The sequence below is a fragment of the Manacus vitellinus genome, unplaced genomic scaffold, assembly GCF_001715985.3.
Source record: "Manacus vitellinus isolate BGI_N305 unplaced genomic scaffold, ASM171598v3 scaffold_101_pilon, whole genome shotgun sequence".
Classification (NCBI taxonomy): domain Eukaryota; kingdom Metazoa; phylum Chordata; class Aves; order Passeriformes; family Pipridae; genus Manacus; species Manacus vitellinus.
In genome coordinates, this window is record NW_021938802.1 from 869,698 (window position 1) to 941,786 (window position 72,089).

The window sequence follows — 72,089 nt, forward strand, 5'->3', positions numbered from 1 at the left end:
TTTAATGTATGATACAGAACCACTGAAACTATACCTTATTGAGATCTAAAGCCTACTGAAGTCAGGAAGATCTATTTTTAAAAGTCTGTACCAGGCTTAGTTAGCTTGTATTACACATTTTGTAAATTGTTGCCGCTGTATTTTGGTGTTGAAAAAATCTCCAGGAGCAGTTAATTAGGGGTGAGATAAGAAAGGGTTTATTCTGCCAAGGCAAGATGTTTCAGGACGCGTGCGCAGGCCATGACTGAGAGGTTACATTTTATAATACCATCCATCCAATCCCAGATGTGTCCACCCTGTGGCCTTTACTCTGGTCCACCCTAGGTCCACCTCCTTAAAATGAGTCTGGGGTGTATTTTGGGACCCCCCATTCATCCCATCTTCACCATCATCAGAGCACAAAGGGTACATAATTACCTAATTCTTGACCGTATTCTGTGGTTTAGGTCTTGATATGCTGTTCTAGCAACAATCTAGGCCTTACCTTGACAAAGGACTAAACATTTCTATTGGATTTGGGGCTGTGAGTGATATAGGGAGGATAGAATGGGGTAAGAGGGTTAAGGAATGTATAAACAAGGGTGCTAGAGAAAGGGAAAGGGACAAGGGACAAAAGGGGCAGGGGGAGGTTGCTGCTTTTAAAATCTACTTCCACTACTTATAAAACTTACAAGTCTTACAAATATTAGAAAAATATAAAAACATTAGGGGCTTAAGGCATCAAATGAACGTTTTGTAAATATCTCCAGATTAAGGGACCATTTTTCTGAAATTATTTATATTTCTAATTTCTGAATTGTGGTAATCATTTTTCAATCTCAATGACAAAGTCATCTTTTTGACTTCTCTACTTTGTGCTAGCAAAATTGTACCATTCTAAAACATTTCCAATAATATGTATCATCTTATAAAAGGAAGACTGAATTGACTTGACCCAATTAGCAAAATTTAATGTTCTCTCACTCCACTACTTTTCATGAAACTAAATTTCAGTTCATCTACTTAATAAAAATGAAACATTTTTGACTCATTCTTAATGGCTCTAAGATGAAATGATTTATGTACAAGTGAAGCAATGTGAAGACTTGAAATTTGAAAGACTATGTAAAATTCTATAAAACTAGTACATGTCAATGTAGCTGAAAATTAGAGAAAATTCTTTTCATTAGTTATAAGTATCTTAGATCCAAAAAAAAAAAGAATAACTCATTTTGCAGTGATCAGGCTATGAAGCACTGCAAAAGTGTGGTGAACAGAGGCAAATGGAGCACGACAGGGCTAATTATGGGCAAAGAGATAGTTCTGGAAAGGTCACAATACCAGCCTGAGTGGGGATGGGCCCTGGAAATGGAAAAGGAAAAAGATCAATTACAGTAGATTTCCCAAGTGTTCAAGTCAGCAGTAGACAGATGGTCATTGGCTTAGAAGCTTTGCAGTTCTGTGTGCAGCTTTGTTGGTAAATACTATCAGAAAAAGAACAATTCATTGAGGCTTTCTCCTAGTACATCTGTGAATAAACAACCCATCAAACATGCAGAAAAGCCACCTCCAACTAAAACTTAGGGAGGTATTTATTTCATTAATGTGAATATTAATATTTCCCTCAAATTTTCAAACTCCTTAAGAGATTATGCCAGCCTAGTTTAACCAAAAGACATTATCTCTGTGGTAATCTTCAGATGTTCACTCACACCACAGAGTACACTTTAGATGTGGTCCTTGAAAGCTTGACATTCATTTCTCATGCACAAGTTATTATCTATTTCACAAGGCCTGGTATTACTCTGGTCTTCCCTCCCTGAGCTTGTACTTGCACACAGTTTCTCAGGAAAAGTAAGGTACTTTAAACTGTAACAAGAAACACAGTTTTCTTCTCATAAACTGTGCTTAAGCAATCCTGGAGTTTCTTTTATGTTCCTTAGTTCAGACTAAAATTATTTTTTGAAGAGTTGTAGGACATTTGTTGCAGACTGTGTTTAAATCTATTATAAACAGAATTTTGGGGATGAATTTAGCTGTAATGTTATGTTTTCTCCTACCTATAACTTCTTAATCAAAAAATACACAGAGGAAAACACACTTTTGAGTGGGAAGAGTGGAATATCTTCTGACAGCTTTTATCTAATACCATTAGACTCCATAATGGTACTTTTTGTTGGCATATTAAGAACTAGTTGTAGTTAAGTTGCCAACATACAATGCTCATTGTATAAAATATTGTTGTATAAAGTTGTATAAAATATTTCACCACAATCTCAACTGTAAATAAAATTTGCAACATTCTTACTTTTATTTAGCTGAGCTTTCCATGTTCTAGCCTTTGATGCCTAAGAAAAAACCTCACTTGTGCTCTTATTCTATGCTTCTATTTATATCTCTCAAGTTGCAACAAGCTGCTTTGTGGAAGTGCTGTCACAAATTCCTAGAAACATAAGAATTCTTTGATCATGAGGAACTGGAAACTTGATGTGAAAAATCACTGCTTTAATCAGCATGATATAACACAAATCCATTGTTCAACTGACTTGAAATTTGCACCATACTTGTGTTATTTTTCTTATTAGTATGGGAAATATTTCAATTTTTTTTAAACTCAACTTGGTAATGGGATTTTAAGAAAGACTACTGAAGCATATGGTTTTTACTGCAGTTTACTCAAGGAAAGCAATCTGTGAAGAGTGAACATTCCTTCAGAAGTCTCAGAGCCAGTTTTTCACTGTGGAGGTGTCAGTTCTCTTGGCTTCTCAGAAAGAAAGGCACAGATACTCAAAGTTTATTGAGTAAAGGATAGAAACTGCAGGAAAGGCAATAGCAATCTCACAGGCCTTCTACTGCTGGGAACACTGACAGTTGCAACATCAGGTGATTTCCTCCTCACAGACCCTGATGTGCTACACAGAGTTCCCATTCATGATTAGATTCACCAGCTCCAAGTTTTCTTGTACTTTTATGGGATCTTACTCACAATACCGATGCACTAGTCACTGATAGCAGACACATCCAGTTTTTAGGGAGACCCTTGGACAAAGTCACAGTTCTGCAGCAAGTGTATATAACATTTCATGTCAACTACAAAAAACACCATCCATATGTTTATGGTCAAGTACACAACAAATGAATGTATATTGATCAACTATGCAGTGCTTATACCACTGTGTAGAGCAGTCACATGCTGCCCCTCATATTCATTCACCTGAGTAATTAGAGACACGCTACCCCAGTAGGGAAAATTGTCACAGGATATTCAAGATGCTCCTGTAAATGTGAGAAGAATCTAAGCATATGGATCACCAATTCCTCATACATTAGTCTTGGGGCTGCACAACTGTAGAATGAACTCCACACTGATGGAGAAACAGTTAGCCTAAACACTCTCCTTTCTCCCTGTTGACATATCCTAACCACCAGTTCTTCTGCAATTTTCCCCCTTTTTCACTAGGGGATCTTTGCTCTAACTGATCCATCCTGACTGTTTTAATAATCATCTCAATAGAATAAAAGGACTAAAAAGCCCCAAGCTGGATTCAATATGCTCAGAAGATGAAAAACATCTTTTTATAGATGGTTTTGCATACTTTCCAGAGAAGAAACATTCCTTTCTATGTATCATAAAGTTTTGTAATAAACCCCTTAACTTCTTTAACGTCTGAACTATGAACATAGAAAAGTGTAGATCTGTTATATCTTGAAACAATAAGACACCTAGAACACTTTTTGCCTATACAGGCTAGGGAAAGAGCATGATGAAATTATGGAATTAATGAAAAATGTAGTCCGTGAGTAATTTTCAAAGGCTGGGTACAAAGAAGGACTCCCACAGTATGCACTTTTCTTTCCATTCAAGAAGTGAACTGAGATCAAAAGTGAATTTAATTTAAGGCAAGTGCAAAACCCATCTCAGAAGAGAAATCAAATTCACAAATCAAGAAGTAGAGTAGCTAAGTAGCAAAAGCACTAAAGAAGAGGTGTGTTTAAAGAGCCGGGAACAAGAACCATAAAAGATCAAAGACTGTAGTTATGTTGCAGAATAAACAAGTTTCATTAACAGATGTATCATACAAATTGTGATAATTGTCAGGGCAGACACGACAACAAAGAAAACGTATGTTGAGAGGAGTCTAACAGGCAATAACTTAAGGAGGCTGAGCTCTGTCTGCACACCAGTTTTATCAGCTCCACTGACAACAATAATTACAAAAGACACAATATTTACAGAACATTTTATCCTTTTAAAGGGATGTAAGCAAAACTTTTACACTTTTTCTTTCTTTTTTTTCCACTTTTTTTTGTTTATCTTATTCTATATAGAAGGGCAGGAGTTACAGAACTGCAACACCATATTTTAGTGACACTCAGAAAAGTCTAAAGAAATGAGAGAAGTACGATAAGAAGATTGTAAATTAACTCTGAGGAAACACTGAGCAAGGTGAAAAAAAAATCAGAACACAAGAAAACCTGTAAAGGATGGCAGAGTCTTATCTAATATATAGGATTTCTACTTTGTAGAAGTTTTTACATGAAGGATGTAAATAGTAATTGCTCCTTCTGTCCACTAAAGGTATATGCACTTACAGTAAATGTTAGACAGTACAGGGAAGAAATGGAATTTTAGCTTCAGTTATGTTGTGCTATACTATGGTATATTATGAAAAGTGCTTCTCTCACCTATGTCAGGGAAGATATCCCATGCTCCTGGTTCTCAAGAAGAAAGTCTTATGTGAGCACAACAGAGAAAAAGAGTACATTGTCCTTGAAAACAAGTTGCTAAGGTGCATGACTGCTGAACAGGGAGCTCTGATTAGATAATTTTTGTCACTATATATGTCCTTTTCCACTTTCTTTCCTCTCTTAGATTCTTTCTTTTTACTACTTTTATAACACTGTCCCAATTTCACTGTTATTATATACAAATTTAGGAATTTACATTATGGTTGTTTTAAAAAGCCACTTTGGGAGATTTTTTTTTGTTTTGGTTTGGTTTGTTTATTTATTTTAATTTCCCTTATCTACAAGGTGTGACCATTCCTCATAGTTTTAAATCAGGGTTAGTCATCTGAATGGGCATTACCTTCTTTTTGCGTTCGGGAAGGATTTGTCTTATTAGCGTAGATACGTAGTCAGGATAGACCTTTGTCCATGTATCAACCAACTTATTTGATAACAAATATTTTCATTAAGATTTAGATACATCTTTCTGATAAAGAGTCAGACAAAAAAAACAGGCTAGAGATGGAGTCCATGGAACTGGTCTAACTGAAAATTCTTCAAGTATTTTAAATGTTTATTCATTCATACTTATCTTACTTTAAAAAAAAAATTAAAATATTTTCAGGCCTCTAATTCCATGCTTATAAGTAGAAGATCTAATGTCTGATACAGAAAAGTAGCTTTATTCTATTTCATTACCAAGAAATTTTTTCAAAAAATTATATTTCCCTTTAAATTCTTCAAAATGGATCATATACATTTTTCCTTGCACTATGAAGACAGATGTAATTGATACCACTTTCACTGAACATTGCTTTGTTGACAATATATGTAAGAAAGGTATTCCGTAAAGAGAAAAAGCCCTACTTATTAGGGTACACATTAGAGTGCAATAAAATAATAAGGAAACAAGCTGTTAGAAACACAGATGGCATATCTTGTTCAGATCACCTTGTTTACTGTGTAGGCTGTAATTTAGTTACTGGAACAGATGTGCCCACTGTACATAACCTAACCCCCATTTTCCCTCTTCCATTAATACTGTCAAGTGGCCAGATGAATAACAGACACCTGATTTGCTTTCTAGAACAGATAGAAACTAAGAAAATGTAATCTACTGTGGGTATAATGGAGTCAACTTATTTAAAGTACGGAATTACTTCTAATAATTTCACTGAGTTCTACAGAACTTCATACTCTTCAGATTTGTTAGCTGGCCTGTACCAGCTGGTTGAGATAAATTCACTTGAAATTGCCTGTACACTGTACCAAGCTACCTCCAAATTCTGCTCACTGTGATGATGTAAAACAGATGGCTCAAAGTTTTCAGTTAAAATTGTTTTGACAGAAAACTGGTTTTCAGCAGAGTAATTCTTGTTTGTGTGAAAAATGTCTGCTTCTCATGGAAAATCTCATCATTTTTCCCCTAAAAAACAGCCTTCCAAACATGACAAGACAGAAATATTTTCCTGTAGAAGTCCCCAAGTCCAAGACCTGGGATTTATTGTGTAAAAATTTTGTATGCTCAAGCTTCTCTTTGGGCCAGATTTCCCAGATGGATTGTCTTCCATGATGCAATAAAATTTCACCAAGTCTTTGCTGGCTTAAAGAGAAAAGTCTGTGGAATGACATAAAACAAAACATTTGGTGATGGACTTCAGCTGATAGGAAATAATGTATGAAAATTTCCCCTGAAATTCTCCCATACACAATTTTTTTTTCCAAAGCTTTTCTTGTGTGGCTCATTCTCTACAAATATACTTTTGACAGTTAAAGAGAAACATTGTCCCTTTCTTTAGAAGAAGCCTTCTGTCATATCTCTTACGAACATTTCCTTTTCCTTTGATTTAAAATAATACGACTGCTGTTCTTATGTTCTTATGTTCTCACGATTTGTGGGTGGATGAGTAGTAGGATCCATAAAATTATACATATTATTCATCTTTTTTAGTTTCCTGAGTTCAATCCTTATTCCAAACTTTTATTGACGTATATTTTTCCTACTCTTTCTCCTTTCTTTCTCAACAACCTTCTCTTGCTGTAGTGATATAGTCAGCAGGTTTGATATTTGAACCAGAGATAATGGTAAACAATGATTATTTATTATTTGCTTTTAATTTAAAAAAAATAGCACATTTATTTTCAGCTAGTATACTTTAAAGTAAATTATTTAAGAGACATTGTTAAGAAAAGATGAGAGAAAGCAGAATCTGGTAGCTCATATATATAGCCAAAGAACCTTCCTTTCTTTTCTGATTTATGTGACCTGTTTCACATTTTTCTGATAACACCAAAAGGACTTTAGGCAGTGACATTTCCCCAGAATGTTTGAGTGACATTCTATCATATGTAAAATAAAGTAAAAGCATTTTTACATCTATAAACAAATAAAATTGTTAAAATAATTTATTTAGAATTTTATTTCCTCTAGAACTGCATTTCCTAAGGAAAAAGAGAAACAAAAGTCAACAATCTTCCTAATACATGCTTCTTCATGAGCTTCTAGTAACCTCTGGACATGTAGATATGAAATATCTCAGGAGGTTAGGTTGGTATTAACATTTTTTCATAGGGAATTATATAAGAATGAGAGTTGAGAACAAATTTAGAAAAGTTAGAACATTTTTAGACTGTTTTCATTTGACTATATGTCAATGGAATAGCAATTTTAAATTTATGTCTTTTTAACTGGTTTGCATGTTTCAGTCAAATATACAAATTTCTTGTGAAATATTTATATTAAAATAATGTTTTCAATAATGAATGTTAAGTAGTCACTGAAAGAGGAAAGTGCAGAGTGGGACACCAAAACCAACCAACAAAAAGACCAAAACCCTCATTGTATTACTCTTAGGGTAAATTATTCAAGTCCAGCAGTTACCACCATGGATTTTGAGACAAACTCAGACTGGTATTTTCTTTTTTTTTCTTTTTTTTTCTTTTTTCTGTTTTGTTTTTTTTTCCATTATTTATTTAATGAACAAATAGATCTACATGAAATTGGGCTAGTTGTTAAGTATTTAGCAAATAGAGAGCCAAATTTATTATTTTTTGAATATGATCTATATAGTACTAATCAGTATATAAGTCATGATGCTACAAAGTTATGATAAAGCATGATTGTCTGCTTCTTTTATTCCTTCAGCAAGTTCACTGTACTATCAGTTTTGGGAATGGTCTTGTTCTTCTCATGTTAACTGATGATACTTCATTCCCACAAAACAATTATCAGGGCTAACGATGTTTCAGCTGGACTTCCCATAATAAATGTTATCTACTTGTATTCCTTTATTTTTCCAAGAAAATTGTGGGTTAGATCATATCCATTGCTAGGGGACAGGACAAGTACAATGAACAAAGCAATTAACTTTTCTTGATTCACTATGACTAAATTATCACCCCCTCAACTATGAAGAGTCATGATGTGAGAGTTTAGTTTGGAAGGCACCACAAATATAATTTGTGAGCCCTCAGTACACAGTCTGTGCAGTCTTTTGGATCTTTTTACTTTTACACAAAATTCTGAAGATTCAGGGATACAATACAGAGAAAAGTAAGATCACATCTTCCCCATATTAATTATTGTAATTTGCTAGTTACACTCATATCTTTTGGTTTGTTGTTTTAGTTTTTTCCTTTTCTTTTTTTGTCAGCTCACAGTTGTAAAACTTTGTAAATTAATGGAAATATACAGTGTGTAAAGTACAGCTGATATAGCATAGAGTTTATTCCTTCAGAAAGAAAATTGAATTTATCATTATACATTGGCTTCTTGATGGATTTCCATATTGTTGTTTTTTTTCAAGAGTTCAGTTTCAATCTTCCTGAAAGATGAAATTAGAATAACCTGTAATAATGAAAATATTGGCACAAAAAATTACTTATTCAATCTAACATGCCTTTGGAGATTATCTTACAGTTATATTTGTAAACTATATATGCAGCAATCTGTTCTTCTGTCTAATGCAATTTTGGTCAATCTGAGAATAAAACAGAACAGAAAGTGTCTCAGGGATTGATGGGCAGCAAGAGCAACATCCTGAGTGGCAAAAATCTTACCATAAGGTGCACTGCCTATAGGCCTTGGAAGCTTGCCGACAGTCTATTTTTAGAATTAAAAAAAAATAAATTAGTTATAACATGTTGTTAGTCTACTGGCAGGTAGATATAGGTCAATATTTCATTCCCGTGCTTGCATTTTTTTTCCAGCTCAAATTTGCATATCTAATTGATCTCTTTGCCTGTATAATTGATCAAAAGAGAGTGTGATGCAAAAGGAGATGACAGAGATATGCAAACTCACATGTTATGAAAGGTGGAAGCTATGACATATTATGGGGTAATTTTCTTGTTCTATTTTCTTGCTGGCTGTATTATACCAAAGTGTATGTCATGTTGTCTCATTTCAGTCCTGCCTTATGTTAATTGTTGCATAACTTTATCATTCAGCATTCTGTGATAAGCTGTCTCCTTTATTTCATGGGCAGTAACAATACTAGTTGCTCAGCAGTGATAATAAAAACATGTCCTAATTTGCCATTATAGTACCCATCCTCACAGACTTCTACACACTGTGTTTCACATGCGTCTGGAAGAAGAAAGACAATAATATAATTACTAAATTCCAACAATAACTTCTTTTATCTTATGCAGAAGTCAGAAATGTCCCTTCATGTCTTCAAATCATGCTGTAAATTCAACTCAGTTATTTAAAACAAAAAACTGCAATACAAAGTGTTAAATAAAAAATGAATAGTTGTGCCCTGACCTCTGACCAAAACTGCTCAAAGTCCGCAGGAGTCAAGAAGGACTTGCCTGGCCTATAGATAACGTTGCTTTCTTTTAACAGAAAAGCTTCTTTAGTTCTACATTTAAAAAAGACTCTACACTAAAGATGAAAAAATAACTATTACAATTAAGAGAATCTAACTATTTACAAAATTATTATACTTTTTTCCTAAAAGTGTATTTCTGATATTTTGTCCACAAATCATCTCTTCACAATTTGAGACAAGGCCCATTCAACAAAACCACTAATGGTTTATTTTGCTTTTCTGATAGCGAGTGGTCTTGTCACACTGTGTGGCAGCCAAAATGTCACATATCTTTGTGTTCATTCTCTTTTAAAAATAACAGGAAAAGAGATCTGAGAATCAATTCTTGTGTGAGAAGGATTTATCCTATATTCTGGAAAATAAAGCTCATTTTAAGTTGTTACTCAGCAGTAAGCAATGGTTATATGTTTAATGTCATTATGTTACATGTTGATTAATGTCAACACCTTTGAAATTTTATATAGTGCCTTCTATCACAGACATTTCAATCTTAACATTTGCCTTTTTTACCAACTAAAACACATATTTTAAAGTTCTTCACCAAATTGCAAGGGACACTGGAGCAGTGTGAGCAGCATAAGTGGTGTCAGTGACAGAAGGAAGCAGTAAGGGACACGAGGGATACATAAGGACATGGAGAGGCTTCATCTGAGCAGGGATTTTTCCCTGAGCAGCTCAGACCAGACTCATTTATTGTACGAGTCAGAAAGGGACCCAGCCTGCACCCATCAGTGCAGGTGATGTAAACAGGATTAAAAAATCAGCCCAGTCAACTTCGGTAGACGCATGTATTGTGTATCTCCCAGTAGGCAAGAATGTGGCAGCATGGTGACCATCAGCAAAAAGTCATGTCCTCTGCTTCTCCAGAGCTTCTAGCACCCAGTAGAACCAATGCAGACACACAGACAAAACACTGTCAGGACATGCAACCACTTAGGTTTCAGGCTGCACAGGATATGCCTGAAGATAAAGGATGACATGAAGCACACCTCTGGGACGTGTAATCAGGTAAATGAACTGTTCTGCTTGATGATTGAGCTTTGGGAAGAGGAGAGCAGACTGATGAGCCTTTCAGAGTCTGAGAAGGAGGTGAACCAATGGTCTGACATTTCTGTTACACACAAATCAATTCTATATGAGTAGGGTAAGTCCAGTGTCTGTTTTGTGTCAAGATTAAGATGATATTACAAGGGATAAGGAGAGAAGTAAATTACTATTGGAGCTGTAAGAGGAACATCTGCTTACCCTCTCAGATACCTTTACAGAATAGGTATCAGTTTCTGTGAATGGTAGATGAAGGACATGACAAAATAGAAAAGGAGAAATCTGTGCATTCTCACTGAGGCCAAATCAATCAATCCCTTGAGTCAAGAGCTGTATTAAGACCAACACTGAGAAGAAATGTCAAGTTATGATCATTGCTGATTCCCTCCTCAGCAGAATGAAGGCATCCACCTGCAGATTGGATCACCTTTCCAGGGAAGTTTGCAGACTCCCTAGGGCCTGAATCAGGGGTGTCACCAGACAACTCATAAACTCCTGCTCTTTCACATGGGTACAGATTATGTTGCAATAAGAAATCTAAGGTCAATCAAAAGAGATTCCGGGGCCTTGGAATAAATGATTAGGGAACACAAGTAGTGTTTTCCTCATTCTTCCCACTAATGGGAGGAGACATTGGAAGACTACAAGGCTCATTTGTGAATAGAGAAGGATTCATGGGATATGTGTGAGTAGGTTGGCAGTCTTGGCCATGGTGATCAAGAGGCTGAGTTTATTAATTGTTATAGGTTATAAAATCCCATAGGGGAATTTTTCTTCCTCTGCTCCACTGTAAGGAAAAAAAAATGGAGTGAGTGGGGGGAAGGGAGTCAAGTAGCTTTACAAAAGTCTAAAGCCTTGCTCTCTGTACAGGAAGGGATTTTGCACAGCAGAGGAGCATCAGACCATTTTTCTTCTGTGGCTTTCACTCTGCGTTTAACAGAAACTAGGATACTAGGAAAGTCTCTGCCTTTCAAGGTTTCACAAAAAACCCAAGGATCCTTGACTTGTGACTATATATCCTTGCTAAATATAATTGATATATGTATATGTGTACATATATGTATGCCTATGTATATATACACGCATATAAAAAGTGGACGATTTCTCTTCACAAGTTTTAGTAACCTGTTGACCTCTGAACGATTCTTATTTAGATACCAAAAGCATAGTAAGCTTAGATAAATAACATAAGAAATCTATCCTTTGCTTTTCTATAATGCATCAGTGACATTACTCAAAAGCATAATACATGTACAATACTCCCGTGTCTGTCTAGGAGGCCACATAAATGTTAAATGCTGTGGAGATGAAGACTGAAATGAAAAGTGAAAAATATACATTGGCAATAGCTTATGGAATGGGATTAACAGGAAAGAAATGAAAGCAATCCTTAACATGTGTCTAAGGTCTGCTCTACTTACAATCATCAGATTCTGCTTTTCACCTTAGAAAATATTGAAAGCAAAAATCATTAGCTGAAGCAAATCTTGGGAAAGGAGAATAGATCTTAATTTTTATTAATATTACTGCTGTAATATGCTGAAATTGAGATATGCAGCTGTTTTAGTTCAGTTTTCAACTGGCATCAATAGCAGAGTAATTTTGAAAGGAAAAGATGTGCATTTCCCATATGAATGACTTAAGAGTGTAACTGTTAGTAGACTTATGAAAGAAGCTACTCAGTACAATGACAATATTCTAGACATGTACCAAAGTCTGTAATTAAGTCTTTTCTTTAAGGGGATTTTTGTTTGGTTGTTTTTTTGTTGTTTGGCTTTTTTGGCTATGTCCTCACAGAAAGCAAATATGATCTTTGTGACTTTAAAACATATGGATTTTCTATACAGTTTTAAAAAACCTACTGTTCTCCTGAACTCAATATATTTCCAACAGCAACTTGAAGGAAGGTGCAATGAATTTATCTGAGGTCCTTTCTGGTAAAACTAACTGCTCTCTGTACTGAGCACTTCTGTCTCTCAAGTTTCACGAAGCCAGAAGGAAACAAAGCTAGAATGTCAAGACTTTGCATCCACTGGGACAGTTGTCCACAAATAAAAGTTGCTATTATTTAGTGTTCTTTTTGTATTTTCCTCCCTAGTTTAATAAACTGTTCAGAAGCAATCTTTGTTTTTCCAGTTAAAAGTAAATTAAAGTTATCAGGAGTCACCAGCCTGAAAAACGGAGGATGATAGATTATGGCCACACAAAGCATATATTTCTGAACAGTAATTTGGTGGATAGTAATTTATTTGTTTTTAATATTAATAGTTTATTTTATTATACTATACTTTTAATTGTCTGAATCCTGAATACTTAATTCCTGCCAAAGGAAGTATAATTCTCTGTTTCAAAATTTAACTTACTGCTCACAGATGTGGTCCACTTTTTATTCCTGCTTCATGAATGTTCTCGTGAAGGAGCAAATTGAGACTTTTTGAGGTCTCACTGCTTGTGAGCAGTGCTTCACAAGCTCCCCATGAAAACTCAGGTGTCAAATGCTCATCATTGTCTGCCATCAGTCAGAGAATGAGTGTCATGGCAGTTAGCAGCAGTCATCAGAAGCTCTTCAAGAATGAAGACTGTGTTCCTGTCTTCCAAACCACACAGCAGCTGCAGGTATATTCTACTGCCCTTAAGCTTACCTGAGACAATATTTTGGAGCTCTATGATGTTCCAGCATGCTCCTGTATTCTGGCTTTCTGTTGAAGGATATCTAAAAGAGATATATTGCTTTAATGTTAACCAATTACTTTATAATTACTTGTAAGAAGACAGGTTAAGGTAAAAGTAAATTAAAACTACTCGCCATATCCAGTTACAAAGATTTTTAAATATACAGATGACATAAAAGAGGAGAAAATAATTTTCTCTGTTTACCCCAATGTCAAATACGAAACAATCTCTCGCCTCTTGTTTTATCCAGATGAGGCTCTGTAGATAAATAACTGGAGCAAGTTTTTTGTACCTCTTCAATACCAAGTCTGTTATCACTAAAGAGAGCATCTGGCTGGGAAAGAATGTAATTCTTTATACTCACAACCTTGTTTGTGATTTATTCCAGGTTTCATTTAGATTCTAATCTTCCCAGCCTCATTTTGTTTCTGAGATTGTTGATATTTAGTTTATTTGAGTTTCAGACCTGTCATCTTCTATTATGTATAGACAGTTTATCTGCTCATATCTGTCATATCTGTCTTAACAAATCTTTTACTCTAGAACTGGGTACAACTCTTCTTCTCCCGCTATGGCAATCCTGAGCAAAACCTTTCCATAGACCACTTTACATAAATATGCAAATCAAGAACAGTACTTTCCCTGAAAATTACTTATTAAGACCAGACAGAAGAGTTATTCACCACTCTGGAGCAATAACCTCTTTGAAATCTTTAACCAATTATGTTTTTAAAGACAAATGAAGTACAAAAAGCACATTTAATTCAGATTACCCACTGAAATAATGTTTGAATTCCCCAAGCCCAGAGGGTGAAACTGCAGAAGTCTTGTAGACTATTTAAGACTTCTCTTTTACCAGAGTTTTTCACACATATTTCTATATCAACTGTAAAATCAAATGAAGGTTTCCGAAGATTACGCAGACTCAATGAGTGCAAAAAACACTGTTGTCTTATACACTATAATAATATCTTTCCATGTGATGGATAATATCCTTATTCATAACATGGCAAAAGACAGAGATGAGGCAGATTAAGAAAGGAAACTGAATATGGGTTCCTTCAGCTTTGACTCTTCCTGCCTCTCTCTTTCTCCCTTCACTTACTAGGAGACAAGGAAGGTCAGTACAATAATGTAAGGCAATTAACATTGCGTCCTAGTCATTGAGATAAATTCTGTAATACCCCAAAAATATACACCATGTGCCATTTTCTGGAAATGTTTTTCACCCTCTACCTACTCCCTAAGAGCAACATTCCATTCTTCTCTTTGATGTTCTGCTGAAAGCCAGACAAGAGTTGGATTTGGTCTTCTTCAGCAGATGTTGTGTGACAGAAGGAAAAATTGCTGTTTGCCCAAAGCATGCATTCTCATGTTAAGCCTGATATCAAACCTCTGATGTTTACATATATTTTTACTCCACGCTAGCAGAAATAAAACATCTATACCAGCTATCAAATGAAATTTTACTTTCAGGATTTTTGAAAAAATAACTGAACTGGTGAAATTTCAATGAAAAATGGGCTTAGAAATATATTGACAGTATGAAAATTCCAACTTCCTTACACAAATTTTAACTGAGCTAATACTTGCTTGCCTAGTACATATGTAATGCATGATCAATTGCAGTTTTCTTGTATAAAATGCATTACAATATACAGAAAAACTAAACAAGTTGACAGCTCCAAGATTATGCTTACTTTAATGCATACTTCATCTTACATTTTAAATGACTCAATAATAAGGTCCATAAGTTCTTTTTAAGCCTGCTTTATTGGTGTGACATAGATTTAAATGAGTGACATGTCTTAAAAAGGAATGTGGTCATGTGTAGATTACAGCATAAAACTTGTTAACCAGACTTTGAGAAAAAAATCATGCAACTTAAAACTGATGCAGTGCATTCCAATAATTTCACTTTTGGTAATAAAATTTTAACCAATACAGTATACACTTCAGCCAAGTTAGGTCTTACTGCCAGTCAATGGTCAAGATAAATTCATCCAGTGGGAGCACCAGAGGCTACAATGTATGCATGCCTCTCCAAATGAGCTTGAATTCAATAGTTTGTTTTACAAAAAAAGCTGCAGGATTTCTTTTAACTTGTCTCACTTCTTATAAAAAGGACATTTTTCTATGCAAAAATAGAATTTTCTGTCTCTGCCTTATTGGAAAAACAAAATTCCAAGTCAGCTCAGTGAAAGCTGCTTTGATTATTTTACACTGAAACAGCTTAATAACCCACACCTAAAGATAATCAATACTCAGTAAAAAATACTGCTCAGTAGGATTGAGTTGCTCTTTGTGCTTTTACTTTTACTTTTTACTTTCATTTTTCAAGCCATCTGATGAAGACTGGAAATTCAGTGACATTGCAAGAAGAGGTCATTTTCTGCCTGGAGAAATTCCTCATTAAGTTTCAATTATTTTACCAGTTTGTACAACAGCCTTTCAGTCTTCCTTACATTCCTAGCACATGTAGGTGGCTAATGTTTCTTCACATATGTTTCACAGCAGGTTCTGAACTATTAGAGCACTTAACAACTAAAAGTTCTGTTCCAGTAGACCATGTAAATGTGACCCCTGTTGGTTGATGTGCCTACAGTACCTGATAAGAATCACTTAATCGAGTCCTGCATTGAAAGAAGTGAACAGTGGAGGAAACTGCACTTATCAAATCACACCACGAGCTATAATAACAAAGTAAAATTAAACCACATTTTGGGTGCATTTAAATGAAGCTGTCTGTTTGTTAGGACTAACCAGAATACCTACTTCTTTGGTCTTTTATTTTTCCTTTTTTTTTTTTTTTTTGTGATAGTGTTGTGATTTTACACTTTGGTTTGGTTTGGTTTTTTTTAAATAGGGTAGAAAAACAAAACCAACCCCATTATTTTAGTTTGTTTGCAAGTTGTGTGCAGTGGAATAATGAATGTGGTAGGATGATGTGCCTCCTCCCTAGCTGGAACTCCCTTCTTCTACATGAGAGAGACGCATTCAATGCTCTGCCTGAGACAGTGCAGTGACTAGTTTTTCCATATCTCAAATAATTAGGACAGACTTCAGTCTGAGGAGTCCCGTGGGCTCTTTCCTTGTGACTTTGATCTAAAAGATAAGTCTATTCATGTCAGACACCATCATAACAATTGTTTTTCAAAAATGTGCAGGTGAAAAGTTCCTTACTAATTCAATCACTTTTGTTAAAATTGAGTCTCAGTGTTTGCAAGAGTTTTGATATATATGTGAAATCTTTGCCTGCACATATGTCCATCCACTTTTTTGAAAATTTGCATATTTTCCCACAAAAAAAAATCACCATCACATTGCTTCACATTTAACAGCAGTTTAGTTCTGATCTTCTGTCCTTTGTGAAACATTCATCTTCTGATTGCAAAAAGGCATATTTACCGTGGGGCTTTGTGAGCTTTGAGAGATTCACGTTAACTTTGTCTAGTGTGATATGCTTAAGGTATACATTAAAATCATCCCCAAAGTAAGAAAGAAAAGAAAAAGAAGGAATCCAGGTAAGGTCTTAAAGCTACTACTTAAGTGACATCATAAATAAAAGTAAATACAATATAGTGAGGTCAGGAAAAATTATATGGAGATCCATATTAAAACAAATCAACCAAACAAAACACCAATAAAAGTAAACAAACAAACAAAAAACCTAAAGACATTTTCCTGTAAAATTCAGGGCAACAGGGATGAGCTCTTCAAATAGATGTAACAATTCTCAGTGTCAGAAGAGCACTACAGTATGTCGAGAATGTTCACCATTCTTTGATTATTCTCTATCACATAATGACTTAGAGATGTAAAAGGTTTGCCTCCTTTAGTTGCCCAAAAACTTTTATACCTCGTTAAGCCTTACAAAAGACCCACCAGGTAAGTCCTGGAAAACAGAAGAATCAAGCACTGTGTTTCTTGTTTGCATTATATATGAAACTGAAGAACATAAAAAACTCCTTCATATCTTCACTCAGACAGAGTTTTCATCTGCTAATCTGGGAGAAAACAGGTAAATTCATACTAAAATATTTATGTATCCTTCTTCTTTTTATTAATTTTCAATTAAAATGTTAAATTAAACATTAAATTTTGAATAGAGGTAGATTTTAACTAAAAAAGAAAAAGCCCCTGTATTTTTTTGTACATAAACATCTTTAATTATCTCATATAAATGCAAAATATATTTTCTTAGATACACTAATAGTAGAATAACATTTGAAATTATTTGCACATTTTAACCTGAATTTAGAATAAAGAGAATCTCATGTTGTGTTAACATTTATCAAACTCTTAACACTATGCTAAACAGCACATTCCTCTCAGAAAGATGCTGATGCCTGAGCACTATTATCTGCTAAAAAGGGGGGAGGAATGGAGGTGTTGATGTAAGCACATAGCAGTAAATTTATATTACAAATATGGGATTTCTATCTGAACACGTTGTTATTTCTACATTTGTTCCTCAAAAAAAGCTAGGAAATCAGGTTTCATCTAGGTTACTAAAATAAGAGAACAGAGAAATCCTGAAAAGGCTGAAAAACCAAATTGAAGCAATCAGGCAAAATACCAACTTTGAAGCTAAGGTTCTTTTATGCTGTCACTGAAGACAGTTTCAAATGCTCTACTATATGAAAAACCACAGGAAAAAACTGAATTTTTGAGGTTGTTACTACCAGTATTTCACCCCAAAGTTATGGTGCCCTAAAAGTTACTCATGAAATAAATTAGCAATTCTTCTTTACTTACTTTATAATCCATTCATCTGGCTCAGTGTCATTATTTTACTGTTAATCTTGGTAAAGGGCAAATAATGGGGCAGAAGAGAAAAACACAAAAAATAAAAAACCCCATAAAACTATAAAATAAAATAATGAAAAATCTTTCTAGTTCTGGAATCTGATTATTTTTGTCAGAATTGCTATGCTCCCTATCACTTCTAATCCTATTCACCCTGCACATATTATCCTGGAACACAGTTTTGATTTTGAAATTTCACATTATCAGTATCTTGGCCTTCTGCAGAACTCTGAAATTGAACAAAAGCAGAGCTCATCTACAAATCTTTCTTTTCCTTTCTGAAATTACTTATTTCTAAAATACTAAACAATTAACGATTATTTATTTCTAATATTGAGTAAAGTATCATTCACATTAAAATCAATTTTGATCTATGAAGAATTTTTTCCTAGAAACTCTTAATTCTTCTCGATTTTGACTTAGAAAGCCAGTAGAAACCAAAGGCTTTTTCAGTAATTCTGATATAGATCAAAGAAATATTTCCTCAACTAGTTTCAAATATTGTATTTCTTCTTCCCCCCCCCCACCCACCACATTTGGCTCAACATTGTCTGTGTCCAACATCGAAAGTATAAACTCTTAATAGTGAGGTTACAAATGAGGAAACTTACTTCCTATTCTTCTTAGTGACAGTGTTTCTATCACTGCTCTTGAATCTCAGGAATGATTTTGATATAGCTAAAGATACACTCTCTATTCCTGATTTAGGGTTTGTTTGTTCATTTTGCCTTTTTCAAGCTTATCTTTATCCAGAATAGATACATTGATCCTTGGAGGGCCACAGGGTATAGCTTCTATCACTCAATAACACTCCTCATTCCTTTTTGATAGGCTGCCTTGAAGCTTTAATTAATTCCACTGGTCACTCTTAGTTTCAACTTTTATCATCCACATATAGTTTATAAAAATGATGAAAATCTATTCTTACGCTACCAGTATTTGATTCTTCACTATGCTTCAAATTTTCATTCAGAAAACTCAATTTGATTGCAGTTGGTGTTATTTTTTCAGAATAACGTAAATTGAGTATACACTTACAGGAATAATATTGAAACCATTTAGAACACTTTAACACAAATTAAGATGAATATACTTTTTATCTAGGATGTTTCCATCACTTATTGTGGTAAGTAGGTGAAAATAAGAGTGATATAAGAGCTGCTATGAATAATCAATAAGAGTTCTATTTAGAGTACTGTTAGTTCTTACTTTTTTTCTGTGCCTATTTTATTAGGAATTTTCTGTCACTTTAATAATTTTTCTTAATTTTTTTTCCTTTGGTTTAGGAGATACCAATGAAAGGTTGTTTTCCTGTTACATTTGTTACTTACAATAAAGGTATTTTTTTGGCATTTTTCCGCTGATTTGAATTACTGTCATTCAACAGTCAAATGAATAATATGATAACAGCATCAGAATGGGACACTGCTGTTTTAAACATGTATTTAAGTGATAGATAAGTAGCTTGAAGGAATTGGATGCTCTGACTTCTTTCTGATATCTTAATGTCATTTTGGTGAATTGACTCTTTCTTCTGTAGTTATTTGGGGCTATTAATTGTGGTTTATAGGACACCAGCATTGAGAGCAATCCTTACAAATCTAATCATTAATTGTATTCCTTTTAATATAGAAAAATATAAAATAAACCCTAGCCACCATCAATCTTATAATTACTTCATTTCCAATTTATTCTACACGTCTTTCAGTGGAAAGCTCACTAGCTCGTATACTAAACATATTTCTTGAAGCACCAGAAATTCTTATTTTATTGTTGAGCTTATTTCTCAAATTAAATTATTTTTTGATTATTTAAAGATTATTTTGTAATCTTTTGTTTACAGTGTAAGTGGTAATTATGACTAAGCTCAACAAAAGCCTTTTAGCCTAGTGTGTTTTCACTTGTTAGGCAAGAAAAACCACTCCAAAATTGCTGAGGGACTGGAGATCAGAAATATAATTAATATTAAGAACTTTATATACAATGAAGTTTGATAGTTTTTGTCTGCTAACCAAGGTACTACTTGCCCATTTCCTTTTATATTTCAGTTTTAGAAAGATAGGTTTAAATCAAAATAATATTTCTGTATTCAAGGGCGACAAGGGGAGGAAGGAAACTAAAAGAAAGATGAATTAAAAAATCATTCCCTGTTTTACAGACTATCTTAAACAAAAGACTGAATAAACTGCACTGAACTGGGAGATTGCTTCTCCCTGATGCTGTCACACACTTCTCTTTAGTGTTCTGTTTTTAGTTATCTGTTTGCTTACAGAGATGAACAGAATAATTTGTGGGAAATGCTATCAAAGTGAGAGATGGAAGTGACATGTTGTTACATTGTTCAGATAGTTCTTTGTTGCTCAGTTCAGATATTGTTCTTTTTTTTCTTATCTTTCTTGAAGAAAAGCTTGTCAAAATTAAAAAAAAAATGAAATAAAAAAGCAAACCAAACCCCACACTTTCTATAATGTTTTCCCTGTCTGGTCATCTCAGTGACCTGCTCTTTTGATAATATTTCAGCTAATGGTCTTTTAATATTTTTGGTACTCCTCTGGTAATATTTTAGCTCATGAATGCACAGTCTCATAAGAAATATGCAGGACAGAGAACAGTAATTTTTTATTTATTTTAACAATTACACAGATTAGATTGTTAGCTAGTTTTAATGGTTAGGAAAGATTCCAATGTTATAATATTAATTCTTTGCTCTTTAGAAACCATTTTCTGATCTATCTTCTGCTTTCTATCACAATTCAACAGATATAGAACTCTAAATCTAAAAAATACAGCTCCAACAGATTTGCAATGTTTAATCTCATAAATTATCAACCCAAGGAGTTATTCAATTTTCCTTGTATTACATTTTTGTAGGAATTGTATTTTGTCTCATTTTCCTTCCATTGGCTGAGATATTTAAGAACTGCAGCTCCCAGAACCCTCACTATTAAAAGAGACATACAGAACAAGAACAATCCCATAAGGAGGACGACCTTTCCCATTAAGTGAATGAGTCAACTCCTAATAATGGAGAAATGTTAGTTGAATATTGCATGGGTTTTAAATTAAGTATTTCAGAATAGTTCATTAAGCCAAGAGGAATATGTTAAATATTTTTCCTGACAAATGTTAAAATATTAGTATAACGAGAGAGGCTGAAATTCTAAAATTTATATACCTCCACTCACCTTAGAAACTTTTGGGGTGTACAGTCTTATCCAGTAGCAAAGGACACAAATGAACTTGACTACATTCTGTTGAAAGTATCAGTTAAACAGTGCTGGATGTCATGGGTTTACTCTGGCTGTATTTTCAAACTTCCACAAAATTGCTACAAATTGAGAGAGGTTTCGCAACAGGCAAGACAGACTCGATATGAGGAATAATATTAAAATTTATTGCTAACAGAATAGAAACTAAAAAGTAATAAAATACACAGTATTAAACACACTTTTACCACCCCTCAGCCCCCTGGCCAATGCAGGAGGAGAAACTCTCAGGGCAATAGCTAAAGTCTCCCTTCCAATCGGGGTGAGAGGGGGTATCTGCACCCCCTGACATCCTTTCATGGACTGCGAGGGGACAACTCGCTATGTCATGACCTTCAGCATGGGTTTCAGGGAGTTAAAGCTCCGAGTCTTTTCCCTGTTCCTTGGTGTCCCTCCCAGGGGAGCAAGCTCTGAAGGGACCCCTCCAAGTCGGGTCTACCACTCCCCCCTGGACACAGGTTCTGGGGTTCAGTTCAGCCTCTTTATACCCTGATAATTTTCACCAGATTCCCACCCAGAATCGACCTGCTTCAGCGTGGCTTCTCTCTCTCTCTGTTGCAAATTTGAGAGGCAGTGGTAGCTGTCCTGGCTGTGCTTCTCTTCTTCTCTCTGCTCTGCTCCCGGCACGCTTCGTGCTGTCCACTGCTGCCACTCCAGGCCTGCTCCGGGCCGCTCCACTCCGGGTCGTGCATTGCTGCCACTCCATCCTGCTACCACCCCTCCCTTGCGGCGGTGGGAGGCAGCGAGGCCAGCCAGAGAACTCCTGGGCAGTTTCTCTCTCACTGTCTGGAATTTCTTCTGAGCTCTGCTGCACACCTCATCCAGGGGCCTGGCTCAGCTCCAGTGTTGCGTCTGCCCCTGGGCCAGGGTGGGGATGGGGGGGGTGGGCCTGGTCCCCGCGGGGCCTGGTGGCCCCTCCACCACCTTCATATCTCTAATTTCTTCTGCACCACAAGCCTTCTCTTCTGGCTACCTTAATATGTCATTCGCAGAGGTGTTACTACAGCTTCTCATTGGCTCAGCACTGGGAAACCCGTCTAGAACTAAACATCTTCAGTTCTAGGGAAGAGCTAGTAAACCCATGACCCTGGAATATATTTTTCTCCCAAATAGAGAATGTCTGCTTTGTGAAAAAATTTCATTTGCAGTTTCCTCTGTTACTTTTCACAAGTTCTTGAGAGTTGAAAGTCCTCAAGAAATGGTTTAAGATTTTTCCTATTTTTCTCTCTGTGCTAAGCCTGCTGGCAGTTAATTACTTTTGGTTTTCACTCTTTTAAAGTAGGTTATTACTAAACATTCTTGTCCTAGATTATAATTTTACATGACATTGGAGTACTGTTTATTCACAACTGCCTGTAGGATTAGGTGTTTATAATAAAAGCAATAACCTTGTTTATTTGTATTTCAGATGCTGCAACTAAGTAAATATACTTTGTAACTCTTTCATAAGTGCTGCACAGAGACATTTATGCAGCTGGTTTATAAAGTGGTGTTGCTGTGTTTTAAAGTTGATGTTCTTAATAGTTTGTCATTTAAACTTTTCTATGGAGATACATGTGTGGTTCAGACCCCAGGCATAAGTGTCCTAAGAGAACATCAAACCTATTTCCCACTCTTTACTGACTTGCAGCAATATGGTTTGGTGCTTTTGGTTGACCTTTGCTGGCCAAGAGACGTGAACCAAGATAGTCTCTCACGCCCCCTTCTTCTCAGCAAGACAGGAGGAAAAATATGGTAGAAAGATCATGGGTAAGATAAGGATAGGAAAATGACTTGCTAATTACCAACATGAGCAAAAAAACCCAACTCGCACTGGGAAAGTTTAATAGAATTTATTGCCAATTAATAATAGAGTAGGATAGAAAGAGGAGAGTAGTAGGAAATTAAAAAAAATCTGAAAACTTCTTTACTTCAACATTTCTTCTTCCCATGTTCAACTTCATTCTTGACACTTTTACCTCCTCCACACCCTGAGAAGTGGAGGAGGATGGGGAATAGGAGTTGTGGTCAGTCCATAGCAGGTCCTCTCTGCCACTTCTTGCTCTGCACATGCTCCAGAATGCTCCAGTGTGAGGTCCCTCCATAAGGCAAAATCCCTCAAGAACTGCTCTAGTGCGGGTCCTTTCCATGGCCTACAGTCCTTCAGAAAAAGAATTCTCCACTGTGGGACTCCCATCAGCTACAATTCCTGCCAGGATCCTGCTCTGGGATTAACTCTCCATGGACTGCACTGTGGATATCTGCTTCAACATGGCCCTCCATGAACTGTAGGGAAATTTATGCACTGGAGACTGGAGAAACTCCCTCCCCCCCATGATTCACCAACCTTAATGTTGTTTCCTTCAGATTTTCCTCATCCTTCTCTCTGCTGGTGCACACTCTTTTTTTATCCTTTATTAAATACATCATTCCAGAGATGCCACCAACATGGCTCACTGGCTTAGCTTGGGGCAGTGGAGCTCCATTTTGGAGCTCACCGAAACTGGCTCTGTCTGACATGAAAACAGTTTCTGATGTTTTCTCACAGAAGCCATTCCTGCAGATCCCACACTACAAAAAGTTTGCCATGTAAGCCAAGACATATTATTAACTCAATGTCTGTGCTTTCACTTTGGTGTGCTTGTTTTTCCTTCTTTTTTTATAAAGGCAACCGGAACAAAGTTTAAATGAAAACTCCATTCTTAGGTACAAAAAAAATACCATTATTCTAAGGGTCAAATTCATCCTTGCAAGAAAAATGTTTATATTAACATTTTTTTACCAAAGTAAGTTTACTACTGAATTGTAGTAAACAAGAGATCAACGTCTTCAATTAATATGCAAGTCTGCAAACCACACTTAAGTTATAAACAAGTTTTAAAATAGTATTTTAACTCTGAAAGATTTCTGTATGCAAAATGAAAATTTTTAATTAGGGAAATTTTAAATGAAATTTTAAATATTTCTATATTTCTTACAGACTTTATAAATGATTTTTCTTAATAGGAAAAAAAAAGAAAAAATAGGTGAAATACTTTATACCTTTTGAGAAATTTTTTTTCATGTCTCCTAATTCTGAAACCAGTCCAAAGAAAAAATTAATGACAGGGGATAGAGTAGGAAAACAATGAAGAATATGGTCTATGTATTAATTTCTAAGGTACCAGTTCAATTATCTGAAGTACTCTGCAGATTTACAATAAACTCTTGGAATCACCTTAGCATATAAAAATTATGGTGATATGAAAAAAAAGATAAACAAGAGTTTCTGAAGTATTTGGTGGTAGAATGGGACTTCACAACATTAATGACAAAGACTGAAATATTCTGACAAGATTCTATTTTGATAAATAAATAGCCTCACATGCTTTCAATTTAGGCTAGTCTGGGACTCATATTATTATTAACTCAAAGAAAATTTTATGTTGACAGACTCTACTATGTTACACAAAAAAAAATATGATAAAAAAAACCCACTTACATCATTCTCTTCAGCACTAAAACAATTGAATATGTTGCCTGCATTTTTAACTTGCATAGCAATATTTTTACAGTGGCGGCCATCTCTGTTTTTCAGAGCCTGTGTTTGCTCTTTAAACCATGTAACTAGGAAACCTCACAGCTCTTACTTCACAACATTCTCAATTTAATTTAGAGATATAAAATAAATATACGGATATAGAATTCCTGAAGCTGCAATATGATGTACTACAACTCTTGATTTAAGTAGGGTCTGAAGTTTTATTACCTTCCCTCCTTGTCCTGAAATTCTTATGGCGAATTGCCTGCTGCTAAAGAATTGGGTATGTTGCTCTGGCTTACAAATTAAATGTTCTCTCTGATCTTTGGCACAACAGATACCTCTGACACCTTTATTCATTATCTGTTGAGAATGCTTTTTAATCAGCATTCTTATTTTAAATGGAGACACAATTTCTGTGGCTCTGGTTTCCTAGCAACAGAGTTTATTGTCACAGACTTTTGTAATTTCTAAAGATCTCTGTTCAGAATGCTTTTCATGGTTCTTAATGCTCTGTACAGCTTCATGGACATAATACTTTGATATCCCATATCAGAGCTGGTTTATTTTACTGTAACAAACAACATAACAAACATCAAAATAACTTAAAATGACCACCACCAAAACTCATAGCAAACCAAATTCTAAGAAGAGAAGAAGTAGTTTATAAAGACTACACTTAAAGTATGTGTTTTGAACACTGATTAATTTGTGCTCTAAAATTTATCCTATTGGATAAATAGCATCAGAAACTCATGTGAAAGGTCAAAGGTGGTCTGCTGTCCTCTATTTTCAGAAAAAAATTATCTCAAAATATTTTGCAATTTACAATTTTTTAGTAAAAACTGCCCTTTTTTGGATTTGTTCTTGCATAAAAAATAGCTGCACCTTTTATTAGTTAGAAATGGGATTAGAATAAGAGATTGTCTGTAGTGATTTGGTAGAGATTTTCCCCTGCAACTGAAACTGTAAGTTTGTATAATTGCTGTAACCATCAAAGATGGATTTAATACAGGTTAAATGCTGAATCTTGATGGAATCTGAGTCTTGACCTCCAGTATATATATTTCTCAACAATTTTTTTAAAGTATGGATTAAAAAAATACTCAAGAGAAAAACCCTGCTGTATTAATTTTATCTTATTAATGAACTACTTCAATTATTTTGCAAGTGCAGCATTATTCTCTTAAGAGGCACAGCATAAGTAATAGAATTTTCTAGCATTCCACAGCTTATATGAACTAAATGAACTACGCATTCCTTTAAATGAAGGAAATACATAGGAATAAAGTGAAAAATACTACTGTTAATGTGAATAAACAAATAGAAACATCTATAAGGACAGCATAAACAAATTACTTTTTAAAGTAATTGGGACAGTAACCCATAATCTTTCTAGTAATGATGTTATCCTCCAGATATAGGTATAAATCATGCTTTGGAGCCAGTGTAGATAAAAATCATTTAAAGGGAGAATCTATGAAACATCTGATTTTAACTATCCCAAAAATAGAACATATGATTTTCATATCAAAGCCAAGTCAGTGCAGTACTGTTAGGATATCAGACCAGTCAGGTGACGACAGTCTAGAAGGATGTTGCAAAGTGAGAGTTAGTCTATGCAGTAAAAAGAGAGAAAATGGATGAGAATAGTGAGATACGAAGAAATCCAATTCAGAAGATATTCACACGGTAAGCAAGAAATAGATCAGCTGAGGTACACTCTAAAGTCCTTGATTACATGGAAGCAAAGAAATTGAGCTGAAATTACCTAAAAGAGCAGAATAATAACTGGGTAGGTGGGGTGGGGGAGAAACAAAACAAACCAAAAAACAGCCAACCAAAAAAAACCAAGACAACTTGGGTGAATGACCCCAGGTGTCTAAAGACATATCCCGTACCATATGGCATCAGGATCAGTTATAAAAGCTAAGTGAAAGAGTGAGGAACATGAAAATTCACAGTTATGCTGGTTGTCCTAAAATAAGTAGAAATGAGATGAGAAAGGCCAAGACCCACCTGGAATTAAACCTGATCAAGGATGTGAAGGATAAGAAGAAGGCCTTCTTTAAATACATCAGTCATGAAAAGAAAACAAAGGACAATGTGAGCCCATTACTAAGTCGAGGGGGGACCTTGGTAACAGAGGATTCAGAGACCATAGATTTACTGAATGCCTTCTTTGCATTGGTCTTCACTGACAAGACCAGCCCTCAGGAATCTCTGACCAGGGAAAAGGAATCATGGAAGGAAGATTTTCCCTTGGTCAAGGAGGACTGGGTTAGAGAACACCTAAGCGAACTTGACATCCACAAGTCCATAGGCCCTGACTCTCAGCACCTAAAAGGTGCTGAATGAGTTGGTGGTACCATAGTAAGGCTGCTCACGATGGTCTTTGAAAGGCCATGGCCATCAGGAAAGGTGCCTGAGGATGGGAAGAAAGCAACTATCACCCCTTTCTTCAAAAAGGGCAAGAAGGAGGACCAGCCAGTCAACCTCATCTCAATCCCTGGAAAGGTGATGGAGCACCTCATTCTGCAGGCCATCTCTTGTGTGGATGACAAGAAGGTGATCAGAAGCAGTCGGCATGGATTCACTAAAAGTAAATCATGCTTGACCAACCTAATTACCTTAATATGATGTGACAACCTGGATGGATGAGGGAAGAGCAGTGGATATTGTCTGCTTTTGACTGCAGCATGGCTTTCAACACTGTCACAACATCTGTAGGCTGGACTGACCACACCAGCCACCTGGATGATAAAAGAAGAAGAAAATACTAAAGCAAAAATACTGTGGTCCTGGGTGATCCAGAGCTATGATTAGTGTGTGTGTGTGAAAAGAATCACAGGGTCAAGTTAGAAAGCCTCTTGAAGCGTGGCTGTTCTCTGTGGTTGGAAGTAGACACAGGGGTGTGTGTCATATGTGGAGAGATAAAGAAACATCTGCCTGGCTGGAGAGCTCAGATCCAGGGTCGGTAGAGAGTCTGTATAAAGATATAGAGTAATAAAGTTAAAAGAGAGTTCTTCCTGGACAAAAGTCTGTCCTGCTTGAATTCATTCGCTGCAAATGGTGCAGAATGAGGAATTTTTCACCACAAACATCCTCATAGGCAAATTCAGGAAGTGTGAACTGGGAAAGTGGATAGTGAAGTGGATTGAGAATTGGCTGAGTGGCAGATCCCAGAGAGCTGTAATAAGAGGCACAAGGTCTAGTTACAGGTCTGTTACTAGTGATGTCCCCCAATGGTCAATAGTGGGCCCAGTATTGTTTAACTTATTGATGAATAACTTGGATGAAGGGACAGATGTCTCCTCAGCAAGTTTGCTGATGACATAAAGCTGAGAGGAGTGGTCAATACCCCAGAATGCGGTGCAGTCCTTCAGAAGGACCTTGACAGGTTGGAGAGATAGGCAAAGAACTCTTTAAACTTCAACATAAGCAAGTGGAGGGGCCTGCACCTGGGAAGAAATAACCCTGGGCAGCAGGACAGGCTGGAGGCCAACCTGCTGGAAAGCAGCTCTGTGGAGGAGGACCTGGGGGACCTGTTGAACAACAAGCTGCCCCTGAGCCAGCAGTGCCCTTCTGGCCATGAAGATGATTAAGGGACTAGAGCATCTCTCTTGTGAGGAAAGCCTGAGGGAGTTGGGCCTGTAAAGTCTCAAGAAGAGATGACTGAGAAGGCATCTCATAAATGTATGTGAGTATATGAAGGGAGGGTGTCAAGAGAATGGACCAGGTGCTGCTTGGTGGTGCCAAGCAATAGGACAAGAGGCAATGGCAGAAACAGATGCACAGGAAGTCTCACCTGAATACGAGGATGAACTTCACTGTGCAGCTGACTCTGCACTGGAGCAGATTGCCCAGAGAGGATGTGTAGTCTCCCTCAGTGGAGTCTCTCACTATTCAAGAATTGTATGGATGCAGTCCTGTGCCATACGCTCTAGCATGACCTTGCTTGAGCAGGGAGGCTGGATCAGATGACTCCACTGTGGTTCCTTCCAACTTTACCCAACATGTGATTCCCTGATTTGTCATGGAGCCCTGCTTTTATGGAGATGATTGAACACCTGCCTGCTGATCAGAGGAGTGAAAAACTGTCTTGTTTTGTTTGCTTGCACACACAGCTTTTGGTTTACTTATTAAATTTTTATCTTAACCCACAAATTTTCTCACTTATATGCTTCTGGGCCTCTCACCCATTCCTCTTGGAGAAAGCAAGCAAGTGGCTTTGTGGGCCTTAGCTGCCTACCAGGGTTAAACTACAACAGTTGGTGTTCCATCCACATCTGATTAATTGATTTTTACCCTCTTTAAGTCTATTGAAAATCTTTCTGTGCTATGGAATTGGTCCTGAATGAAGAGGCAACCCATTTAAGCCCGGAGGTTAGGTTGAATTGAATTTACTGAAAACACCAAAGGGTTTTACCATTGATTTTGAGGGGGAGATGGAATGTCATTCTTTTTAATTATCAGCTTATCACTGACTTTTCCTTCTAATGACTCAGTTAAAGAATAAAAAATCCCTTTAGATAATATTCTCCTTGTCTCAGTTTGAAGAGACTGGAATGCCCTTACAGTAGGGGGCAGGGGGAAGAAAAAAATCCCCCAGATGGATTTCTAACCTATAACTCCATTTTCTATGGTGTAATTTTTTTTTTTTTTTAATAAACCATAAGCAAGATTTGTTGATGCTGATGCCAAGCTGTAAAACATATCTTTCTAAAGAGTCAATCGATTTCTTTATGTGTGGTTCCCTTCTGGTTTTAGGTTGTTTGGGTTTTTTTTCCTTTTCAGTGTAACTGTGCAGTGTAGTTATTCCCCCTATATTTGAAATATAAAATGTAACTAGATATTGTTTTATAAAATAATCAGCAATATATTTAACATGTATAAAATATTATTTTTAACTAGTTTTTTTTCTGAAATTATTTGTGACAGTTCAGAACAGAAGATGTAGGAACTCAGGGTAAAAAACCACAGAATTTAAGAGGCCTAGGGATTACTCAAAGCTTGAGATTTCCCCCCTTTAACATACATTAATTTAACTCAGAAGCCAAATAAATGTTGGCCTAATTTTTCTATTTAAACTATATAGAAACTGTAGCTTACTTTTATGTCACAGAGCACTGCATACTTTTTTCAGAAAAGTATTCACACAAGCTGCACCACTTTTCTGTAAACCTATTCTCATGTACCAGCCATGATGTAAACCTGTGAACAACTCCACTAAAAATCGTGGCATTACTCATCCACTTAAAATAAAGCAATTACTTTTGTTTCTTCCTGAATTGGAAAATTAATCTTCAAAGAGCTGATTAACTGTGTCAGGGTTAATAGTTCATGTTATTTAAATGTATGTAAGAAATTCGGTATAGGACATATGGTTAGACTGTGAAGTTCTATTTAAACACATTGTGATAAAACACAATTGCTTTGCCCACAAAATGTATTCTGTTTCTTACTTTGCTTTTCTTCACTAGCTATTATACAGCAATGGGTCTCACCTGCCATGTTATTATTATATGCTAATTGCAATCAAGTTTTTTTGAGCTATGTGAAGATGTCAATGTATTTGCATTAAAAAAAGATTTTGTGATAAATTTCTTTTGAATATTGTACATTACCATATAACATATCCTCTAACTACCTGTTAAATCAACAATGTGAACACTTTCTATTTACATTGATGAAAAAGTTAAACAGCATAACAATTTAATGCGAAATACCTTGGAAGATATTTTTAATCACACTTTTAAAATTGCATCACTAGCATGCAAATAAGCAGATAATGAAGAAGTAAAAGTAGCATAATAAGATTTTTTTTTCTCATCAATATATTTGGCATTTTCTGCTCGGTGACCCTTAAATGGAATGATGCATTGTTAAATGCATTTGTAAGTTAAGGATTACGTTCTGTCACCTTTATAACTCTGTTATTAAAAAAAGAAAGTTTGGTAAGGATACATTAAAAAGATATTTCAGAAACTGAAGAAAAGTAATTTGCATGCAAACGCTTCTAAGAGAAAGTGGTGAGAGTCAGGGTGCTGAGGCAATTTCCAGGGTAACAAAGAATGGAAAATATGTTTATCTTAAATGTTTGTTGTTAGCTGTGGAATTCTTTTTGTCTAAAATTCATTTCAAATACTAAGCATTCTAAAATGTCATTTGCTTTAGCACATGAGAAGCTGTGAAAGAACAATAATATTAGCTTTCACAATCACAGCTGGGGGCATTACATCTAACTAATTTTTATACTTTCAAAATGTACATGTAAATAAACATAAAGTGAAAGTTATTGGAAGCAGCACTTTCACTAGTAGCCATAACAACTGGAAAAGTGGAGGGCAGTGAGGTTTTCTCCTCGTGATGGTTTCTGAGATTAACTCATCAGAATCATTGCAGAAATCAGTTCTTTCCTTTTGACTTTTTGTGTTTGCTTGTTTGTTTCTTGTAATTTCTGCCTGATTACTGCCACAAACACATCTGCTTCTTAATCAGGTGGGGTCAAAGAGACATTTTTTTCTGTCAAATTCCCTTGATGTTATCTACATTATCCAACTGGTGTGACTGTTAGAAAAAGAGGTTAGTTTGCCTTGGCTAGTTGGACAAGCAAATAAACTTAATTTCCTCTTAGAGGAAATGTGGTGGTTTGAAACTCCCAAGAATCTAATTTTTAAGTTCAAGCCCCCGCTCCCACAGTTTGCCTCTGTGAGAGGGTTTAGTAATGGTATTGACTTGATATCTTTTTCACCTCATGTGGAGAGTTTTCAGAAAAAACACAACCATTCATTATTGGGGGGAAGGGGAAAATATTTACAAAGGTTTATTTACACCCACATATATATTTACATTAAATTAAATTTCTCCTTTTCTTCAATAAAAGCCCAAGAAGAAAAGAGAAAAGTCTTTCTGTCACTTCTCAGGCAACAGTTCCTTCATTTCAGTTTTTTGTGGCACTGGTTAGTGTCCTTCATTTTTCCCAAGGCAGCAGATTAAAGGGTGGCAGTCAGGATTTTTGTTCTTACTTTGTGGAAATTTCAACCCCAAGCTCGAGCCTTCGGGGGATTTCCTTGTAGATCTTCACTCCTCTTGGGTTAGAACATTGAAGGCAGCTTTCAGTTCAGTCTTACCAAAGCTCTTCTGCTCTGTCTCAGCTCGTCAGCGTGATAGAAACAGCAGGAGCAGCAGCAGAGGGCACAGCCACCTCCTCCGCATTCCATCCTGGTTCAGCTCTCAGGATGACTTCGGGTTTTCAGCTCCCTCTCTAGCTGCTGCTGCATTTCGAGACTTCCTAAGGGTTTGGAAGTCCACTCCTCCTCTTCAAGGAGTCTCCGGGTTTTGAGAAAGTAATACAGTCTTACCCCAAACCAGCTCTGTTGAGTTTTCCTCTGTTTTGTTGCCAGCTCTCCCTCCTGCAGGAACATCTCTGCATCTTTCAGCTGGCTTCAAGTTATCTCGTTGCTACTGGCTATCTTTTGGCTTTTAGCCACCATTGTCTCTGTTCAGGACTGCTCCGCTGCCGCTTTCAGTGTCTTCTACTGCTGCTGACAGTAAGGAAACTTTTCCAGCTCTTGATTAGGGGACCTGGTCCAGCTTTTACATTATACCGGGTCTCCCGTCGCCTCAGCTGGGGGCTGAGGGTCCTTGGCCCCCAGTGGGGCTCACTTGGCCCCCTGCTTCCTCCTGGCTCAGATCATGGCTACCTACCTTCTAAAACTACCTTCCCTGCCTTCTCTTCCGTTTCTGTGGGTATGTAATTTTCATAGGGCGCGCATGGACTGTTGATTGGTCCAGTATTATCAGTGGGGTAAACCATTACTACTTCAGAGAAAAGATTTTTCAAACCACCACAAGGGAACATAAGCAAAATCCCTGACTGTTTTTAAGATCTGGTGGCAAGGCTCATTTAATCAAGGCACAGCTCTTACACTGATGTGAGGAGAAAAAAAAGAGGAGTTTTGTTCCAGTCATACTTGAAGAAAGACCTGGGAATCATAAACCTTAAGAAAGGACTGGGAATGCATAGTTGTTATTATACACAGGCAGCTAATTTAAAACCTGAATTTTTAAACTTTTTTTTCTTATTGTGATTGAGCTTTGGCTATTTTGGCTAGGTGGACATTCAGCCATTGTCATTGTAAGACAGCTCTCTTTAGTCCAGTTTCCTATCTCCTACAGCTATCACAGGGAAAAACTGCTCAGTACATGTAGTTTGAACCAGGTAAGGATCAGATTTGTTTATTGATTCATTAATGACATGCAATTAAGTGGCAATCACTAAACTGCATTCAGGGTCACTATCAATAGTACAGCAGGTATTATACAATACTAGACTGTGACAACAGGTAAAAATTTCTGCACATCTTTTGTAACTAATTCTAAAACAGTCTAATTGCACATATGTGTTCACATACTAATTGATCAAGGGGGCTCTCTCCCTGCTCAAATCCATGTCTCCCTACCACAACTATCCCATCCACCCTGGAAGCATTACACCAAGTGTAGCTACAAGAATTTTGCCTCTGTTGGAACAAGTTTTCCTGTTCTTTCACACTTCTTTGCAAGCTAAATCCTCTTTGTTAATCCTCATTTACTGTTTACTCTGGCTGATGGTCATCTTACTCTCTTATATGCTCAGTTTGGGAAAACTTTCTGTCGGGCAATTCTGAGCCTTTCCTCCACGTGCCTCACAGTCCTACTGCCAGAAGTGTACTACATGAGAACACTGAAAACAAGGACTAAACACTGCTCAGATTATAAAGCATTTAATGAGAAACAGAATAATAATTTTAAAAAGTATGTTTAAATTATTTGGTATTAATATTTTTAAAGAGATAGAAGATCTATCTTTGGAGAAAATGGCCTTTTATGGATATGAAGTAGTGAGAAGAAGAATGACTTTATGTCTGGTCCACTTTAGCAGAACAATTGCATAAAATTACATGGGGCTTGAAATTTCATGTGCATGCTTATAACAATAATAGGTATCTTCAGTTTTTAACATAGACCCTTCTGTACCCCCCAGCTGCCTGAGCCTAAAAATGACCTGGACCCTTCCAGATATACAGTTCACTACAGTCACTTAGACCAAAGCTGAGGATTCCAATTCTACCTTAATTGCTTTCATTTTTATTTTTTTTAAATAGATATACAGTAATCCCTGCAATTGCTTTTTCTTGGCTGCAAAGGGCTATAAGAGGAGCATCAACTCCTCACCAGAATGATCTGGCTTCTGTGTTTCACATTCATTTTATCCAGCAAGCCAGCTGTAAACTGTTAGGTCAATTGAGTTCAAGCCACTATAATTACATGTGTTCATGCATTCACCCAGAAAGTGCTACTCCATCTTAGTGGAAGAGCTCTGAGTACTTTCCATCACATAACTTTTACATAGGAAATGCGTAAAGCAGTAAATCAATTTTAAAAGGTATATCATCACTTTGCTCAACTTTTGTACATTACAGATTTGCTCATCATAGTCCATTCCAGGTTTGCTCATTAGATACAAATCAGACTGCTTGTCATAAACAATTTAGATTCCAAACATTACAGACTCTAAAGATCAGGAAATATATATTTTGACTTGTTCATAAAATTGTTAGCACAATTTTGGTGGAATATAGGTAAATAAAACTAATGTACTTCTGTGCTTAAATATTAAATATTATTTTTTAAAAGTATATTTGATATAGAAATCTAAATTTAATAAAATCAATCTGATGTCATATATTCTTGTAGGTGTGTGCATTAGTGCATAGTCTAGATTCTATCTCCCAGTTAATATATCAAAAATATTTTTCAGAATTAGCAGGTATTAGACATCAACAATAATTAGCATTAAAAGATACAGTTTTCTTTCAAAAAAACCCCTATATTTTTATTTTAGCTTCTTGACAGTAAGTGTTGTACTTTGGTGTTTGGTCTCTGTGTTTTAATTTTTCATTTTTTTTTCTCATCTTGATCCAACTGAAAATGGTTTGATCAGATATGCAAGATATTCATGCTGAATCTCTGAATGCCAAATACAATAAATTAAAATTTAGACATTTTCATAGCTTTCTGGGCTAAAAATCATGAGAAAATATAAAATTAGATATTTTCAACTTCATGAATAAGCAAGACAGTAAAGAGAAATGACAAAGCTGGCAAATATCAAACTTGATAGTCATAATGGAAATATTTGTGGTTATTCCTGAATCAAAGATTACACCTTCAGAAATAGTCTTTTTCTAACTATAACTCACTCATAGACATCTGTCTCTATGGACATTTTCAGCATTAAGGTATTTTAAATTCCTATTTTGCTGCCAAGTGTTGCCTCTTGGACATGCCTTCTGGTCTGGTTTTTTGCAAGTTCTTTTCTTTGAGGCAATGAGGTGTTCAGGCTCCAAGTTGCCATGTACAAGAACCTCCTCCAACTTTCTCCAGAACTATAAATTCTAAATTTAGGTTCTCCTCTTATTGTCTGCCTAAAGTACCCTCAAGATGATATTAATACACCCCCTGAAAATATTTAAGAAATCACACTGGCCATCTCATATGAATAGGTGTCTTCTTGGTTTATCTGTTTAAAATAAATCAGGAGTATAAATTTCTAGAAGAATGCTAATACAACCCTTTCAAATTTAGAAATATGATGAAGAATATAGAGAACAGTTAATTGAGGTATGTTTTTGTTTCTTTCTTAATTTTATTCCAACAAATTTACTCTGAAGTTCTAGCTTGTTAGACTCAGATTTTCAAGGAGCTTTGTCACCTCAGCTGCCTGGGATTATTTTTCCAAACTCTACCGGCAGTCCAGCAATAGGTCTGCTTCTATCCACAGCAAGTGATGAATCACCCTGGCCTCCTGATGATGACATGGAACCAGAGTGCAGCTTCACAGCAGCAAGATTTCAAGCAGTTGATAAGGCTGCTGCCATTGGAGGGCAAAAAGCTGCAAAGAATGTTATTCTCAGAAAAATTTTTGATTGCTGAGCTTGCACAGGAGAATGTGTCTAATCAGTTTCCCCTTCAGTGCTGCCATACACTGTTAAGATTTAAGCAAATTAAGCAGCAGTTCTCAATGAGTATGTGCTCTCTATTCATGTTACTTTCCTTCCTGTCTTAGAAACTTTTCGTCACTTAAGAACATTGTATTTTTTGTAAGTTTCTTCACTGGTTTTTGAACTAAACTCATTAAAATGGAGGTCCTTCATTAAAATCCATGTCCAAGGCTGACTAGAAACTGAAAAAAGTCCATGGACTATAATGAAGGTGTATTTTTCTTTACAATAAAATAGGCAGTTATTTTTTGAAAATCAGAACTAAGACTATTAAAGAAGTTTTTCCACATCTAAATTACAGGTCTTTATGCTTTTTTGGAAATGTACTGCTTTGTTCTGTTCTGAAATTAAGAATGTTACCAATATTCTTCAGAAACAGAACAATAGAAGATGGGAATTTGTGGCATTTGGCAATGAATCATAAAGCCAGTATGTTCCTCTTTCTGGGAATACAAAACAAACTCCATCATTCATTTAGGGCACAGCAAGGAACACAATTAGAAAAGAAAAAAGAAAAGGGCCAGCAATAGCAAAATTGGTCTGGACGTTTCTTTTTGCAACAAAAATAGCAATAATTTATAAGGGCAGGCTGTATATGAACATAAGAAATTCCATACTGGAGCAAATAGATGTTCTGTCTAGTCCAATAATGTTCTCTCAATGACAGCAGATGCCAGATGTTTCAGAAAAAGGCACAAAGCCCCTACAAGGCGACTAATTCTGAAAAATGATTTTGTGATTTATGTAGCCTGAAAATGTATATTGCTTCCAGTGCACTCCATCTTAAATTGTGTTGCTGTGCTGAGACAGCAGCCATACTGTTCTGAATATTGCTGCAGTTTGTTACAGAATATTCATATTTTGATCCTGCTATGTCTTGTTGTTTTCTTAACATGATAGCAAATTTTTTAATTTCAAAACATATCTTTTGATATTTGCGTTAGAAACATAGCATAAACATAGAAATGTCTGCCAAATTCTTGAAGACAAAGTGATATTAGAAACAGCGGTGATTGATATAATCTGAAAAAAACTGGAATATTTGCCATTTTCGTTCCTCAGAATTACTAACCGCTTTCAGGGGAAAAAAAAGTCATACAGTAATAGCACAAAATGAAGAAGGTCTACCTTGATGGGAGATAGAATTTTGTGTTTTGTAAATAGAGATGTATACCGATGAATTTGAAGCCAAAAGTACAAACATCTTTAGTTCAAAATGCATATGGATAAACACAAGATAAAGTGTCATCTTTTCTTAAACATGACATATTAAAACTCCACAAATTGATTACTAATACATCTATAAATTTTAGTGGATATGCAGATTTTTGAATTTATTTTTAAATGTGTAAGAGGCATACTGTATTTTTTTACACAGCTCAAGTTTCTGTATCTCAAATCCTGATATAGATAGTTTTCTTCTCGGAAAAAAGAACTTTGTTCAATTCACATAGAAGGAAGTTTTCTTAAATTGCCTGCAGGATTTTATGAGTATCAATCCTATTGAGAGTTCAAAATAATGTTCTGATATACTTTTCTGTTTCTTGTACCACATTCCTTGGGCAGTTTCTTGGGAATTTCTTCAAGCTCAGTGCAGTTGGAAAGTATAACAGACTGGATTTAACTGAAAGATACATATTAATACAAATTAGCCAAACAGGAACTGGTAATTTTTTTGTATCTTGATAGCTCATGTACACAGACAGATTATATGAATTCATACATGCACAAATACATCTTTTACTGGTTTGGTTTGTTTGTTTGTTTGTTTGTCTATAGTGCAATCTCTTGCAAAATCCAACCAAGACAAGACTTACTAGTAGAAAAATGAACTAAACATCCTGCTCTTTCCTGAACTGCAAATTTAGACTTTCTAAAAGTCTGTAAGTCTAAAAAGGCCATTTTTCCACTTTATGTCAGCTAGCCACTCTTTTTCTGTCAGAAAACAGATCTCCCTATAAGAATTCCAAAATATTTGAATTACATTTGAAAGCTGCTTGTTTTCAAACCATTGGTTGAAATCACATTGCTTGGCCTGATCATAAAGGGGTACCAGAGGCAGCAGCAGAAAAGGGGTTATTTGGCACATCCCAGTACACTTCTGAGTATGGAAGCTTTTCTTTTTGTGGGATGATGATAATGAAAAGTCCTTGGCCATGTTTAATACTGATTAATAAGGCAGCACACCACATATGAATCACTTTCTATGCCATACAAAACCCCTTTTCCTGACCTGAATTTTATTGTGATTTGGTATTTTTTGTCCTCAGTAGGAAACACATTGAGTTGAATCGAAATAACAATCTTCAAGCAAGTTGTCAGTGAGGTACTTCTAGTGAGGAAGAAGTACTTCTTTTTCTCCATGTCCACTGTGTATGAGATGACAATAATGGCCTTAAACTGCAGAAAAGGAGATTTTAGGCCAGACATAACAAAAAAATTTCTAATGACTGGAAAGGTAAACACTGTATTAGGTTTCCTGGGAAAACTATGAACTACCTATCATTGGAAGCTTTTAAGGTTTGAGGTAAACTTCTCACAGGCTGTCTATTCACAGCCCAAGGTCACTAGTCTGTTCAATTATCCTCTGATATCACCACCCAACCTATTTTTCCATTGGTCTTTTTTAACAAATATGACAAACACTGATTTTAAGGTCTGCAATAAATATGGTGTAATAAAAAACATAAATTGTTAGGTTTTTTGGGTTTTGTTTTCTTGTTTGTTTGCTTGTTTAGGGGTTTTTGTTTGGTTGTTTTTTTTAGTTGGGCTTGATGATCTCAGGGGCCCTTCCAACCCAGCTGATTCTATGATTCTATGATAAAGATATCAAATTTAAAAAAGAAGAATAGAGGGCATTCGATTTTCTTGCAAGTAATTTTTTCAGTAAACACAGCACATAACCTTTAATAATATTAGCAATTACAGCCATTTTTACAACAAGAACCAATATTTATATATAGCTACATTAAGAGGCTTATATTAATTGTAAGATTATTAGAGTAAAGATTATTTGGTCACAATTTTGAATTACATGTTTTGCAGAATTATGTTTAAAAAATACTTGTATAAATATTATACAGACTTAAAAAACATCCTCAGGATTGGAATTACATCAAAAGTTTAGAAAAACTGGAGTTTTTTCTCAAGAAAAAAACGAGCCGTTAATCAGTCACATGACTGATTCATTTTTGTAGAAAACCATGGATGTTAATGACTAAGAAAAAAAAACAAACAGGCTAACAAAGACAGAGATTATTAAATATAGTATAATTGATATAAAATACAGAAAAGAAAATATTAATATCAAGCAGGTAAGCAAAAGGTATTATATGTTGCAACAAGATAACACTCTTCCCATATTTTTAAACTGGTTTCCAGATCTTGAGGTCCTGAGTTTATCCTTTAGAACACTTGAGAAAATAGCATCAAAGTATTTGTAATGTATTTGATGAGATTTCAAATTATTGTTTTCATTTCTCATGGCAGAAATAATACATTACTTTTCTAAGTTACCAGTTAGATGAGCACAGTGACAAAACCTTAGGAATACTTTATAGATATATAGAATTTTGAAACAGACATTGTTGTTAGCTATGCCAGATATGTATTATACCATAGCTTATTTTTGTCTCATAAAAAAAAATCAACAACTTAAGAGTAGAGTAGAAAGTACAGGAGAGAAAAAAAAAGGAAAAGTTAAGCAAAAAAAAAAAAGGTTATACATTGTTTTGTTACAAATTATTGTTAAAACACGTAAATATAGATATACTGTACCTCCATTTCTATATGTGCTTCTCTCTTGCTGGCCAGATGGTGTTTGAATCAAGTACTCCTCTCACAAGAAAATTAAATTAGCACGTTTTTAATTTTTAACTTTACAACCCTTAAAAGTTCAAAGAACAAAAAAGACACCATCAATTTAAATTCAACTTTGAACCCACTGCTTTGTTTACTGTAGCTGGCTTTCAGGGGGTAGAGCAGGAATTGGGTGGGGGGCTGCTATTATTATTTATTTAATCTTTCTTCTGGTATTACTATTCTATCTGACCTGTTAAAATCAAACAAACTAAAAATCGCCTCCACCCCTACAATAAGGAAATGTAACAGTTATTTGTGGAAAACACATAGGTATACAAATACACACATGTATGCAAAATATGTGTATATAAATATTTAGGCATCTGTCTCTCTAAATAATTTGGGAGAGCAAAGAATGAAATACATTTTCCCATGGAGTTTGAGGAATTAAATTCTCTTAGATACATCCAGGCTTCAAACTACTCATGATCATGTAACAAACGGTGTAGTTTGGTATATATAACTTTTGCCTCACAGCTATGCCTTAGACAATACGATCTTATGAAATGTTTTTTTAAAGTAAAAATAATGAGAAACTTTTTCTGTAATAGCCATAGATTTCACACTGTGTTGTAACATGTTTGTGACTTTCTTAGTCCCCTGATGTAACAATCCATCTGCCTATCTCACACTCCACTGCCATCCAGACAGGTTCATCTTAACAAGCTTGTCTATTGATCTCTTGAATGCAGAAGCACTACTGATAATATTGCTAAGATTCCTACATACAACATTCTAATTCTAATGTTGAAATTCTGAGCCTAAGTCTATAATACATCTAATATGATTTTCATTGATTATTTTCCAAGAATAGACAAAAAGAGTTTAGCTCTGAAACACCAGAAAACAGAGTGGGGATATAATTACTTGCTATAAATAAAACTAGGGGATAAAAACTGGGAAAAGACAAGAACTAGTTAAGCCAAAGGACAATGCTGGCGCAAGAGCACACAGGTATAAAACTGTCATGAATGAATTTAGAATTTAAATTAGATTAAAGTTTCAATCATTAAAAGACTAAGGTTAAGGACCAGCCTTTCAATTAAAGTAATAGAGGAAAAGAAGTCTAGCTGGTTTTAAAATTATGCTAATGGAGAGAAACACTGTCTAGTTGCCTGTAATAGAAGGAATCTAAATCTAATGTCCAAGTAACTTTCTCCCAGTTCTACTATCTGTAAATTCTCTGATTTTATACACCAATACTCATTTAGTTCATCAGTTGGTGACAGTTTCAAAGGATATAACCCTTAAAGTTCGGCAGCCAACTAAATGCTGGCTCTTAGTAAAAGAATTTCATGTGGATTCCACAGAAGGTGGAAAATCAATTCTGCTTTTCTTGAAATTGTAAACAAATTGGCAACTGAATTCAGTACTGCAGGGGTAAGTGTGAAATGTTGATTTTCACTGTATATACATAATCTTACATGGTTTGTAAAAGGATGATTTCCATGGGATGCCAAGAAAGCTGAAAAAAAAGTTCAAGTTTCACTTCCTGTATTAATGCTGATCAACACTCTACAATATTACTGTTATTGAATATTAAAATAATTAGGAAACTTTAATGTTTTGTTTTAGTTTTAAGTTGATGGAGGCATCCTTTCAGTGCTAATGAGTATCTGAAATTTAATCTAGACACAATTGATTATGTGTTTGGCATGCAACTCTCAGAAAGGAGGGCAACTATAGTTGTTGCAAGTGTGCATTGCAGAACTTCCAGAAATTAACAGCAAGAAAAATGGGTGATTGAACCTGCCAGAACTCTAGTACATGGACTACAGCTGGATAAACAATTCAATCACCATATAGTTCATACTTTTATTTAGCTTCCACTATGTACATTTATACCACTTTTTATCCTGCTTCCTATGACCATTTTCATTATAAAGTTCTATTAATAAATATATTTACTATGATTGCTATACATATCTTCTCCAAATTCAGTGCAGTTTCTGGAAAAAATCTCAATGTTTTTCAGAACAGGTTTTGCAAGACCAGAGTTTTTAAAATTCATGGGAATGAAATCTTCAACAAGTTATGTGCAAGTGTTCACATCATAACCACGTACACAAGTCACTTGATCCAATCAATCAACAAAAACAGTAGTAAGTATTCTATTTAATCAACCATAATTAAATAGCGCAATTAGCATTTAAACTGAAGAATTTAAATTGTGAGCCATAGACAGCACATTTTCAAAGAGTGCCTGCCAAGTTATATTCCTTGTAAAAATAAAGCCCTGTACCTTTCTGTCAAGCTATAAAGATTTATATGTCTCTTTTTAAAGCAGAATGCGCATATACTGATAGAAAGAGTACAAAACTCTGAACATGCAGCCCTTTATTGAGTAATGCTCACCAAAAGCTGTATTTATCAGATTCCATCAAAGCAGTCGGTATACACTCAAGATTATGCCATAAGAAGCTCACACCACCACAACAACATTCAATTATAACACCACAAAAAAGTATGACTAAGACAGAATTCAAAAGCTGAGACTTATGATTCTTTAGATCTATATTTATTCTTTAGATCCATAGGTAGATCTATCCACCAATACTTGAAGTAACTTTTTTATCTACCATGAAATGACAGCTAGAGTAGCTTTCTCTAGCTTTCAGGTCTTCTGTAAGCTATAGGCATTGACTTTCTCTTCAAATCCCATTTAGAAGTCCCTTTTCTGTAGGGTAAGGGGTCACAGAGTAAGACCAGTTTTTGTAAGTGCTGTTTTTCTTTATAACTCCGAACAGAAAATTATCAGTGAAGTCATCATTAATACACGGGGAAAGAAGATGCGAAACAGGGAGACAAAACAATTTGAACTACATTTCCAAACAGATTAGTGTGTCACAGAGAGCAAGAAAAATGAAACAAGCTCTCAGTTGGGAAACCTCGTAATTGCAACCAGACAGAACATTGAAACTCAGATAGCAAAACCACTAACAATGGAAAAAGAAAATTTAAGAGACAAATAAAGGAAGTATTCTCATATGTACAACATGAGCTCCGGTAAATATGGCAACAATGTTAATCAGTAGCACAATGTTAAACTGGCACTAAGAAAACATAAAAGTGATTATTACAATGTGAAGTCAAATAGACATCATGCTTAAAAAAAAAAAAAGGAAAAGAAGGGAAAAAAAGGAAATAAAAGAAAGTAAAAGAAAGAAAAAGAGGAAAAAAAAAGAAAATAAGGAAAGATGTTAGCAAAAATTAGGAATGAAAATGAAAATCAACAAACAAAAATGCCCAAAGCAACCTGTTACTAAGCTTTCACCCTCGGCAAATGCAGTCAGGGCTAATGGTAACAACACAACAGAACAATTTATATTGCTCCAGGGATTCCATCAATATGCCTATCTATACCCTCAACATGTGCATGTGTGACATTAGGATAATATAATTTAAAAAAATAATACCCATTAAAGGAGAATAAAAGTGCTATGCTGTATAGTAATTTCTGAACAAAGTCTATGTGCTGGATGAGAAGACAGATTGGGAAAGATATGTTGCCTGGAAAAGCATAAATGGGATCTAAATGGACCTGTTGCTTACTGGATAATTCACCTACCGGACTGACAGTTTTTCCCCAGTTTATTGTTGTGTGTTTATGAATTCTTATGCACCCCAGTTTATTGTTAAATTTTATGAATTCTGTCATACCTCCATATTGTCCCCATTTCTCCCTTAGATTTTCCCCCCCAAAGTTGTTTGTCCCCCTGTCTCCCCTGTTTTCCCGCTCCTCTGCCGCTGATTGGTCACAGCCTGCCACAGTGCAGGGAGAGCCACCATTGGCCCATTCCCTTAAAGACCCGGGAGTTCCACCCACCTTTCCCCTGTCTCCCTATCACACTTTTCCCTGAGTTGTCAATCTCTTGCGCCTCCCCAGTTTAGAATCCACCCCTCAGACCCACTTTATTTAAACCCTTGTTTTCCCTGAATAAAGTGGCGTTGCTGCACGAGACCTCAACTGTGTCGGAACTCTTATTCCAGTGCCTGGTCCCATTTCCCTTCCCCCCACGGACCGTGGCAAGTCTAGTTTGTATTCTAACACGTTTTGTATAATTAACCAGCCAAAGAATGCTGTGCACCCTGACATTAGTTTCCCACAGACCATTGTAACAACTTGTTAATACCATTAATATACCATTGTAATTACTTGTTAATACTGTTAATATATGTTTTTGTTAAAGTTATACAAATAAAATTTTAGTTAAAATTCTATAACTAGAAATGTAACAGACATATTACACTTCTAAAAAAAATCAGAATGTGTTTTCCTAACAAAAGTTTTGTAAGTTAACATTATCATAGGATGATTTTGAAAACAGTGCAGACTTTCAGTTTAAGCATACTAGACTATGAACAATTACTTAACCTCTCAATTATCTGCTCTTCCAAACTGTACACAGCTGGCTCAGAAACACCATGAAAGTTAACATCTCCATTTTCCTCTTTTTTTTTTGATTATGTGTTTATTGATTTAATATGCATAAAAACATTGGCACTTGCATAATTCTTCTACTTATACTGCTGAATTGCATAATCTTGCAAAAAATGTAACCGTAAAGCTTAAAGGAAAATTACAACCATTATTTCATTTTGGTCAAATGTTCATGTGGCCACTGACAGACTGCTTATCCTGTGATTTGTTTGTATAAGTATGCAGGTCATACATTTTGAAAAAAAAAGAGTCATTATTATTTGAAGCTGTGCAATGACAGCTTTGGAAATGAGATTGTTAGCTAGAATGGACCAAATATTACTTATTTAATATTCATTTTATGTATCATCAATCTAATTTTTATATTTTATCTAAATAGCCTTCATGTATACAGAACTACATATTCTGTGTCATGAGGATCTATCTGATGAAGATACATTTTTGTTCTTCCAGGCACTAATGGGGCACCTTGGGCTCAACAGGAATGAAAAACATAGACTATTTAGAGCCTAATCCATGCTTGATAAAGAAAAAGACAAAATGGAGATAAAAATCTTCAGTAGCCCCCCAAAAAAGGCAAATGTTTAAACTAACAATATGCAAAACATAGGTTTGAGTCAATGAAAATTTTCAGTTGCAATTCTTAAAATTATAAAGTTAATAACCTAACATCAATTTTCATGAAAAGAAACTGAAACAGGATATTAAAACTTCTCTCTTTGATTTCTTGAAGTTGTAATTCTCAAACACCATTTTTTCTGTAGTTAAGACTTTTAAAATGTACGTGCATGTGTCTCACTACATTTTTATGTTCCAAGTGACTCACATAACTGATGATTTCCAAAAGACAGTAGCTGAAATGTTTGCCAGGACAATATTCCTGTGCTTTCTTTGCTTCTAGAAAAATTTGTCTCATTTTGTGTTTTTAAACCATTTAATATTTTCCTGGTTATTTCAGTACCCCATAAACCAGCCTCTTAACCCCAGACAACAATGAAAAAGTAGCTCTTTTCTGGCCCCCATAATAACTAGCTCTCTGGAGGGCTCTGTGTGCACTACCTCATCCAAGAGGTATTGCTGCTGCATTGATGACTTGAAGCATGGGAGCTCTAAATAATGGATTAATATGAGAAGCAACAAAAATGAATCTTTCTGTTAGACTTGTGTTTTCCCATATTGTGTTGGAGCTCTACTCAGGCCTTTGAATGTCTTTCAAAACTACAGTGGAGTATTTCTTCTTCAGCCATCCATATTGCTGATGGTGATTTGGTTCCAGCTCTGAAGATCAGTGAAAGTATTGTGTGTCTACTTCACTCTGAAATGATAATATTTCTTGACTATTAATATTAATAAAAATGCTTATTCACATGTATGTTCTGCATCTCTGTATCTTGTGTTGATGATTTCTTAGGATCTATAGGAAAAAAAAATAAAAACTATCTATGAAAAAAAGAATCCCGCTTGAGGAAGTAAAAACAATCCATGAAAATGTCAGGAACAGTTTCCCTTGTCTTTGGGAAGAATAAAAACGGACTTTAGAAAAACATACAGCAATTGGGAAAATCTGCAGTGTGAAAGGAGACACTTGAAAAGCACCATTTTTTTTTATTGTATGTGTTAATGAAACACTGCCCAAATAATCCATTTTAAATATTCTAGAGATGCTATTTTTACGGAAGTGTTATGGTGTATATATATGTTATATTTGACTAATAAAATAAGGAACGTACTTGGAGGCTCTATTCAGTGCCAACTGTAGGGAAAGTCTGTGATGAAAGATTACATGCTAGTGATAATTTAAATATAGAGGTTCTCATGTTTCCTTCCATGACATGGCTGGCACTAGACTCAAATCTAATTGAATCAAAGTACATAGTGCCATTTCCCCATTCATAACTGTATTTAATGTAGGTAAACATTCCTGCCTTTTCACTCCATTAAAAACACATTATGTTTTGTAACACTAGATACTGATGCTACGTCTCTCCAAGAAGGTTGTCAGAGGTGAAGAGGAGACAGAATTTGAATGGTGGAAGAAAGAACAAGAGAGGTGTGTGGAGATGAGTGACGTCCCCGACATGGATGACAACTACGTCACTTCGATTTGAGAGCTTTGCACTCATGTGTTATGGACCTTTAGTTAACTGCATGTTTATTTCTTGTTTGAACCCTTAAATCAGTTTTATGAAAGTTTCCCTGTTATGTATACCCCCATTTTTCCCTTTTCTGACTGGTTCAAATTCTCTGCATTGCTGCAAGTCCTTATAACATTATGACCCTCCCAGTATAGTAATGTTCCAACCCCTTTATTCCTCTTATGTTCCTCATTTGCATGCTCCTCCCTAGTTCCTCCCCTTTTTCCAGACCCTTCCATTCCAACATTATATAAGCTGGTGCATTCTTAATATAGTGACCATTTTCCCTCAACCTCCAGAGAGTGGCTCATCCTTTTGTCCCCTTAGGACCCTGACACAGAAGGGCATTATGTGAATTTTCAGGCTATATGAATACAGTCCCAATAAAACAAAAATGACATTTTATGCAGATGTTTGCATTTTGTTTTCCTTATGTGTATGTGGCTATGTATACATACTTGTGTAAATGATTCAGCAGATGCAGAAAGAATATTTTTTTTAATGGCAACAGACAAGGAATCAGTTGTGCTGCAATATGTGCTGCCTTTAGCTATTTACAAGAAAACCTACCAGCCCTCAATAATGTGAAAATCTTCTTGAGAAGAGCAGTGCCATAGCAGTCACTGAACCAGAGAAATTCAATTTGCCTACTGTAAAGTCTGTTTTGTCTGTCACAGAAACTAATTCAATCCAAAATTACTTACTAGATTCAGCCACACTAGTCAGGGAAGGGTGTCCAGTACCTGTCAACAGAGTGGGGATCGTAGGTAGGAACTGCCAAAATCACTCTGTGTTGTTACTCTATCTAAGGCCTAGAGCTGGTCTTTTCCTCACGTTTGGAGTTCAAGACTCTCAGTTCTAGCAGTTTTTCCCCTCACACTTGGAGATCGCCTGAGTGCTGTCAAAACAGCATACCCTCTAAGTCATTTTTTGTGCTAGAACTGATTTTCCATTAATATAAAAGAAGGGAGAGGGTAAATGGAGAAGAAAAATTAGAAATAATAATGTGTAGGTGTGGAGTGAGACATTTTTTTCCGTTTGGCAGAGCTAAGTTTGCAGACCAAAATAAACAAGTGAACTATAATATATACAAATGTTTTGAATAGTTTTCCTGGAGTAGTCTGGCAGATATAAAATGATAATAAACATCACCTTTGGACTTTTTTTTTCACTTCACCATACAGAGGTAAAAAAATCAGTTCCTAACTTTTGAGCAGGCTCTTCATTTAAACAGTTGAGAATATAGACCCCTGTTATTCTTCAAGGGTCTTCGCATCAGGACAAAATAAATACTGACATGATTTTTTTCTAAAACTTAGATTCCGTTCAAATGGTTGTAACTTACTCCCCCAGCTCGACATAACAAAGGGGAAGAAAATAAGATGGAAAAGCTTGTGGGCTGAAATAAGAACCAGCAGAGATAAGTCACCAATCACTGTCACAGACAAAACAGTCTTGACTTGGGGGAAAGTAGATAATATATTGGCAATTATAATACAACAGGATTATGAGAAAAAAGACCTTGCCCCTATCACATCCAGCTTTACTCCAATCCCAAGTCCACTGCCTTCTGTCCCTCACAGGAGCAGTGCAGAGGGATGGGAAATACAGGGTGGAGTCGGTCCATAACAGCTCCTCTCTGCTGCTCCTTCATCGTCACACTATCCTCCTGCTTCTCCAGGGGTCCTTCCCACACACTGTAGTCCTTCAGAATAAACCTGTCCCAGCATGAGCTTTCCATGGGCTACAGTTCCTTCAGGAAATATTAGTGCATTGAATCCTGCATGGCTTCAACGTGGAAGTCTGCCCTATTATGATCTGTGCCATCCTCATCATGGCTGGGCTTCGCGAACGAAGATTTGAGGAGGGCTGTTACAAACCCACATTTGTTACAGGAGCGCTGGTGGCTAAAAAGGCCAATACGAGACAGGCATGTCCGATTGCAAAAGGCACAGCAGAAAGACTCCTTAGGTGGTATTCTGCAGGGCACGAATCTTTCTGCATTGTCTTTTCTCCTCAAGAGTGATCCTGCATGCTTTCTCAAAAGCATCAGCAGCGTTATAGATGGTGTGTCTCCAGATCTCCCGATTGGAGGCCAGAGTAGACCAATTATGTTGATCAATATGGCCAAGGCTGAGATGTTGTTTCAGGAAGTCCTTACATCTTCTCTTCGGGGCTCCTCTCTTACGGCAGCCAGTGGCAAGTTCACCATAAAGCAAGATCTTAGGGAGGCGGTGGTCCTTCATCCTTGAGACGTGCCCTGCCCAACACAGCTGTGTTCTCAGTAACATGGCCTCAATGCTTGTGATTGCTGCTTGTTCTAGAACAGACATATTAGTCACATAATCTGACCAGTGGATGTTTTGTATGGAGGCAACATTGATGGAAGCATTCTAGGAGTCGCAGGTTGTGGCGGTAGATGACCCATGATTCAGATCCATATAAGAGAGTAGACAGGTCTGCTCCATAGGCAGCAGAGAAATAGCTCTTGATGTCTCTCCCCTGGGCTGCTTGGAAATCACTGTCATGGTACTTGGAGCACCCCCTTCCCTCTTTTACCCTCTTTTACCTTGGGTTTCACAAGTTGTTTTCCACACATTTTCCCTTACTCCACATTGGCTGTGCAACATTTTGCCCTCTCTTAAATCCGCTTTCACAGAGGCAGCACCATCTTGACCAACGGGCTCATCTGTGTCCTGTGGTGGGTCTACAGGAGCTGGCTGTGTTCCCACAGGACAGTCCTGAATCCCTCACTGCTGCCGGCAACTTGCACTGACACCCAATGCAGCTATTAATACTCCAGAGTTTGGATGCAAAAAAAACCCTGTAACTGGACTTGTGTTCATTGGAAGATGAGAAAGAAGCTTCCAGAAAAGCTGATCTGAGTTTGGTGTTTGTTAAAAAAAAAAAAAAAAAAAAGACAAACCCAAAAACCAAAACCCACCAAAATTAAACAAGGCAAATTTCAGAGAAAAGATGAAATCACAGGGAAAAGCCATTACAGAATATTTTCAACTTTGGTACAATTAGAAGGTCTTCTGAGAAAGAATGCTCCCATGTGATTGCTGCCAGACTTCTGTGTCAGAGTAGCTGGGGTCAGTTTGTGCAAGTCTGATCTTGACTTCAGTGAACAGCTCCCACACTCAGCTGGGATATCACTCACACGGGACATTACTTTTTGGCTCTGAAACTGCAGTGATTCACTATCACAGGAGTTTAATTTGCTGTTTAAATCACCGGGTACTGGGGTTTTTTCCATCCTATGTGTATGACAGATGTAACAACTCAGCCTTACCTGTCAGTCTTCAATTTAACACCAAATATATGTTTCAGTTGCTATTTTAATGATGAAAAGTTAATTTAACATATAGATAGAAATCATTTTCCCTAGTGTAGTGAATGAGTGGAATAATATTGAATTGCAGAGTTAGTTTAAAATTTGTGATCTTTGTATGTTTTGAAAATACAGTTTTTTGTTTGTGTGGTTTTAATGCATTTGCTACACGGTATTTCACCAATTAGCCTTTTCCATTTGTTATCAAAATGGCTTTGAAGTTTCAGGGCGTCCTAGACCCCACGCTAAACTTTCACAATTAAATACATAAAACACTTCTTGCTGCAATCTTGCTGGTCATTGCCCTCTTCCACTTAACCTTAAAATGTGCTCACAGTGAGTCTTTTGAAAAACATCTTGATATCATTTTATGCACTAAAGCATTTTATGCTTTACCATTTCAGAAAGGTCAACTGAGATGAGGGGTACAGACCTATTTTTCTTTATTTTTCCTTCTGGCATTTTACATTATTTATTTTATTGTTCCTTTGTGGTTCTATTTATTTGATTTGGGCACTTTTTTTTTCTAGTAAACATCACTGCACTACAGAGGAATTAGGTCGACTTTACTCTATGCTAGAAACTGTCTTTAAAACATTGTATTTTCTTTCAGAAATTAATATAATTGGTTAATTCTATGGTGAATACTTCTACTGTTCTTAGCCATAAATGTCAGAATGTTGTCACAACAAATATACTTATCAAAGAGATATCAGTCTTTGCATACCTTTCTCTTTGGATTATGCAAAAATGCGTATTTCCCAAGAACATCTTCCAATGACTTTTTTTCTGTGAACACTCTTAACTGTGGAAGGAAAATAATTATTTTCTAAAACTCTTGTAATTCTTGATACTCTATATTCCCATTTGGTTTAATATACATGTTTAATGCCAGAGAATGTGATTTACAGCCTTGGGTAACAATGACTTTCAGCCTGAAATACTAATATTTCTTTTGAACTTATAAAATATAACTCTTATAACAGGAAAGACTGGCAAGTGAGATGAATTTGTAGGAAAGAATGCTATCAAAGAGAAGACAGTTTGTTACAATGGGATTTTAATTGCTAAGATCTCTACGCGCACATATCATGCTATCAGACTTTATAACAAACAAGAGAGAACATTGAAACCTTTCTTTAAATTAGAACTTAAAAGATAACTCTTCACATCTGTTTGTCAAATACACTATTGAAATGGATTAAAAACAGAAAAAAGAAAAAAAATTGGTGGTAAATCGTAGAGCTGGTGTCAGTTGAGGCATTGACAACCCAGTTGAAAAAGTACATCCTTAGAAAGCAATGAAGACAGGAAAACATCCCTATTTTCTGAAGTGGTCATGTTGCCTTATATGGGACCTTACCTCGGGTCTCCTGTTTCTCTTGAGATCTCACCTCAGATGAGGCTTGAACTAAGCAGTGAATGAACTTTCAGACAGTAAGATAGGAAGCCTTCTTCACTCAGTATAACTAAAGGAGTCTAGGAAAACATTTCTCTGAGGCTGAAAAGAGTTTAAAGAAATCAAAAAAACCAGACAGAAGCACTTCATTGCATGAAAAATAAAGACCATTTTTGTGGTAGTAGAAAAACTGTTTCAACCATCAGTAAATGTAAACTAAAATAATAAAAAACAGTTCAAAGTTTTGGGAACTTGGCCAAATACTTTCAATGAAGAAACAGAAAAAAGCACTGGGAAAAATAAGGTAAACATTTTAAAAATTTGAATATTAAGTACATTAATATAAAATGGTTTTGAACTGAATCAGGATATATTCAGATTGGACAATAGGAAATTTTTAAGATAAGAATAGTGAGACACTGGAACAGACTACCCAGAGAAGCTGTAGGTGCTCCATCACCAGAAATGTTGAAGGTCATGTTGGATGGGGATTTGAGCAACCTGAAATCATCGAATCTTTGAATCTGACAATTTCTAAATAAAAAAATAATCTTTCTCAGTTTCAAAATGTTTGGGGCTTTGCTCTTTGGTTGATTTTTTTCCCATTTAAACAGTGATCAAAATATTGTTTGGAAATTCAAGTAATATTAAAATTTAATAATTGAGCTAAAATTTTCATATGAAAAGCATTTGAGAGAGGGGAGTAACAGGGGCAATTATGTAAGATAAAGAAAAGAAACTTATTTCACTTCAATTTAACCCATGTTTAAGTCTTGGAACAGGATCTTGTTATTCACTTACAATTATATTAAAGACAAAATTCTGGTAATATCATCAGCACATTGCAGAAATACTTATGTCCCCAAAGCAGGGCTAACATACGTGTAATAAGTTCTATTCTGAGAAGGCTAAACTGAGAGCTTTGTTCTTTGGTATGAGTTCAGGACTGTCTGTATTGAAACACTAAAAGTCACAAACTGCTGATATCACAGTGACTTCATGATATCATAATTTCTGAGTATAGTTGTCAGATCTAAAATGAGTCATCTTTTTTTTTTATTTCATTTTATCTAGCATTAGCTGAAATTCATTTAAAATTTTTAAGGAATATTAAAGCAATATATTCTTGTCCATTTAAAAATAAAATGTATCTCTTCTTGAACACAAGTATTATTTTGTCTAGCTCACTCCTAGATTCTTATTTAAGTATTGTTTCAGGGTGATTAAAAAGCAGGATACTGTAAAGACACAACTGGGTGATTTTAATATTACATTCATTGCATCATGTACCAAAGTAATTCAGGTCACTTTTAGCTGAAAAGGAAACAAATTGAAAGTATTAAGGAATAGAATTTATTGTTCTAAACATGTAAAAAACTTAGAAAGAGTTGAACATTTCACATTGGTTGTTTTTATTTGGACTCATTTCTTAGCAAATCAAGGAAGAAAAGAACAAACAAAATTCCCTGACATTTCATTCATGAGCCAGTTTCCAGTGGGAAAAGATGCTTGTTCCATCATATATTCTGTTTCTCTGACCTGAGGTTATACTGAAGCCAGGCTTTTTCCAGTCATGTGCAAATTCTTCTCATAAAAAGTGAGGTTATAAATGTGGATGTCACCATCTGATTGTCTAATAGGGTTTCAGTACAGCAATATGCATTTTTTTCTTCCCTTCCTGAATTTATTTCACATGTAACATTATCTTTTACAATCTCTTATATAGTGTGTATTAGAAAACCTTGATCAGAAATTCATGTTTTAAAAAGTAGTAAATTTTTCTGTAACCTAAGGGTGGCAGCAGCCTAAAAATTTACTCTTATTCTTCTTTGCTGTAATCATAATTTATGTCCTACCTAAATTATTGGTGGTTTTTTATCGCATAGTGATACAAGAATGTGCTCTCATCTCATCCTCTTCCTTGTCTTTTTGGAGTGTAATCTCTGGTAACCAGCATCCTTCGTTAATGTCAGAATCGAGTATTTAAGTTGCTTTCTCTCCCAGGTGACACCTTCATTGACAGAAAGAGGGAAAGATATAAGTAGTGTAGCAGGTTCTCCTAGTAACAGTTAGGAATGTAATCTGACTTTACATTTGATGGATGGTGATTTGCTTCCCTTGTGGATTAGGGGCTGTCACCCATTTAAAGCTTTTCTAACTAGATAGAGTACATTAAGGACAGTGTAGAGAAACTATTTCTTTTTCTTCGCCTTCCCCCAGACCTAACGAATGATGACTTCAGTTCTTCAGCCTATTAAGAGGAAGAAAGAAAAAGAATAGCTTATTCCCTGAGGTAAGTCCTCTGTTTCTGTTTGTGTTTGGAGTTCGTCCACAGAATCTGAGCACAAGAACTTGACAGTAAACTTTACCCCAAGGATTACTTCAAGGCCAGCCTAGTTATGGGAAGTAATCTTCTTCCCATAAACAAATAAAACAGGAAAATTAAGGGTAAAGGAATGGGATGGGGTGTGAAGGGAAGGTGTAAGTTATCAGTTGCTTGTGTTTCAAAAGGGCACACTGAATTTGTTGCTTCAGGAAGGAAAGATTCTCACTTCCATCCAACACACCCATATTGTTCAATCCTGCTAAGTGTATTAAAATATGTTATTCTGGGTGATCTCAGAACTGAAGTCCCAGATAATATACTTTTTTGATTATGTGGGCTAGTAATAAAGATTTGATGATGTCACATGACTTGACTTTTTTGTGTTTCCCTTAGCATCCTGTGGCACATATTTCATAAATGCATCCCTACTTGAAGTGTGCTGCAATAAAAGATACACCAAAAAGAAAAATAGTCAGAAAAAAAGTCATATATTGACTTTCTATTCTATTCTATTCTATTCTATTCTATTCTATTCTATTCTATTCTATTCTATTCTATTCTATCCTATCTTATTCTATTCTTTTCTGTTCAGGATCACATATTTACATAATTTTGTTGTTCTCCTGTAATAGATAGTGATAATAGAAATAGTTATGCCTTGCACATAGTTAATATTTCCAAATAATACAGAGTTGGAACTTAACCCAGAGAAAGCAATTCCCTAAAAGTCCTGACAGGTGGGCTGGAGATTCTGGTATTCATTTCACCATGGACACTGCAGGATTTAGGCAGCGCAGTAAAGACTACGTGGTTTGTGTTAGTCTTTTCTTTATAAACTTCATTAATTACCTGATTACCTGATTACTTAATTCACTGCTTACCACATAGTCCAAGCACGTTTTCTAAGCTGTAACACAGATGTACCAGTCCGTTGTATTAATTCAGACAAGTGCAATCCTTTTTTACCAAGGCAATCTCGAAATTGTCATGACATGAATTTTTCTTTCTCAGGTGACACACTTTTCAGAGAGAAGGAACATCTGATGATAGCTACATTGACATAGAATTGTGTAGGACCATCTGCCAGAGAAAGCTTCTCCATATGTAATAATTTACAGCAATAATTTCTGAACTATTTTTATATTTGTTTGGACATTTTGAGAGTCAAAGTATTATTCATTCTGTCTCTCTCTTTACTGTCTCCTGATCTGGTGCAAACTTCTAAGTAATCCATATCATTCATTTTTAAAACTCCAGTATTTCTTGACCCTCTCAAAGCCAAGGCACACCATTTGGTGGCAACAAATCCCTCCACTCTTCCACTATCAAGCAAGCATGCAAAGTATTCCACAATCAAAAGCAAGCAAGAATCACAATGACTTAGAGCTAGTTAAATCTTGAGTAGGAGCTTCAATATCTTCCATAATCCCCATATTCTCTCTGACTTTAACAACTAATAACTAGTCCAATAAGATAGTTTTTAATTACACATCATTGTAATTCTTAACATATATTTTTCCAGTTGGTTGTGTGTATTGTGAATGTTGTATTTAATTTCAGTCCACTTCTAGGTTTCAATTCCAGCCCTCAGAACTTTGGGCAAGATTGACTTCCTGTCCAATTGAGGCATTCATTTTTATTTTCAGAAAACAGTAATGTATGGAGGAAATTATTTAACCTGTGTCTCCCAATTTGCCCTTCATAATGAGTCTTACTTATGACTGCAAGACACCTGTCTCAAAATTAACCCCATAATTATGGAACTGATATTTTTAAGCTTTGCTTTGTTTTACATCTATATACTCACATGGAATGCAGGAATGAGCAGCTGGTCAGTGATCTTGTGCCTTCCTGCCCCAGCAGCTAGCTTTACCTCTTAAGAAGGGTGGTGTTTTGATGTCTTGCCTTGTCTCCCAGCAGATCACCTGAGCAAGAAGAAGTTACATTGACTGAGGTGCTCACTTTCTCTCTTAAGAGTCTGAAAAGAACAGCCAATCATTCACAGTATTCATCAGAAATGTTCGATATACAGCACACTGTAAAAACTGGACAAGTATTCTACCTATTTTAGAAAGATCTATTTCATATCTAAAAATTAGACAGATAGACTGAAGTTGGTTGTAGGTCATAAAAAAAAGTTTAATTTAAACCTTCAATAAAACTGTACTCTTTTGTTGCAGGGAAAGGTCTGCTTTTCTTGTAAGAGTTAAAACAGTCTGATATTCAGGTCCTGGAGTAAATCTGTCCAAAACATCAAACTCCAATTCAGGCCACCATGGACAGAGGGCAGCACTGATACTGATAGACCAACTGAACCTTGATTTTTCCACAGGGATTTTCTGCAGCACTTTTCAGCTTAATTTTTATGTTTATTTAATCAGTGTTTCATTTTTCCCCTTAACATCTTGAGATGCCCTAAGAGAGATAAAAAGAGTGAAGTATTTAAATAATAAACTTGAATTTTGAGGCAGATACCATTAAGTTTTTCAACAGTATATACTGTAAAGATGAGAATGTTTCTTAAGAATATGACTCACAGCTTAGGTTTGATAAACAAATTCAACAGCACTGTAAAAGTGCAATTTGCAGCAAAAAGACCTATCTTAGGATGGAAAACATTACCCAAAGTAAAATGAAGAGAATAGTGCTGCTAATATTTAAAAACTACTTCACCTATTGTGAAACTTCTCACTGATTTTACAAACTAATTCTAATCTGTAAGGATGGATCCACATCATAAAAATTGAAACCAAGCATATTACAGCTTGAAAAATGAGGATTTCTATGCATTGCCAAAACAAATTATTTTGACTTGCTTTAAAAATATATGGAGGCTCCTTCAAGCATTATCATGGATAAGTCATTATAAGACTTGCAGGTTCATACATCACTGCTCTTTGCTGTCAGTATGAAAAATAGGACTTTTTGTTTACTTAAAAAATTGAAATGCCATGATTCTGCTGTTGAAAAATGAGGCGGGAAAAACAGTGTCCTCTCATTTTTGAAAAATGTATTTTTTATTGAAGCAAAAGTGATGGGAGGAGAAAGACATTATTTGCTCTCAGGGAAGCAGACTGGTCTCAATTGACAAAGGATAAAGGTTAATAATAATAGCTGGGTCATTGAAGACAAAGTGACCAGAACCAAGTATGGAGCTGACGACAATATGAGTCAAAAATTAAGGTCTCAGCCTACAGCAGACCCATCTTTGAATCCCAATAGATACATAATTAATAAAGGCATGATGAAATAAGATTCATGTTTCATGATAGAGTGAGACTCCTCAGCCAGAGTGCATCTGTTAATAATATAAAAATCCCTTCTGGAATGGGAGTTTAATAATTCTCATTTATGCTTTAAATAGTAGATCACAGGAATAAATCAGCATTATGATTTTAGGGGGTACAACTTATGGAATGCGTTTCTGGCATTTCATTTACTATAAAATATTTTTTAAATTCTCTGTAATATTCATTCTCAGAGGCAGATTGATCAAATAATCATGCAAATACTAAAGTACAGCCTGCATTAATCTTAATGTTTTTTTTTTAATTTTTAAAAGCTCATAAAAAGTAATTTAGCTGTTGTGATGGAAGGAGAGATTATTCTGGCAGATTCCTAAAATCTATGGATTAATAAGGGATGAGCATGTGCTTGCATTCATTACATATACTTAGAGGCCCCATCCTGCAAGAGCAAATTTTTTGCAGTTTCTATTTCCAGACCTTTGTGACTAGATCGACTTCAGTGGTACTCACAAATGTTTTATTGCAGAATAAGTTTGTTGCCTTGTGTAGTGGTAAGCTTTGAATTTGGATGCTTCCGTTTCTTTGTTTGTTATCAATTTCCTATAGAAAATATTACCAAATACTGGGTAGAATACAAATCTTGAGATAACTTCATTTGTTTCTGAGGTAAAGCTACCAATAATACTTAAAAAATAAAAGAGTATTATTGACTTTTCCAAGCAAAAAGGTCTTTCTTAGGTAGACTCAAGTGCAGACAGAAACGAGAGAAGTCTCTACCAGATGGCAGGACTCCCAGTAAAAGAAGCCCATGGTGAAACTGTATTTCCCAACTCATGAAGAAAGATAAATTCTCTACAAGAACCTCCTCCAATAATGAATAACTGTAATTTAATATCTACTAAACTCACATCTGCATCAGTAATCCAAGAATAAATCAATTCATCAAGATGAGCAATTAATGGTTCCTCCAATCTTGTGATGCAAAGCAAACAAACCAAAATGACAATCAAGAAAAAATGCAAAGGAGAAGGAAAATTCCAGAAAAATTCAAGTCTTTGCTCTGATATGGGTCAAGAACAAATTTTTTCTTCCACTAAAATTGACATTTGTAAAGAAAAATTTTTAGTCTAAACATTTAAAGAAAAAATGTAACATTTCCATAATGCTGATTATCTTTGTAATCAGTGATAAATATTGTCTTAATCTGCCACAAATTATAGAGATTTTTCTAAAACTAATTATTTTTTCTCCACAGTTGACGTTGTTTATAGTAATTAAGTTGATTCTGAAGTTAAAGAAACATATTTCTACTATTGTTGATCTGTTACTCCATACACATTAAGTTCAAAGGTGTGCATTAATAAAGACTTAATTACAAAATACAAGGCAGGTGAAAATTGTTTCCCATGCTTTTCTCCCATCACACCATTTTGAGGCATTAATAGGTGAAAACCTTTGTTCAAAGACCTTGCAAGAAAATATACTTCTGACAAAACTGACCGCAAGTTAAACACACAGAGGTATCTCAGTTTTTGGCTGAAGATTAAGTATCTAACCATTCTTAGGAGGTTAACTGATCACTAAGGGGATTCAATTGGTGTGGGGGGAGTTGAGATATGTTCGGAAGAAGGTTCTCTTTGAAATTCTGAAACCTATTCCAAATATATTTTGTGATACTAGAAAATGGGATAAATTACTTAAACCTGGAAAGGTGGTAAAAAGTGAAAGGACAGCAAAACAGCTGCCTGGCAAGCACTCCACAATACTGAGACCAGGTTTGTTTGTAACAGTATAAGAATTCAGGCAGCAATCTGTTCTGCTTACTCTACCAGATAGTCATGGTGAGTTCACAGAACACACACGTTGTTCTGTTTAAATGTTCACGTAAAAAGTTTGATAAAATTAAACTACAGACTACCAAATGGATCAGTATCACTCAGCAGCATACCATAAACTTTGTACTACTCAGAGCTTGTGGAAACAAAGTGAGAAAGAATGAGCATCAATTGTGTTTGTGTATCAGGGCTTAGAACAGGTCTTTTAAGCCCAGGAGAAGGGGGCCTTTGCTCTGGAAGACAATTAGGCAACAGGTGTTGAGATTCAAGTCAGAGGCCAGACTTGGTAGATTCAAAATTCTCATAGGCCAGAAGAAAGTGAGCAATTGGTTTCAATTTTCTTTTAGATGGAAAGTCTGAAAGAAGGAGAGGTGCAGAAAATCCCTGACAGTAGCAAAAGTTGGAGGAAGTTGCTGGTTTTTTTGAAGTGCTTGTGTTGATTTAAGTAAAACTGTGTTCTTGTGGAGAACTACCAGTGAAAAGTTGTAAAGAAATGCTGTATGGGTAAAGTTGTGGTCCTGAATGCAGTAGCTCAAACATGACCAAACATCTCAATGCTGTCATATTAAACAGAAAACCATGGTTTAGTTAAATTCCTCTTCAGCTTTTCTTAAAGTTCCAGGGATCTTCACAGGTCCAGAAAGCCTTTAATAAATTTTAGAATGAAAAATTAACAGCAGTACAAAATGCTAATGCTGTCAACAAATATTTGGCATGTCTGTGCATATTCCTTAAAATCTCTATATCAGCTTCCTTCAGGTAATTTCATTAACAAGTTTGGTTGATTAGAATTGTCTTGGCTCAGACAGAAAGAGAGGAAAAAGAAATCAGACAGCATCAAAACTTCAAAATAGACATCTTGTAGTACCAAATTTCCTTTTCTTGGCAAACTGAGGCCTGCATAATTATTGAAGGAACCATTATATTTCGACATTCTTCCTTAATCATGAAACAATCATATGGCAAGTGCAAGTGTGATAGAAAGAACTTCAAGAAAACAGTATTACCAGAGCTAGACCAGAGCTATGCTATTGGACTTCAGAATAATAATGGTGATCACAAGACAGCGATCAAACTTTATCCTTTGTGACCACACACTTTCTTAAGTGATAACTTACTTACCAAGAGGGTATTAGACCCAGTAGAACTATTTGTTACCCAACAAGAACAGCAAGAAGTTTTTGATTTATCTGGATCATCCTTAACAAACTGTTTTTGCGATTAAAAAATGCATAAGGTAAGTTCAGTTTGCTCTGTGCTTTTAACCAGTTAAAACAAGAGAAGTAGAAGGAACTCAAAAAGTAAGAACACTTTCAAGATACCATATTTATGAAACAACCTTTTTTTTTTTTTTTTTTAAGGGCTAGAAACAAATTCCAGGCAAATTTCCAAGTATTGTCCTACTTAATAAGTTTCTGTCATTCACAATGTGGAAGTTCATATTCTTTTAATACTGACAGGCTCTACGTGGAATTACTTGAGACTGGCCATGAAGACACATATACATTGCAAACATGCATATTGTGTATCTTCCTTACCAACTCTTTTGCTAAAAAAATACCAAAGAAACACAACAAAATCAAAGCTGGAAAATACTTCAACAGACACCCATATGAAAGGTGTATAATGCTTAGAACTATGACTGTATTGTCAATACTTGTATCGGGCAGCCTAACTACAAACAATTTAATTTGGATAAAGGAAAAAAACCCCAAACAGCAACAACAACAAAACACAAAACCAACCAACCAACCAAAAAATGCTAAATATAAAATTAATTTACATATACATATTTTCAGCCTTTTTTTTACTCAAGTTCTTTGCCCCATCAATCTCTTTTTTTCCTTATTTTTGAGAAATAAAATTTTTCTGCTTTTGTATCAATCATTTTTCTTTTTAGACAGTAAAAATACTGTGGCAATGTTGTACTATCTGAGAGCAGTCCCATGGATTAACTCTGTCTCTGAAATTCAGTGGACTTTCATTGATTTCCACCACTATGAACCAAAATATTTTTGCATATCACAGAGTTAGCCACCACTAATAGCTTTGCCCAAACAACACAAAAATACTTAGTTTGATATTTAATATGTTTTTGATTTCCCGTGTAGCTCTCTATCACTTTCAGTTGCTGTTAAGCACATGCTATACTATATCTACTAGCAGAAAAACTGTGTTACAAGTTTCATGCTTCATATATAAATACATAAATTGCACTCAGTGTTCTGTATCAAATACTGATTCAAAAAGTATTTGAAGTTATCTGGGCATAGTGTAGTGATGCTGTCAGGAAGACCAACCACCATCAAAGAATTAATGGTCCCCATAACAGCTCACCTGGGACAGCCCACGCCTGTGCTGCACTGAGATGTGTGTACACCTTGGCCTTTAGGTCTGTGTTTGCTGTGCAAATCCCTTTGCAGGAGGATAAACTCAGCCAGCACATTGCAAAGGAGGAACAGAGAGAAAGACCTGCTATGGATGAGTGCCGGATGCTGTGCTGTACATGGGTTGGAGTCCTGTTTGATGCTACTTCATCCAGAGCTCCCGGCATCCAAAGGGACGTGGGCTTACCTATGCTTTTCTCGTATCTTAATGTTAGCTCAGTAAACAGTATTTTCTACAGTAAAACCAGTTAAACACTAATTTAAATTCCTCCTTATGGTGTCTAATTGTTTTTCTTACTGGGGTCATGATGGATTAGAACCTCCTGATGTGAAACGTATACTGGGTAAAACTGAGAGGTGGAAGATGCCAGCTTCAGTCAGCTGATACGGCTGACACAGCCGACAGTTCTTAAGTTAAAGTAGAGGATCAGACCATTGGTACTCCAGCCTTCCTTAGAAAAAAAAGAAGTTATACACTTACCTGTTGCAAATGAACTTACGGTCTGTAGAATTGGATATTTTTCATGTCACTCAAAATGGACCTAGGACTAATGTGGTAGAGAAACAAAACCTCTGAAAGTAAATACAACTTGCAGTAAAAGGACATTTTAGGAGAAGCAATGCTTATTTTAATGTCTATACTTCATCTTCATCATCCTTATTTTCAAAAATATTTATCACCAGCAACTCCAGGAAAAGTCCAAAGGAAATGTAGTTATTCAATACTTTTGAATAAAGTTCTTTCTCTTGACTCTGTTACTTGCACTGCGAAAATCTATATTCATTCATGAGAGTTTCTTTTAATTTTATATTATCAGAAAATCTTTTATAAGCAGGTATAATGTATTGTATCCAATCCTTTGCAGTGGAAATGATAAGTAACAAATATTATTGAGATGTTGGTAGAAAGAGTTAATAAAAATGGTAAATTTAATATATCTATATTTAATATTTCACCCTCGGGCTAAGACTTATTACTGTATATAAATCTCTTCCAAGACTGGATATTGTAACAGAGATGAACAAAAAGTTATTTGTATAGAAGTTTTAAGCAACAAACATAATTTGTAAAATTCATCTCATATTCACACATTACTGTTGATGAAGGTCATTTTGCTCTCATTGCTAGAGCAGATTAGAATAATTGCTAAGTACATTTTTCATCACTTGTAAACAAGTGGCAGTAGAAAAGCTGTTTCTGTGTATTCTTTGTGCACTATTGCTTATTCTTTGTGGAGTGTTCAACTGTGCAATAAACCCTTTAATTAATCAGACCTAGTCCTTAACTGTGTGTGAGGAGTAATGTTTTATATCATGGTATATAGCAGAACAGAGCAATTACAAAGATGCAGTGTATTCTCCATTTAAGGCTGAGGAAGGGCATCATGTTTAGGAAATAATCAGATCCACCTTGAATGTCCGGGACTGAATGTCACTGGATATAATATTAAGTTGATGAGACTCAATTCAAAACTAATGAAAAATGCAATAATGGAAGAGGAAATCATTAAAAATCATTGCCCTGTGGTTATATTGCTCATGTGAGAAATTACACAGATTTTACAGAGATACCTACCTAGTCCTTTATTGATATTTTTTTTTGTTAAATACATGAAAGATGAAATTGCTGAATTAATCCACAGTATAGCCCAGAAATAATCAGTATATCAGGTACTCTGCATTTCTGTCAGAGCAATATAAACTGACTAAAATATGTAAGTTACTGTTATTTCTGAGAGATTTAAGACATGATTTGCAGCACAGTATTCCTGTATTATTTTACTGTGGCTTTCTACTCATTAAAATAGCGTAGTCTGTAGCATGTCTTTCTTAACCTGTTTTGTTTTGTAAACACGACCACAGTTGCCAGAGTGCGTGATTCTGACAGGATTCTGACAGCTTCTAGAAGGATGATTTCTTATGATTCATTTCATTCCATGTATTTGAGTACCCTGTAATTTATATACAGAGACATCCCCTTTCTTGTGCCATTTTGATGCCTGTGGGGTTTAAAGAGTATTATCAAAGATATTCAATTTATCATCAAAGGAAGAACTGTTTTCTTAAGTTGATCAGGCTGTACTTGAGGAAAACTTCACTTAGCAGACATTGTTTCATCTGCAAGGTGGACCCTTTTGCAATTCTGAGCAACAGCAATGCCAAATGGGTTAGGTCATCATGTTTCTTCTCAGTAATGTCAACAAGTGTTGTCTTTGTCTCTAACCTATAGAGAAATAAAAATTTGGGGGATGACTTATTCAACAAAAGATATCTTCTTTTTATAGACTTTCTGAGCTTTTCTCTTCAAAATGTTACTTCAAGTTAATTGAGGAAGCAGGAGATATAACTATTTAGATAAATTTCCTTTAAATGGTCACTGACCTTTTTTGAAGCTTAATTTCTGGTCTCTGAGTGTATAAAAAATATAAAAATTATGGCTTCATTGATAATGAAGTTGGCAAATGTCACACCAATCCACAAAAAGGGCCGCAAGGAGGACCCGGGAAACTACAGGCCCATCAGCCTGACCTCAGTGCCTGGCAAGGTTATGGAGCAGACCATCCTAAATGCAATCCCACAGCACCTACAGGATGGACAAGGGATCAGACCCAGCCAGCACGGGTTTAGGAAGGGCAGGTCCTGTCTGACCAACCTGATCTTCTTTTATGATCAGGCAACCTGCCTGGTGGGTGAGGGGAAGGCTGTGGATGTGTCTACCTGGACTTCAGCAAAGCCTTTGACACCATCTCCCACAGCATTTTCCTGAAAAAGCTGGCAGCCCATGGCTTGGACAGGGGCACTCTGTGCTGGGTCAGGAAGTGGCTGGNTATGAATCCACAAAATTTTAGAGCTTTACATACATATTTTCTGGGGAGAAAAGTCTAGTACTGTGATAAATAAAATGATTTTTTATTATTATTAAGTAAGGTTAATGTTTTCAGCATTAATGTTTTGATTCTCTAGAAAGAATTCATTTTTATATTTTGAAAAGATCATGCTAAAATGATTTCTCTGGACTACCCTGATAAAATAAGAGACATGAAATAAAAATGGTTTTTGTATTGAAGCCGCAATACTTTTAAACAGTTTGAATATCTCCCACTTATGTTTTCTCGCTCATTATCATAAATTTTCTTTTAAGTGACACAGAGGTCAAGGTATATACATTGATCAGTTGTCTGCAGTAGTATGTCTCTTTACATATTTGTACATATCTTTATATAGGTAAGCAGTGTTTGTTTTGAATTGCTAATATTTTCATCTTAGAAATAATAATAGAAAATAGGAAAAACAAAAAAATACAAAAAATATTTACATAGGCTTTTTGCTTTCTTAGAGAATCTCCAAAACTGTAAAATCCAAGTAAATTCATTGTACTGCTCCCATGTTTTGTTAACAGCATTCTCAAACTACATTAGGAGCAGGTAGCTGCACACCTCACAAACTGTGCTGCACAAGCAGCACCAAGACTCATTACCAGCTTAAAGAACTATATTTTTGAGCACTGCTTTATACAATCTACTTTCAAAATTGCTTTTAATGAGGCTTTTTGTTTGTTTGTTTGTTTTTGTTATGCTCTTGATCCCTTTCCACAACGTTTAAAACATGTCAATTATTTTATTTGCAGCACACTTTATAAAAGAAAAATAACTATACCTACCTGTCATGGGCAGAATAGAACTGGTTGTAGCCAGGTGGGGGTTGGTCTCTTTTCCCAGGCAACAATCAGCAAGACAAGAGGGCATGGTCTGAAGTTGTGCCAGGGGAGGTTTAGGTTAGACATTAGAAAGAATTTCTTTACACAGAGGGTAATCAGACATTGGAATGGGCTGCCCAGGGAAGTGATGGATTCTCCATCCCTGGAGGTTTTTAAGACACTTAGTGCCATGGTCTAGCAACCACAGTGGCAGTGGATCAAGGGTTGGACTTGATGATCTCAGAGGTCCCTTCCAACCCAGCTGATTCTATGATTCTGTTATCTCCTATGTTGTACAATGTGGCACCAGAGAGCTAAAACCCACCATCTTCTTTTTTAATGGTATTTTAAATTAAACACACATTTTCAAAAGATGGGATCCTGCTGTGCATGTAAATCTGTTTCTTACATGTGCATTAGACTATGTATATACCCACCGAGCATTTTGCATACATGTACCTGAACTACTTGCACAGCCATGGTAGAGTTGTCACTGAGACATTTATTTTTTACTAAATTTTTTCACATGGGTATTTTGAAATACCAAATTAAGTAGAAATTCTTGGGCTTTGTAGTAATTGGCAAATGACTGAGGATTTTTGCATGGTAGCGATGATCCTGTGTAACTACCCTCAGTGAAATGTACCTGAATCTGTCAAGCAATGCTATAGTCTTTTATTTCTCTCTCTGGAGATTACAAGTAAAAACACAGAATTGCGACAGAAAGCTTTGATAAAGAAAGATAAACAATTTCTGCTTTTTCTCCTAGCAAATTACTGACCATTTGGTGTTATAGCATTCTGACATTAAATCTGTAAAAGATTTGATCATTATGGGTCCAAGTTAGGGAGAAATTCTATTTTAGATTCAGTAGATCCAAACAAGATTCTTTCAGTAGTATATACCTTTGCTTTACAACTCTGAAATACGTGAACACTTTAAGGAAAGAGGTCTCCATGGAAGTTTTAGGTTTAAGCAACTATTAAGTTAATGGGGTGTTTTAACTTCACCATGAAACCTTTCTTTTTTATTCAAATTTGCCCTATCGTTAGGTTATTTTGCAAATTTTAGAAATATACTAATGTTGATTTCTGAACATCATACTGACTTTCAATTTCATGAATTCATATCTAAATTAAAAAGTCAATTAGAAAATTTGCTATAACTGAATTTTAATTTTATATTAATGCTTAATTAATGTTTAATCTTATAATCTCAGAAAACAAGAGAAATCTGATAAAATCAGAAGACATGATGGGATTTCAAAAGTGTTAAGTCTTTAAACTGCTTCTGTGCGGTGTTGGAGAAACATCAGTGTGAGTTACAAGTATTCACCTATATACTTTATGAAACTGTTTCCTGGGCATTGTGTGGCAATGTCATCACTCACACTTGACATAAGATATACTGTGCACTATATAGTATACACTTTGTGGTGGTTTGGTCTAGGCCTTCCTTGGTGACCAGTTTGTAACCAAGGAAGGGTCCAGATTTACCCAGTATTCCCTACGATTTTTACGTAAGCCAGGCTATAAGAAGAAAGGAGGAGAGGCCTTCGCTCTCTTTCCTTCCGGCGGCTTGGAGGTGCAGGTTCCCTGCTGTTGAGTCTGCCGTGTTGGGCAGCGAGGCCTGGTAAGGCCTTGTCGACCTTGGGAGACAGAGGTTGCCCGCGATCGTTCCGGAGAGACCCTCGGTTGTCCCAGGAGAGTAGTGAGCTATTTCTTTGCTAACTCTTTTAGTGGATAGATATTGGGCTGCTAATTGGGATATTTATATATATATAATATTTTGGTTTTGTTCCCTTTTTCCTTCCCCCTTCCCTTTCCCTTGTGAAATTGTATATTTTAATTGTACATAAGTGTAAATATATTTATATATCTCACTTTGGTTGTCTCTCTCTCTTTTCGGGTTTTCTTAGTATTTTTTCTCCCTCTTCTCCCTGAGGTTTCGGTGTGTGTGGGGGGGGGACTTCTGGTGGTAAGGTTTGGAGACTTGGCAGGGAGCCAGCTTCAAACCATATCAACTTACACTGCAACTTGAACAAAGATAAGTTCTGGTAGGGAAGGAGCATACTCCTATTTATGAGTTTACTCATAAATATTCTACAAATACAAGTCTACATGTTGAGGTAAGGGAAGGAAACTGACTTTTTGTTAGCTTTATTCATGTCCAGTCTTCGCGAACGAAGATTAGGGAAAGGTCTTTACCCACATTTGTTACAAGCGTGCTGGTGATACAGGGCTTTGCAAATGCGGGCAAGGCCTTTGAGCCTGCGCAATGGATTTTTTAGGTGAGACACAGTGTGCGCTGAACTGAGCCCACCCTTTAATCCTGAGGTTCATCTGCTGGGGTCAAGCAAGCTTGGACAGTGGTAGCGAGGTCCTCAGGACGTAGGTTTGTTTAGAGTGATGTTCTCTTGGATGGCCTTACAGGGCTGATGAGCTCCATCTGCCCAGGGTTAGCTTTATTAATTGGTTATAAAATAACAAGGGAGAATAATAGCTTTCAGATTATTTTTTTTTTTTGTATCTCTATGTCCTTAGTTAGGGAGATAGAAATACACCAACCTAGCATTAGTGTCTTGCCTCTCAAAGTAATCCCAGTAAGGTAAATATTTTGTCTTTCTGCCTTCTACCCATCTTCTGTGCCATCAGACATTCAATGTGAGTTCTTGACAAAACCTTGTCTTTTTATTGCCTTTGGTTTTAGTAGTGGTTTTGTTTTATTGTTTGATTGTTTTTTCTTCTTGAGCAGATATATTCTGTAAATAACCAAAATATCAACACTTCCTGTTTGAACATGTATTGTCGTATGGTATGAATAAGGAAAATTAACTTTTCCTATCTAGATTTAAAAAATTAAAAAAAAAAAAAAGCAAAGGTTAACTTCTTTTCCTACTTAATATTTTCAATATGAGTTACTAGATACTTGAAGGAAATGGACAGAAACATTTGGAACAAATTTTATAAACAGATAGTCCTATATAATATAGTTGTTGAGGAGTTTGTAGAGTTTGAATTCATACATGTTCTTGGCATTTGAATATATAATAATATTGAATCATTAAAACTGCTGACATTTAAGAAAATAAACTTAAGCAAAATATTGTCTGCCAAAATTGGTAAATTTTCCCATAAATCACTTTTAAATAAAATATTCAGCATATGTTGAGCTTAACAGGTTGGCAACTGCTCAGAAAAAGACTATGCCAAAATTTTTATTTTATTTGCTTTAAATAGGAAGGCAATTTGGATTCAATATTTGCAAACTAACACAAAAACAACTGTGAAATTTTTTATTGAAAAGTCAATTTTCTGCTATCTCTGTGGGAGTCTTGAAATGTAATATCAAGGTAGAGAGATTAAATAGCACCGTTGCAATATCATTATTTCTAATTGGAGGGCTTAAATATGTCCTATATGTACTAATAAAATAGACTGATCAATAGAAAGTTGCCATTAAATTCTCAGTTCAGAAACAATAAATTAATTTTGCCTTTGAATTACACGCAACTGAATTATACAAGTTAGTCTTAACAACATTCTCTTTTTTTTCTTCAATTACTGTTTTGTCAGGTCATCATTCTTAATTTCTCCCTGTACTAATGTACTAATACACTCTTTGGTTTGTATTTACTTAAATCCACATTTTCTTTGTTTTAAAGAATTCTTATTTGGTTGATTAAGATAAGTACAAATGAAATGATTGTCAGACTTTTTTTTCCATGCATTTTAATAATCAGAAATTGGAAAACAGTGCAATATAACAAAGTACTGCAAGATACTGTTATAATTTAACTAAGTACTGCAGGTGATAGCACAGCCATAAAGGATTACACAGATGATGTTGTATGATAAAACATTTGGGTGGTAAATGTCTACTCTATGAAGCATATTCTTCCATTAAAAATATATAGAAGCAGATTATTATTTTGACCTTTTATCAGCAAACTGCATAAGTAGTAATTTTATCCACTGTAAAGATGGCTTGACCATCACAGGGATTTTATTTGAGCCTTCTTGTACTTCTTAGGAAGAGTAAGTTATATCACGGTTGAGTGAACACAAGATACAACTCTCGCAACATACAACTGAAGTACTAACTCATAGACCAGAATTAACTAAATCACGTCCATATAAAATTGATAGTAAAGTCAGAAAATAACATAGACGCTACAAAGCGGTCATGCAAGTAACTGTCTTAAAGTCTCTTAGCATGTGTTATAACCCCATATTAATATATCTACCAGGAAGCAATTGCATATAAGTATTTGCTACTGTATCTTAAGAATTCTATTTTCAGTGATATAGCTAGTATGATTTTCTTATGGACTTCAGGAATGGTTATATGGCCTTAATATAAAAAAAGAACCTCCTATTTATTTAGATACAAGTTCATTTATGCTTTCTCTTCATACTAAGAGTTAGAAGTTCAACCTGAGTATTCAAAGGGGTAAAGTTTAGCACATGAGCAAGGCTCACAAACTGAACCCCAAAGAAAGACAGTGTGTTACATTACTAAATTGAGACACTATATACTTCTATTTTATTAGCCCTGCTAATGCTTGAATAAACCAAGACACTATTTTTTGTAAACCAAACTATTTGTCATAAAGTTAAAGTTGAGAATGATGAAAGATGTGGAAACTTTATAGGGTTACCATTATAAATAAACCTCACACCAACAACTGGCTACATTTCACTGCAAGACTGTGGAAAATCTATTTTTGAAACTGAATAAACATTAAATGGGCTTAAAGGAAAGAGGCATATTATTACTTAAAATATTTGTGCTAATGGAATACCCCATATCAGCATTCTAAGGTGAATTAATTTAGTTTAGTAATACAGCATGGAGAATAATGTATCAAACATTAAATTCTCAAGATTTTGTTTCAAAGACTTCTAGTTAATAAGTCTCTGCTTTCTACTAAAGTTCATGGCATAATTCAGTACAGATATTTTTCTTACCTCTTTCTTCACAATAAAAGCTTTTTAATGGAAAAGTCAAACTGTTAACAACCAGAATGACTAATTTAAGTTATGCCATAGCATGCAAATAATTTAAAATGTATTAACATAGATTTTTAAAATGTCTGTGGAATAAAACCAAGTAGATTGTCATTTTACACCTGCAGTACTTCTTTCAAAGTCAACAAAACCAAGCTGAAGAACAGAATACGTAGAAAAAAACATTATAATAAGAGACAGACACAGAGAGACAAAAAAATCTTGCAGAAGTACATCCATATGTTTATCTCATAAGAGAATATGAACCTACAGTAACATGGGAATTTTTGCCTTTTTCAGCAAAAGGAAACATAATTATTTACAAATTCTATATTTTTTCTTTTCATCTGTAAATTATATCTATAATAAATGTTTCTTAAATATTTTCAAATTAACCAATCATTCTGGGCATGGGGTGGGAGAAAGTTCTATTTTCTATTATGTAGCATAAGTTTCAGTCATATCATTCTGCAATCAATGAGAGAATTCTTGTTTTTTTTTCTTTTTTTTTCTTTTATAATTTTTATCATGAATTTCCCTCATCTCTTATTTGCTTATGCAGTAGAAAAACAATTTTGGATGTTGTAATATCCATTTTTCTGTGCCTTAACGTTCCTGCTGTAATTGCAAATTGTACTGTAATTTGCACTGATCTCTAACCAAGAGGGGCCCATTGCTAAAGGTCACATGAAAAATGTCCATATTCCCGCACCTTCTTTGTAAGGAAATTGAAGAATTTAGGCCCAGAAAAACACCAAGTACATATTAATAGCAACTGTGTAAATGAAGATTGTGTACCACAGTTCTTCAGAAACTAGTTTAAGGTGCAAAATTATTATCTAGAAATCAACCTTATCCTTGTATAAAACAGTTGGAAAATGTTTTGGAAAAAATGTACAGATGCTGCAAACCCCGAAGTTCATCCTTAGTATTAGGAGGCAGGATTCAATATTGAATCTGTTCCAAGAGCATTAAACTGCCTGATTTTCAAAAGAAATAAAGACCATGGTGACCATTAAGGTTGAATTCAAAATACTTTAAGATGTTGATATGGAAAAAAGGTTCTTTGTGACGTGGGGGATCTATGCTCCTAAGTATCATTCATTTATTCTGTGTTTGAAAATGAGTTTCTTTGTTTGAAGAAAAGATATAATGTAGTAAAGTTCTAATCAGCTTATAACTTGGGTACTAATTTTTGAATCAACAGTAGAGTTACTTGAATTAAAATAAGTCATTAGAATTAATTTTATAAATTCTGAGCTTAATCTGACGGTAGTTTCATATTTTTAAAACTCCTTTTTTCAACTCTGTTACCACTTGAATTTAAATATTTTATCTCATTGGAATTTTATTTGTTTCTGAATGCACAGAGGAAAACATTGAAGGCATTGTACTTGTTAAAAGAAACTTAATTGTCTTTTCCTTTTTGTCCGTTTTACACATGAAAGCTCCTAAAAACTTAATTTTGGTTGACTGTAACAAGTTTAGTATTGCAGTGTCCAGCTTTTATACATTTTGTTCTTATGACTAATTGTATTTATATTTTAAGAAAAATATAGAACTTTGGCTACATCAAGGAGATCTCTGGTATAGCACTCAAGCATAATTATGAAGAATTAGACAAGAACTAAGATAACAACTTTTTCCTTTTGATTATAAAAAAAATGATCAACACATTTTTTAGTGTCTGAAGATGAAGTGAAAACCCTCAACTACTTAAATTATTCTCAACTCAGACCAGCTTAATAAACTAGTTTAAAAATACCCTTGCTCACCATGAACATTGGTCTGTCTTCGATGATGAGTTTTTTTGCAATCCAAGGATTTGGATTCATGTAAAAGGAATATTTTAAGACAGTATATACAGAAAGTATCACTATCACAGTTGTGCTGAGCATGGAAGATCAAGTTGCAATCCAAGTTTTGTTCTGTCACCAACATCTGAATTACAACTGCAAATGGCTAAATGGTTCTAAATGAAGCAACCAAAATGGAAATATTATCTTAGAAGTTTTGACCACCCGACTAGAAACACAAATCAAGCAAAATCCTGATAAGTAAAATAAAAGAAGTAATAATCTGAAGGAAAAGGAAGACAGCATTTGAGTGCTTCAATAGCTCGTTCCTGAAATATCTTCTGTGAAACTGAGGAAGCTAATTGGGGGTTACCTATTCCCAAAATAAAAAATTACACCTGTTTGGGTTCTGAGAAGTAAGACTCCCCGTAAACTCATACATTAGTCTTCTTTTCTGCTAAAAGTCAGATGACAATTCCAATGAGACAGTGTGAGCTGAGTGGTCATTTTGTTATTGAAAAAAAAGGACTGGACTTCTCTCAGGGAAAGGCAGCCCCACAATATGATTCCCTGCAACATGGTGTTGGTGCACACTGCCTGATAGTGATCTGGTTCAGGTCTCTGAGCCAAAAAAACCTCCAAACTCTCTCCAATTTCTTCAGTGCCCAGCTTACTTATAGCAAACAAATCAGTACCAGCTAAGAAAAAGTAAAAGAGAAACAGGACTGTTGTGTCAGGTG

General features: G+C 35.4%; 1 long non-coding RNA gene across 1 annotated transcript; it reads right to left on the reverse strand.

Annotated features, from left to right (window-relative positions):
• Positions 1–8,143: 8,143 nt before the first annotated feature.
• On the reverse strand, positions 8,144–39,684 carry LOC108643470. The gene is made up of 3 exons (XR_001922932.1): positions 39,659–39,684; positions 13,229–13,299; positions 8,144–8,554 (listed from the first exon to the last, which is right to left on the reverse strand). It is a non-coding gene; the product is annotated as an uncharacterized LOC108643470 (long non-coding RNA).
• Between the last annotated feature and the right edge of the window lie 32,405 nt (positions 39,685–72,089).